The sequence below is a fragment of the Acartia tonsa genome, chromosome 1, assembly GCF_053477335.1.
Source record: "Acartia tonsa isolate MP-2025a chromosome 1, ASM5347733v1, whole genome shotgun sequence".
Lineage (NCBI taxonomy): Eukaryota > Metazoa > Arthropoda > Copepoda > Calanoida > Acartiidae > Acartia > Acartia tonsa.
The window spans coordinates 39,083,804-39,145,362 of NC_137260.1; the positions used below are offsets into that span (position 1 = coordinate 39,083,804).

At 31.0% G+C, this 61,559-nt stretch overlaps 4 protein-coding genes across 5 annotated transcripts in view; 2 read left to right on the plus strand and 2 right to left on the minus strand.

The window, feature by feature from the left end:
- LOC145319160 (uncharacterized) overlaps positions 1 to 8,440 on the plus strand; it is a 10,631-nt gene extending 2,191 nt beyond the window's left edge. The window contains exons 2-8 of the mRNA XM_080161069.1: positions 1,039 to 1,167; positions 3,228 to 3,280; positions 3,655 to 3,750; positions 4,177 to 4,263; positions 4,630 to 4,709; positions 6,121 to 6,369; positions 6,543 to 8,440. Of these exons, the coding sequence (XP_080017195.1) occupies positions 1,047 to 1,167; positions 3,228 to 3,280; positions 3,655 to 3,750; positions 4,177 to 4,263; positions 4,630 to 4,709; positions 6,121 to 6,369; positions 6,543 to 7,572 (1,716 nt within the window). The 5' untranslated portion in view covers positions 1,039 to 1,046 and the 3' untranslated portion in view covers positions 7,573 to 8,440. The remainder of the gene's footprint in view (positions 1 to 1,038; positions 1,168 to 3,227; positions 3,281 to 3,654; positions 3,751 to 4,176; positions 4,264 to 4,629; positions 4,710 to 6,120; positions 6,370 to 6,542) is intronic.
- Positions 8,441 to 9,641: 1,201 nt separating this feature from the next.
- On the minus strand, positions 9,642 to 21,521 carry LOC145319168 (uncharacterized). The gene is made up of 16 exons (XM_080161080.1): positions 21,366 to 21,521; positions 19,239 to 19,331; positions 18,740 to 18,805; positions 18,312 to 18,398; positions 17,657 to 17,740; positions 17,158 to 17,245; positions 16,163 to 16,225; positions 15,182 to 15,267; positions 14,638 to 14,709; positions 13,738 to 13,809; positions 13,479 to 13,556; positions 13,262 to 13,394; positions 11,636 to 11,844; positions 11,291 to 11,380; positions 10,825 to 10,854; positions 9,642 to 10,666 (listed from the first exon to the last, which is right to left on the minus strand). Exons 1-16 carry the CDS (start codon positions 21,403 to 21,405, stop codon positions 9,972 to 9,974), a joined length of 1,986 nt encoding a protein of 661 aa, XP_080017206.1. The 5' UTR covers positions 21,406 to 21,521; the 3' UTR covers positions 9,642 to 9,971.
- Positions 21,522 to 32,096: 10,575 nt separating this feature from the next.
- LOC145319189 (uncharacterized) lies at positions 32,097 to 49,647 on the plus strand. Of its 2 annotated transcripts, none has more exons than XM_080161137.1 (16): positions 32,097 to 32,132; positions 43,071 to 43,130; positions 43,984 to 44,038; positions 44,507 to 44,607; positions 44,864 to 44,940; positions 45,164 to 45,209; positions 45,445 to 45,478; positions 45,598 to 45,663; positions 45,852 to 45,900; positions 46,088 to 46,144; positions 46,387 to 46,469; positions 46,857 to 46,895; positions 46,993 to 47,209; positions 47,867 to 48,026; positions 48,283 to 48,428; positions 48,926 to 49,647. In XM_080161137.1, the coding sequence occupies exons 1-16, from the start codon at positions 32,099 to 32,101 to the stop codon at positions 49,133 to 49,135; spliced, it is 1,434 nt and encodes a 477-aa protein (XP_080017263.1). In that variant the 5' UTR covers positions 32,097 to 32,098; the 3' UTR covers positions 49,136 to 49,647. The 2 variants fall into 2 exon arrangements, with proteins under 2 accessions (XP_080017263.1, XP_080017270.1); XM_080161144.1 differs by having other exon boundaries at positions 44,864 to 44,928.
- A 453-nt stretch (positions 49,648 to 50,100) lies between these two features.
- On the minus strand, positions 50,101 to 58,446 carry Nprl2 (Nitrogen permease regulator-like 2). Its single transcript, XM_080161158.1, has 13 exons — positions 58,174 to 58,446; positions 57,597 to 57,708; positions 57,079 to 57,251; positions 56,531 to 56,704; positions 55,979 to 56,097; positions 55,672 to 55,741; positions 55,214 to 55,302; positions 54,842 to 54,883; positions 54,475 to 54,543; positions 52,521 to 52,584; positions 51,521 to 51,556; positions 50,875 to 50,947; positions 50,101 to 50,523 (listed from the first exon to the last, which is right to left on the minus strand). The coding sequence occupies exons 1-13, from the start codon at positions 58,246 to 58,248 to the stop codon at positions 50,456 to 50,458; spliced, it is 1,164 nt and encodes a 387-aa protein (XP_080017284.1). The 5' UTR covers positions 58,249 to 58,446; the 3' UTR covers positions 50,101 to 50,455.
- Positions 58,447 to 61,559: the final 3,113 nt, after the last annotated feature.

Below are 61,559 nucleotides of genomic sequence, written 5' to 3' on the forward strand. Positions count from 1 at the left end.
AAACAAGAATAATACAAACATTTTGGGCAGACTTTTCCATTTTCAACTAATTATGAATTATAATTAACTTTACAAGAAGAAAAACATTCCAAAATTGAACAGCCAATTACTTCAGTTAACGCTTTAAATAAAACATAAAAATGTCCAAGAGAAAATATATAATAGTGGTCAAATATGTTTGTGAAATATTTCTTGATAAAATATTTGAAATATGAGAATAAATTCCCTAGAGACAATATTTTTTGTATCTTATACTCTCAGAGTTTATAAAGAGGTTGCGTGAATTTTAAAATTTATTGAAGTTTTAGGAATTTTCAATTTACAAGAGAAAAAATATACTATTATATCATTTGTTTGCATGTTTCAAAGGAACAAAGGTCAAAAGAGAGAATAAACTAAATTTTGTACATGTAAATAAATAATAAAAACAATAAAGACTTAATTACAAAACCCCATATCATGCTTATTAATAATTTATGATACAAATTTCTTTTTATAGAGAAAGTAGAAAATTAGAAATTGTACCTATTATTCTTTCTATCCCAGGAATTTTAATGGATAAGACAAATGAGGATAAATTCATGTATCTTCCCAATGATGATACCCAAAATTACCCCTTCTGTAGTAACGTTTTGGCACTCAACTTAATGAACCAACCTATTAAAATTGACTAAAGTCCCCAAAGTTTGGGGACTAGTGTAATAAACAGCCCATTGTCCCCTCTCTTTATTACTATTCCTTTACTTTGTTGTAAAACTAATTTAATCTTAAGAGATGAAAAAGAACAGATTTGTTGTTACGTAATATAAAGTTGGGAAAATACAAAAGATTAACAAGTTTTTTTTACTAGCGGCTTCGCGTTTAGCTTTGGTAAAATAATTAAAAGCAATCCTAAATTATAAATCATAATAGCCAGGAACCATCTTAGGATCTTTATGAAGCTCCCTAAAGTCGAGAACTTAATCGGTTCAGAAGTAAGTAAGATCTAATAGGCAAACTTAAAGGCTAATTATTTAATTTTATTATCATTTCTTTCAGGCCTTGATATGACGAGTTCTGTTGATGGAAGCGAGGAGATCTTGAGGTTGAAAACTTTATGTTTGGCCCACTCTCAAGTTAAACTACCCAAGGCAGATGAACACGCTGCTTTGCTTTTCAATGGCTTAGGTAAGATTTTTACATATCTAAATTTAAAATTAATCCTTCTCCAAGTGCCCACTTAACCTTAATTATTTCTATCTTTATCTATCCCCGTATCTCTGAAAAAGATATACATTTGACTTTAAAACTTTTATTTATTGCTGAATATGCACTTAATGATTTGATAATATATTTTTATTTTGTCATTTAATTTTATTATATTTACTATCTTTTTAATAATCAATTCATAAAAGTATTGTTAGAATGTTTCTTTTTAACTCTACTACGCCCCCGCCCCCTCCCCCCCCCCCCCAAAAAAAGGGAAATGATAGGTAACCCCTTCCCGGCCATATATTTATGTTTAAAATAGCCTAAATCCTGTTGTTGACCCAATATCAAAATTTTCTGAAAATTAAACAATGATCTGTCCAGCGGTTTACGAGATCTTAGTTGCTTATAAGACTTTCTATTACTTTTACAGAAAGGTGATTTAATATTTTTCCCTTCCTATTGTTTAAATTTTTGTCACTTAACAACATGAAACATTATCATTTTGCTCTACATTAAAAAAGTTATCTATAGCTTATCAATAAATAAAAATAATATAATAACAACATTGTTATGTATACTTGTACAGTAAAGATACAGGGATCTAAAGGGATAAGACAATGACCGATAAATTGATGTACATCCCCAATTATAATAAACAAAGTTACCTCTTTTGTAGATAACATTTAGTGGTTGAATTGTTTAGACACTCAACTCATTGAACCAACCAATCGAAATTCAATAAAAGTCCCCAAAGTTGTTAAGCCAACGTTATTATAAGACGTTGAGGACTAGTGTAATAAACATTTAACAGACCAATGTCCCCTCCCTCCCTGGTAAAGATTAGCTTATATAACTCTGTAATTTTCTTTACATCATTGTTTTACAATTGTGTACCTTGTGACACGCAACAAGTTAGAAATAACAAGGCACTGCTGCTATTATGCATTACTAGACAGGCGGGAGGAAGGTAGTTGGTGGGTTGGGAGGTCAGGGCTTAGGTTTAAACACTTATATAACTCTACAGGGGCGTATGCTTAACTTTTAAATGTCCTAAGAGGTGAAATATCCCCCTTTTCTACTTAATTTATATCCCATAATATAAAGTAGAAAGTTTCTTTTGTCTGACCATAAAGATAAAGGTGGTCTGAATTAATTTTACTTTTTAGGGAAGCTTTGTAAATTTCTTTGGGTGGTTTTAGGCTATTTTTCTGACCATATTTGCACTCCCCTAGATGCTAGGAGAGAAGCAACTAGTGTAAAATAAAGCAAAACGTTTCTATAACTAAAAATTGCATTCATATTTTTTTGGAAAGGAATTATCATTTCATTTTCCTTATGCATTATAATATTTAAATAATACCCTATATTCACTTATATTTTTAAATCCCCGAAAAACCTACACGCGGCTTAGCGTTGAAAGAGGATAAAAAAATAATGCTATAAAGTAAAAATGTGTTAAGAACCTTGTAACCTTAAAAAACTGCATGCTTCTATGGAAGAAGTTATATAATTCTGACATTTTCTATTTTGAGTTATATAAGTTCTACACGAGTTGTGTAACCCTGGATGAAAATAGTAAAAGCTCTTCTGCTTTCCTTCCCCTCAATTTTCCTCGGCGCTCGAGCACCACCGTCCACCATCCGTAGTATATTTCTAGAAGGAGGGTGTGAATTCATTCCCGCATTTATCACCTCCGCAAATTGTTTCATTTTTTCCACAAAACAGCCCATTACAATAGAACATACAGGAGTGTTAAATGATAGTAAAGCAAAGGGGAAGTGTCAGTTTTTTGTAGTAATAAGATGCTGTTATTCTTATGATTTGATAATGCGATACTTGTGTGCGGAAGTGAAGGCACACCTTCTAGAGCAAATGTTCCTATTGACACTCGCCAATAGATATAGTACATTACAAAATTACGGAGGAACATAAACATTAACAAATTATAAATTGATTAACAAGACATTAATAGATGATTCTGTTTAAAGAACATGTATTAGAATCTTTAAAATATTAATTTTCTTTGTTTTTTTTAGGGGCTAGACGGTGGCAAATAAGCCTGCAATGTGACAGTCTTTCTTTTAGAAAGGTAAGCTTTTTAAATTTTGAAATGATTACCCTCTGTAATTTGAAAGTATGTTAGGTAATTTTTATCTAGGTTAAGTGGGTCAAACAAACAAATGCACCCTGTATTATGGCACGTTTTATTATTCATCAAAAGTCAAAAGTCCTAATTATGACTAACACTTTTCTGTACAGTTTTTTTTTATATCTCCAAACCTCAAAAATACTTTTTATTTTTCACAATATTTCATGCTTTACTTATGTTGTTTTAAATATGAAAGGAAAGTTTTTACTGCGCAATTCTTATGTACTACTAGTGCAATGTCCCTGAACTTTTATTAAGCCATTTTTAATTATTGTTTTATTACATATCTTAGAATAACAAATGTGAATTTTTAGGCGATTTTGAGCATATATCCACGACTAAAAAGTGTTAATGGATACAACCTTTGGTTTGTTAATAAGGAAAAAAGATTTCAAGTTATTCCCGAAAAGGTTAGTTCATATTTATATAAAAATTAATTAAAAGTTTTGTAGGGCATTAAATAATTTAAATATTTAAATTTATGTACGCTTTTACATTTACAAAAATGAATGAGTTAAAAAATATATAAATCAAACATTAATTATTAATATTAATACCCAAAATGAAAAAGTTATATTTAGTAACTTTTCTGAAAAGTTTCAATTATTAAAGAAAATGTTATAAAAAATCTAAAAATAGAAAAAAACACTATATGTAATAAGCATATGTTTAAAAATACAGAAAAGTTCACAAAATAGAATTTCAATTATTAATAAATTTTCCATTGAATTACGTGTTTTATGAAAAGACTATTTTACAATATTTGCAAAGTTTTTCTTAACATCTCTTAACAATGCATAATAAAAATAATTTTAATGTATTTTTTCTTTTTATAGGTGAATAATCCGCGAAGAATAAAACATTTTTTATCCAGCTTTAATGCAGAATGTTTGCTCATTATTCCTGTCTCAAATATTCAACTGGTAAGTCCAACAAAAACATTTAGTAGCGAAGCGAAGTCTAGTAAAAATTTGATTTTTTTTTATAAAATTGCAACAAAAATTAATTTTCTAAAAGGGAATAGAAAAATTTTATGCGACCAATAAAAGGTTGATGTAAATTTCAGCAGTGACAAAAATTGTTATTAACATCTTAGCTTTTTATTACAAAATTATTAAATTGATTACTCCATAATTTGACCCGAATAAGAAACTGCTAATTCTCGCTATTCTCTGAACCAATATGCTTCTCCTTTACAGTGAAGCTTCCTATAGGTCTTGATAGGTCTCTAGATGCTAGGGGCACAGCCGCTAGTTTTTATTGTGAAATTATAATTTGATAAATTTTAGATGGAGGAGAATTTAGAAAAATTGGAGAAAAGAAATCAAGAAATATCCTCAAATCCAAAATATTCTTTGTTAAAAGACAGGTATTGACATTATTTCATATATTTATCAAGGATAGAAGGATAAAATATCATCAAAATCATCGATTTCTTATCTTTAAACCTTGTTTGTACAATTATTTATCTTCAACTGACATAACACTATTTTTATATAACATTTTCACAACTTTTTATTTAATTATCTAAAAATGCAATTATGAATTTTTTGTTTGAACATTTATGCAATCTTTAATTCATTCATTTCTGTTCATACATTACTGCTTTTATTTTAATTTAGCAAAACTTTAACTAAGTCACAGAATTAATAATAGATGATAAAGAAGCTTTCCCAAATACTTCTATACAGTACATAAATTTTCTCAGCAAATCTTATATGCTCAAAACTTAAATTAACTTAAAATTAAAAATAACATTCGACCTTTAAGTTATCTAAGTTTTGGGTGGTAGACTATCAAGAATTTAAATTGACAAAATCTCAGGAATCGGTCATTAGACACCCCATTATGTCCCCCCTCCCCTCCCCCAAAGAGGGTATTTCATACCCTGCTAGACCCTAAGCTTGCGGGGACCGCTACATAATCTAACCTAAAATAACCATCATGAATTTTATTTATTAGAAAAAAATGAAATTTAATAGGGGGGGGGGGGATTAGGGTGCTTAATTAGATATTAATCGACTTTGCCTTTATTTCAAGTTTAAAACTCGTAACTGAAGAGAAGAGCGCACTGTTACACAACCATCTTTTATAAAGCATATACACAACCTTCTCACAGTTGAGAGGGTGACATTAGATTTATTCTCTTAAAGATTTCTGTTCTCTACTTCCTTAAGTACGTATGTAAAGAGTGCTCCCTTTTGAGATATATAATAATAAAAAAACAATTTTCATCAAAATACATTTTCAAACAGTACGCGTGATCAGCGATTTACTAGGGGGTATAAAATCAATATAAGTTGAGAAAGGTTAAGGAGGCCTTCCCAATTTCAATTTTCAGGGGGTGTTGAAACTCCTCTGCCAATATTATTAAATGTTCCATATCTCTTATACTTGAACAAATCCATTTCATCAAAGTATTTATTCCATTTAATTATAATTATTGTTTCACCCTCCTCAAGAGGTTGAATTCATACTTACATCATTAAATGGAATTTAAATTTTGGTCTAATAATAGTCATCATAGATTTTTAAAGAATAAAAATATCCGCCCAACTATATTACAGAGAACAGTTACACAAAATATTCTCATTTTGATTACAACTTTCATCCCAATGTATTTTTTGATCTGCTTAATATAATTAATTGTAATTAAGGAACACAATAATGTAATTAATTTATGGTGGTTTACAAAAATCTATCTATCGTCTCTTTTAGTTGTCAAAGATTTTATGTCAGCTGAAAGTTTTTTTTTTGTGCTGACATCTATAATTTTTCAGGACTGAGCATGTTGTATGTTTGATTTGTGGAAGTACTGGTGGAGGCTGCGACGGCGCTCTCGAGACTGTCGACAGTGTGATGCACGAGTCAAGCAAGATTGCCGACAAGATTTTCAGCTTCTTGGGAATTAGTGACCCGCACGCGCGCGACGGATACCTGTACCGCGACAAGAAAATCTGTAGACGATGCTTGATTGCGGCCACTGAACTGTCGGATATGGATACGGATTCTACAGATACGGAATCAAGGTATGTTTTCAGTACAATTAAATAATTTGTTTTTTCTTTTCTGTAAAAGGATTTTTAATGAACTGAAAAATATTTTCTCTTTGTTAAGATTATTTGTGTAAGATACTTGATTATAATATTCAAAATTATGAAATTATAATAATCAAATTTTTAATAGTTTGTTTTTTATGTAGATGTACTAGCAGGGAAGACAACAGCAGTATTGCGCGGGAAGACTGCCAAACCCAACCACTCGACTTCTCCAAGTCATCCGTGTCCAGCGGGTCCTCATCATCCCCGCCCAGCCCTACATCCAGCATTGACAGATACATCCCAGCGCCCCCACACTCCTCCTACTCCCCCAGACTGGACTCAGACAAGGTTTTGGCGGGAAGCCTGCCCCTGTGCAATCCTGTGTACACGAGGAATATCGCCACTGCACCAGTGTATCCTCTGTCACAGTCAGCCTCCCCGTACTCTAGATCTCAAAACAGCAGTGCCAAAGGATTGAACAGCAGTGTGAGCAGCAGTTGTGGCTCCAGCACTAGTTCTAGTCAGAGCAGAGGATTCTTGAAGCATCACTCCAGAACTATCAAGTATAGACAACATGCCACAGCTCCTTATTCACACCTTTCGCGGGACCAGATGGATGCTGGATATGAACAACATCCGGACCCAGTTTCTAGCACCTCAAGTCACACATCTGCCGCCAGTATTGGCGGGTATGGTTTTGGCAGCCGTCTGATGTTGCCGGCAGCTACCATCTCACCGATGACCAGCAGCGAAAGCGGTAATTGGTCAACGTCAGCAAGATACATGGACCCTGAACAGAGGGCTGCCGTCAGTGCTCAACTATTCCTTGCCCACAAGTCAGCCCACCTGAGCGTACCTGGAATCTACAGCGGCCTCTTCGGCCGGCCGTCACTCTCTGAAACATCAGTATCAGCCTCTGCAGCGGATATCATGAATAATAGTAGACTGTTGGCGGGAAGAATGGATCGTGATGACGATATCTCCCCGCCACCCATGGATCATGACGTAGACAGATCCCTGGATGACCGCCAGTCACCAATAAGAGACGGTCTTAATTCTACAGGATCTGGATCTCCAGGAAGCAGCTCTGGAGCCGGTAGCGACTTCATGGAGGACGAGGCTGCCAATGAAAAGAGGAAACCAATGAAAAAGCGAAAAATCAGCACTGGCATGACAAGTGATAACAACTAAAAAACTTCTTTATATCACCATTCTGTGCAACAGAATCAAAACAATAAGTTGTAATAACAGATGAAAAAATTATTTATGTATTTGATATTTGTATTTTCATATACTAATATTTGTGTAGCCTCATAATTACAAACATACAAATAGTCTAATTCTGAATCAAACTGCACAAAGTGAATTATAAAAAGCAATGCATTTTTTCTGGCTTTATTTTTAGGAAATTAAGATAAATAAGGTATAAAAAATAAAGTAAAAAAAGTTTAAACTCAAATATACAACATTTCTTCAACCTTTCTAATCCTATTTCACCCTGTATTCTTATTTTTATACCTAAGTATTTTTCTCTATGATTATAAAAAAAAATACTGTAGCTTTTTCCTCAAAATTTAATAAAATTCCTGTTAATAAGAAAAATATAAAATGTAAGCTAAAACTTCAAGGTTTCAAAACATTTTGATGCAGAAGAAAAGATAAAACAAAGAGCAATTTATTTTTCTACAACTTTGAAACATTAAACAGCTACCTATAATAATATTTAAATATGCTTTAAAAAAGAATAACGATCAATTTGAGTAAAAATCTATGAAATAGAAAGACTGAGAAATTGGAACATTTGGAGAGAGGAATTTAGAGAGGTAAACTGTATTATATATAAAGCTTAGAGTCTCTCATTCAAGTGTACACACTGGGTGACCTTATACAGAGCAACATAGACTTACTCGCATTGGTCGTGTCTTTATATATTGTGTTTAACATGTTATGAAAAAAGACTTTGGACTATGCATTATCCAAACTGTTTTACATAAATATTAAATTATTGAATGTCTATTTAACCTAATGATGCTAAAATAAAAATAAATTGTCAACATTATTTATGTTTTTATATTAAACTTTATCATATTATTATATTGGGATAAAAACAAAAACGATATCGTCCAAAAGTAGCGATTAAATGAGCCTTATGTAAAATGAAAAGTGTAGTTTAAGCTTTTTTTTCAAATCTTTTTTTTTCACTCTAAATAACTTTTGCGTAAACTTGAAAAATTGCTTTTATTTTCGATAATACGTGGAATACTAATCGCATCATAAAGTAGAAATTTTGATTATTTTAATTTTCGAAGAAACTTCATTAAAGGCCAATTGAGCACATTAATCTTGAATAAAGATATATAAAGGTGCATAAAAAAATTTATGAAAATCGTTTTAGTGCTAAGAATATTGTAATAAATGACGTGCAGAAGGGAATGTCAACCTCCCCCCCCCCGCTAAAAATTCCTTAAATTTTGTAGGGCTGTCTTCCCATTTTTTACCCATCTGGTAAATTGCTGTGCACGCCACTGATTGTAACAGAAATATTTACATAAAACATTTGAAGTCTAAAAGTCGTCCTCTTTTATTTCAATTCAAAACAAATGTCATGTATCACTCTGCTCACATTTTGCTATTTCATTGGTTGTGTGTAAAAACAGAGCACTACATCACATGACATAATCAGACATGAAAAATGCAAAATTTTGCCTTTATCCTACACGGTTGCTGCAAATTTTATGAACAAAACAAGCTTATACTAACAACGAAATTAATTCGAAAAAAAATTCACACAACGTAATTTTATGGCTGTCGTTGATGACCTATACATCTCCCCCCCCCCCCAAAAAAAAAATATATATTATTAAAATATTATAAATTATTCCTGTTAGCAAACAAGTAAGGAAGCAGTGTTAAAGGACTAATAACATCAATATCTTACGATCATAAAAAATGAGCGACTGCCTTCCAAATTACAAAAACATTAGCTAAAATTCTAATTTTGCATATAATAATGAAAATCTTATTTTTTTAAATCTTACTTTATTAGATAATCTTAATAAATTATTGATGTCTTGCTTTTAAATTTTTTAACAGTGCAATTAAACTGCACAAATATAAATCTGTGAGGTTTTTCAAAGTACAAACGTTTGTGTAAAAAACGTGAGTTTTAACAAATAATTAACTGCAAAAAGCGGTTAATTTATCTGAAGAATTTAGCTGAATTTTTGTGTACAAGCAATACATTTCGAGAGTTTTAATTGTCTTTTAAATAGCAAATTTATTATGTTAAAAAAAAAACTAAAGTTAGATATAAAAGAACACCATTAAACTATTTGTATTTTAATACAAATTACAGAAATTGATAAAGTGCAATAAAAATTGTCTACAAATGAAAAGCTGTTTAAAACAAAAAAAAACATAACATTAGAGTTTTTCTTATTCTGATCATAGGTATTGATTAAGTTCAAGATAAAAAGATTTATTTTAACATTAAAAAAAAATAACATGAATTAGGAAATCAATGAAACATATAACTAATATTTTTTAACAAGTGTAATTTTGCTTAAGGCCAATATTAAAGTAAATTGATTTTAACTACTACCAGAGGTTGCATCGTCATTATCATCGTCACCATTACTATCAGAAACATCATCACTAGAGCCTCCTCCAGTATTACTACCGCCACTGGAAGCTTCAGCAGATTTCTGACTGCTGTCATAATTTTCCTCTGTATTCATTGCACTGTAACCAGTATACTCCTGTTCACTGCTAACATTACCACTCTCCTGCTGAATGTAATTATCACTCTCCTGTTGATTGTATCCTTCCTGTTGTTGACTATAACCTTCTTGAGGCTGATAATAAGGATCCTGGTATTCTTGCTGTACAGGATACTGATACATGCCAGGATTTTCATAATCTTCAGTGTTATATTGATACCATCCATTCTGGCCTGGTTGTTGTGGCTCTCTGTATGGTGGCTGTGGCTCCCTGTATGGTGGCTGTGCTGGTTGCATTGCTTCCCTTCTTATTTGCCTTCCTCTAGGTTGATTTACTCTACCTGGAGCACGTCTAGCTGGAGGTAGAACAATCCTGTTACCACTCCTCTTCTTTGTTTCCTTCTTTGGAGATTGTTGTCTTGTTTCTTTGCTATGAGAACGGCTTGGCGAAGGACTCCTCTGTGGTGGTGGTGATGACTTTTTCTTGTCTTCGATTTTGATAGATGTAGGACTTTCATCTCTGGCTGTGCTTTTTACAGAAACTGTCTCTGATTTGTCTGTGACCCCTTAGATACATGGAAAGTTTGATCAATTAACAATTAAGAAAAGTGTCATTATTTAGCCTCAATCAATATGAAATTCAGAATTAATAGACTAATAAATTAATTTTGCCATTAATTTTTTTTCTAGACTGGTATATGTGATTTTTTTAACGTTAAAGTACCTGTAACAGTTTTAGAATCATCCTGTTTACCTAAAAAATATGTATAATTTATAAAAATTTATAAAATACGAAGAAATATCTAAATCCTACACATATTTTCTTTGGTGATCATTTTATCTATGATACAAAGTAGAATGATGTCTGTCCGTCTGTCTGTCTGTCCGTCTGTCTGTCTGTCCGTCCGTCCCTCCCTTAAGATCTCGGTAACCACTGAACTGATCGGATTCTACTCTTCAGGGAATATACCTACTGGTCCTGTGCTGGTTTTGGCTATTTTCTTGGGGGGTTGGACACCTTCAACCCCCCCCCAAAAAAAAACAAAAAATCCCCCCAAATTTTTTTAAAAAAGAATTTGCTGAAGATTTCCTTGGTCCTTTTACGAATTTCGCCTTAATTTTTTTGGATCACCTCCTGGGGCAAAGCCCCTAGATGCTAGATATTGATAATGTTCTAAACACTAAGGTACCTTTTCTTTTAATTACCAAAAAGTAAAATAGACAGGATACAAATCCAAGAACAGCCAGAAATATTAATATGATTGCTCCAATTTTAACTCCTGAAATATAAAAGAAATATTATTGCTCAGAGGGATCAGGATGTTAATTACACTGGTACCCAAAGTTTTATAAAAACTTTAGCTTATTCGTTTTCTTAGAAACTTTGGGTACTTTAACTAGAGTTCAAAACTGATACTGTTAACGTTTTAACAACAAAAAATCAATCCACAGAAAGGGTAAGCTTGTTTATCATAATTGGGGATCATATTTTACATATTAAATAGAAATAGGATTAAATACTAAAACGCTTAAACCTGTATTAATTACAGCTTTATGAATTGGTGGAGATATAGTTGAAGGGGCGGGAGTCGTAGTTTCTGGCCAGGGACTTGGATTTGGACACTTGTCAAGGTTCAGGTATAATCTCTGGTTGAACAGGCCAAAGTTATAAAATGTAGATGACCAATCCCAGTTACTGTACATTACAGATATTATAACTACATGATCACACCGCAAGCTCACTCTAAATATAGAAACAAACATGTTATTGTACATAATAGTAACACTAATTAATAAGCAATTTGAAAGTATATTTTTTATTGTTATTTTTTTGCAACTTGAGTAGGTTGAAAATGAAAGCTGCTAGAGAGATAATAAGCTGTCACTAGAATAAGGTTGTCAGTTGTAATCTAGACGTCGTGGAGAGAGGTCCTCAGAGACGCATGCTCTGTGCGGGTGCAGCACAGCTGAATTTTTTTCAGCTAGCTGCGGCACTTTTAGCTCAATTGATATTTATACGGGCTAATCAAAGTGCTCCCATTTTCCAAAATGTGTGCAGATATTATCATCAAATTATTATATACCAAGAAGTAACCTCTCAATCATCAAAGAGACAGTGAAAAAATTCGGTTTTTATATGTATTCCCACATCTGAACCCATTAACCCTCACCACCCTCCTAGTGAAATTCAACACTTTGACCGTTGATACTAGCTGTCTTGAAATAGAAGCCAGAGTGGGAAAGAAGAGCAAAGGGGAAGAAATTGGAGAAATTCACCACCCCTTTTTCGGTTGCAACTCCTGCTATGCAGTTTCTCTAAGCCCACCCCCATGGCTAATCTTAATTAAGAAGAAGAATGGGGGAAGGGGTAATTAATTTTACCTTTTGAACCTTGGTCAGGGTTACCCATGGATCTTATTACAATAAACTGGGTGTTGTAACAAAGAAACAGATATTAATGACACTGTAAAAATGTAAATTTTCCCAGCCATAGCAAGTTTTTGGACATCTGAGGATTTGTCTGCAAAGTTATTCTGAGAAAGTACTTCATACTGCAGAAGAGGAGTTCTGTTTTGTGTGCTGAAGCTGCATTTTTATAATTTATGCATATTTTCCCATAGAGTAGTACTATGGATGCCTATAGAGTAGTACTATAGATGCCCATGGAGTAGTACCATGGATGATGTCTGGTCAATGGAGCAGTACCATAGCTGGATGAATCAATTTTACAACAACCTGATGCTTCCTGTGGAGTAGTACCAAGAAGGAAGACAATATTATGTTGTTTATGGAGTAGTACCATAAATTCTTCTTATTAGACAAATCATAAATAAGTTAAACATGATAATAATAACATTAATTTTATCAAAATGTAGCTATTAGAACAAAAACATTATTTTATTTTGTATTGTGCATGTACAATTTTAGTTATTTATGTATGGTATTTTCCTCAAGATGAAATATATCATTTAAAACAGAATAAGGTTGTAAGGAACTTTACTATTTAATTAAAATCACCAAACTTTTTGTATAAGAATTTGGGGGAACTCTATTATTAATTAAAATCACTTTATCACTTGTATAAGGGGTACAAGGATGACAACATCCATTAGTGGCTGGTAAATTTAAATAAATACTGTTATATATATGTACAAATGTACCTTAAAGGTTTATCGCCATCATAAAGAGGATATAGACTTGCAGTTTCAGCAGTAATATTTGGACAATTACAGTTGATCTTATCCTCCTCTGTATTGGCATCTTTTCTGAACACATACATACGGGGACAACAATCTGAAATATGCATAAAAATGTAGTTTTATTAGTGAATACAATTCGATACAATGATTTTTTAGTATAGCTGAGAACTGGTTTTACCTTTCATTTTTTCCATTTCTTGATAAGTAATGCCATGTTTAACCATAACTTTAGTCATACATCTTGCATATTTCTTTCCTACAATAATATAATAAATTCAATTCAAATATATTTCTAAGAAGTTTCGTGATTTTTATTTTCAATTTTTTAAAATGTATATCTAATGCAAGCATTAGTTGAAATATACTTTATTCTTACATTTTTTATTAGACAATACGGAAAGAACGGTAGAAATAAATTTTAATAGTATAGATATTACCATTAGAAAAAGAAAAGGCATTCGCCCAATCAATGTCAACAAAGTAGTTGTCCTTGTCATTATTAACATAACCTGAAACAAATTTACATAGATCCTTGTTAGTTTATATAGATAAACTAGCGGCTTCGCCCCTAGCCTCTAGGGGCTTTGCCTCAAGAGGTTTGATCGACCTATTTTTGTGTTATTTAAATTTAAAAAGAAAAAAAAATGGGGGGGAGTTAATTTTAGTTTTAAAAAGAAAATTTTTTTTTGAGGTAGGTGGGTATTTTTCATTTTTCGGAAAGTTGGGGGTCTCCCACCCCCCAAGAAAATAGCTTAAAACGATCACAGGACCAGTAGCCGTAAAATTTTCGGTAAAAAAAGTATAGCGAATATGCAACCTTTGTATTGACATTATAATGAAGCTTTTTATAGTGCCTATATAAAAATGTCATACTATAATGTGACCAATGGCCAATACACCGACTAAATTACTAATGACAGGACAGTACACATTTTAATTAACCAATGGTTTGCCAGTATGACGTCATTTTTAAAATGCACTATAAAAAGCTTCGATTATGATGTACATAAGTTACTAATTACGCCGAAATTAAATGTAAGATCATGAAAAACCAAGTACAATACTTGAATAGTTAATTTTTAGGAAGAATAAATAAGTGTTAAGCTTAATTCATCTAGATTCCTGAAATTTATTACTTATATTCCAGATAAAGCAACTTATAGTGCCAATAAAAAAGTGACGTCATTCAATACAAATGACCAACGATAGGCCAGTATACATTTTAGGATTGATCAATTACAATATATACTGTCCTATCATTGGTCATTTGTATTGTATGGCGTTATTTGTATAGGCACTTTAAGCTGTTTCATTCCAGATACACTTTATAATTTTACCTGACCGATTCTTTAGATTAGTCATATAGTCATACTGCAAATCATTATAAGCTTTACCACACTCATCCAACTCTGAAAACATTTCATACTGTTTCTTTGAATTATTTTGTTACCAGCGACTACGCCCCCTAAAGGCCTCTAGGAGCACTTGAGGAGGAGGGAGTTAACCCAATTTTTTTTACTATGGATTGAAAAAGATTATTTTAGCTTTATAGCTTCAATTTTAGTTTTTAGATTTTTTTTGGGGGTGGGGGAGTGAGAATTTTTTTTCGGTGCGATTTATCTTGGGAAGGTGGAGATGCCCTCCCCCAAAATAGTTATAAACCATATCGGTTCAGCGGATAGCGAGATCCTTCGGTACAAACAGGCAGACAGACAAATAGACAGACATCATGTTACTTTATTATAAAGATTCATTAATTCTTAACAACATTTATTGAAATTACATTATTTTTAAATTTTGGTCTTTGTACAGATTAGTTTTTACCCATTGGACAAAAAAAAGATATATTCAATTCATGACATAAAAAATGAAATAAATTACCTGGAATCTGAATTGTCGTGTTTAATGGAACTTGAGCACATGGAAGGATATCCTTTACTTCTATCAATTCATTCAAATATGCTTTCCTAGACAAAGTATATGATACTAGCGGTTTTGCCCCTAGAGGCCTCTAGGGACACTTAAGGAGGGGGAAGTTGAATTTAATAACCCATTTTTTAGATTTAAAAGGAACATAAAAAAATTTTAGGTGGAATATTTTTTTGGGGGGGGGGTCAATTTTTTCTTTAGAGGGTGGTGGTACCCTCCCCCCCAAATAGTTATAAACATTTCAGAACCTATGAGAAGCTACCCTGCAAAGGAGAACTATATCGATTCAGCAGTTGGCCAGAAACTTCGGTACAAACAGACAGACATCTTGTTACTTTATTATGAGGATATAAATAATATTTGTTGGTAAAGGCTTAAGTTAAAAAAACAGTCTTTACATAATTGGTCACTTTATTACAAAAATACGTGTATGTGTATTGTATATATGTTATATATTTACAATAGCGGCTTCGCTCCTAGCCTCTTGGACCTTTGCCCCAAGAGGAAATTTGAAAAAAAAAATAAAAAATAGGTATTTCTGGTGCTGCCATTTTTTGTGAAGTAACTTCCTAAAAATCAGTTTTTTAAGGGAGGGGGGAAATTTTCAGTTTTGGGGGGTTGGGGGTGTCCCACCCCCCAAGAAAATAGCTTAAAACTACCACAGGACCAGTAGGTATATTCCCTGAAGAGTATAGCCCATTCGGTTCAGCGGTTACCGAGATTCTAAGCTTCAGACAGACGGACAGACATCATGCTACTTTGGATTATAGATATGCATGAAAAAAAAAGAATTTGTCGTGTAATAATTTTTTTGCTGTTCAATCATATTTTTTTTCTTCATGCTATAAAACCACCTTTATAGACTTTATTTACTGAAAAATTAAAAGGTTAGCAATTTAGACAGCATTTAAAATTGTTAGAAAGATAACTTACTCATTGTTCACCCAAAAGAAGAAAGAAATAATGATGTATTTTTTCTCTTGACAAACTGGTACCCTTGAAATATATTATCTATTATAAAAAATTTAAGAAATAAAAGGATACGTTATAACACAGTAAAAATTTATTAGTTTTATTGATGTAAAAAATCACAAAACCTTTGATTTTTTTATAGAAGCTAATAGTTTTGTCCTAGGTGCTTCTCCCTATAGGGTTTTACTACCCTTCCTCATATTTTACCTGAGGCCCCTATTTATTAATACATATACTGCTCTAGAATAGACGTATAAAGGGAGGGGGATAATGGGGTTTTTACCTCCTCAAACTTTGAAACCCCTCATTTTACCCAGGGAGTAAGGGAGGGGACAATGGATCAAATATTCAATTTTTAAGGAGTCTCAGACTTTTGGGACTGGCTTAAAGGGAATGTGCACGAATACAGCAGATTCTTACTGATTTTGGGGACTTGCGCATCAATGCCCCGCTAACTAGCTGAGTTAGTTTTGAATATGCAGACAGAAAAGTTTGTTATTTATCGCTGGTTTTAACAATTATTTTTTCCCAAGAAAATATCTTTTCATGTATAGAAACTCTACTGTGATATTTATGTATTAAATAATCTAAGAACCGCTTGAATTTTTGGGTCAGTTATAAATATATCAGAAGGGTTGCGGTAGTTCTAAACAAGATTTTTCTAGTGATTAATTACAGAATGTTTACTGCATTGTGATGTGTTGATAATTTAATTTTTAAGTAAATGATTTTTTTCTTGGAACTAATTTTGTTCTAAATTAGGTTACCATGATCCCTTTACAATTTTGGTAAAAATTTCTTGATAAATCTAGATTTCATTGCTTTTCAGCGAACCTTCTTAAATTGAATTAATTGCCCATTGTCCCCTCCCTTACTCCCTGCATTTTACCCCACTTAAAAAAAGGTTGGACGTCCTTTTGCTTATTAAATGTAATTTTATTGAAATAATTTCCTACTGGATTGGTTTGAGACCCCATTCCTGGACCTCAATCTTGACTGAGGAAATATTTTGCAATGGGCAACAGAAACTCTCTTCTACATAGTCTATACAAATATATATGGGTCATTATTCTCTAATCAGGCGGCTATTTTACTAAATGTCTAAAATTTATACTCTTGGGTTCCAGGACAAACGTAGTAGTGACAAACGTTGGAGTGAACAAACAAAATGAGTGTCTTAAATATTAACTATTTCAATATGTACGGGTTAGGCATTTAAAAACCATATAAGATGGTTTAAAATATTTTAAATAGGTGAAGTGTCAACTACGACGTTTGTCACTCTTGCGTTTGTACAAGTACCTTTTTTATAATTTATTTGAAAAGTTTTGAAAGTATTTTAAGATGATTCTTTCATCACATTTTTCTGTTTTATATTACGTGATAGATACCTTAACATGTAAGGTAAAAATACAAAAATACTTTCAAAAACTAATAGTTTTTTGTTAAACTTACCAAATTTAGCAGTTGGATATGTTAAATCTCTGTTCAACGCACAACACCCTCCATACATGTCAGGATTTGCTCTTTCTCCTGGTTCTACAAATATTAAAATTAAATTATGAAGATAGTGCATGTGAAAGAACTTTTTTTTGAGTGAGAGTTTTTTTTCCTACTAAAGTCCTAACCCTAACACTTTATCTTTTTTAAATTTCAATTAAAATTAACAATATAGAACTTTGCCTTTAGAGATGCTACGGTCCTTGCCTATTTAGTTACACACCTAATAAAATACCCATTTTTAAAATTAAATTAAATTTTTAAAATCATAAATAAATTTGTAAACATTTGCGTGTTAAAAATAGTGTATAGAGGGGTTTCAACAACTTTTTTGGCGTTAAAATTGGATAGGGGTGGCTTATCCATTCCTTACCCCTTTAAGGTTCAAAGCCCCCCCCCCCCCAAAAAAAAATCTAATAGTTATTATCGTATTATAGACAGCTTCCCGTGGAATTGTAAAACAAAAATGAAAAAAATCAGTTTAGTTGGCTAGGTGTGTTACGCAGTCTGAACGTTTCTCGTTTCTACATTCATTTAATGAAAAGACGATGAATAATATGTTTGTATTTGTGTGACATCAAATGATTCTGTATAAAAAAAAAGAAGCTACCTGGATCTGCAAACCTGAGAAATTCGTCGTCAATTTTATAATAAATAATTACTGTGTTGACACATCCAGCCTGACTATATCCAGTATCTAAATTACAAATTAAAGAAACATGTATAGGTCATTACAAAGAAGTCATATTTATCATACGTTTTCGTTAGAAATGTGCAGCTTATCATGGGCATTTTGTATTGATTATCAAATGCAGATTTTAATTGTTGGCAAAGTCGATTCTAATTGTAAAGAAGAAGGCCATTTTATGCAGATTGTTTTTATAATGATCTGTAGATCCCCCCTAAAGCTTATGTGTAGATACATTTTAGGGGGAAGAACGGTTGTAAATTTATCAAACTTGTATAATCCTATATTAATGCCCGATAAAATGCTAAAATTAAAGAGTGCTTAAAAAATTGCCTGTAATGTTTAAATACCTGGATCGATGTTGAAAGCCCTGGCCCAATCTATTTCAAAATAACCACTGGATATGTCATTATACCCTACAAAAATCAATCAATATAATTGTTTAAACTTTAATTTGACAACAAATAAATGCATAATACATTCTTATAGCGAAGCTTTTCTACAATTAGGTTCTGAATGTCCGACCGTCCGTAACGGTTAGATCTTTTCGTTATTTTAGACATGTTAAATTCTCTTATCGGTTTCAAACTTTGTAAGATGATTCCTATGATCAAGTCCTAAATATGTAAGTATCCTGCATTTAAAAAAAATGCTTATTACTTTGTTTAGACTCATTCATTTATATTCTGCTTATTTAGTTCTGACACTCTACAAATGTTAGTGTTCGATTGTTATATCGTTCCAAAGCTTTGCTTTTATAGATGTTGTCATCCTTGTTTCTACAATGCTTAATGCATATTTAATGTTTTTGAGAATAATCTAAATAAAACATTTCAAAAAAATACTAACTCGACTCCTGCATCATTCTATCATAATTTGGTTTGGGGACCCAGCAGTATGGAAATGGACCCAGCCCATGGTTCCAACGACGACAGGCAATACCTGGTAAATATTAAAAGTAATTTATCCATCCTATCACAAACATCGCAGATATAAAAATGTATAATTTTAAGATTAAACCAATTTTTTAGCAACGAGATGCCGAAGGCACGGACTACAAAACTGGTTTTAATCTTATAGTGGTGCATTTTAATATTCGTAGAAAACTGGTTACAATACGATTCTATACATAATTTTTCAGTATGGCTGAGAACAGGTCCTTACCCAGCGGATATTAATCGGCTTCGAAGCCATACTGGAAAAACAATTCTTGTTATGTTTTGCCTCAATTTTTCAAAAAGAAGGTGTATCAACTTTTTTTTTATGGCTAGCCGGTTCTTTTAGTAAGTAGTAGATGTAAAATTTTTCATAGAATTCAGATATGCAATCGGTTTTTTTGTAGACCTCTTATTTTTTAAGTAATTTAAGTTTTTTTTTAAAATAATTAAGTCGGTTTTAAGTTACTAAAACGCAACAAAATAAAAGAAGAAAATGGCCAGTAAGAACAAAAATAGTAAGATCTTTAATTTGACACCTTACTTTTAAAATTCTGTTGAGTAATTATTGAAAAAATCTATTTTTTTAACCTCGGTTTAATAAAAACTTTAGACCTAAATATTTTCTCAAACAGACAAAAAAACATGGGTTCATATATACCTTTAGAATCAGAAAAATATTACGAATCCATTGTAAGCAAAATTGAAAAAAGTAAAAAAATAAAAAAATATAAAAATGGCCAAGTGTATTTTTTGTTCTGGCAACACTATCGTCTTCCCTTTTTTACCCCCTCTTTACCCCCTCTATACCCCCTTCCCATTTTTATACCCAATTCAAAAGTTAAGACGTTGCCTGTACAATATAATATGATATTTTCCTATAATTCCTTTTATTGTAGTTTATATACTATATTGTAAACTTTTTTTTTCAATTTTGCTTACAATGGATTCGTAATATTTTTCTGATTCTAAAGGTATATATGAACCCATATTTTTTTACTTGTGAAATGATAAAATTGAGTTCAAAGTTTTTATTCTCGTGGGTTTAAAAAAATCGATTTTTTCAATAATTACCTGACAGAATTGAAAAAGTAAGGTGTCAAATTAAAGATCTTACTATTTTTGTTTATAATGGCCATTTTCTTTCTTTTTTTTGTTGCATTTTAGTACCTTAAAATCGACTTAATTTTTTTTTTAAAACTTAAATTACTTAAAAAATAAGAGGTCTACAAAAAAACCGATTGCATATCTGAATTCTATGAAAAATTTTACATCTACTACTTACTAAAAGGACCGGCTAGCTATAAAAAAAAAGTTGATACAACTTCTTTAGAGTATGTCTTAAATTGTAAGTATAATACTTGAAATATAAAAGAAACCGGATTATAATCGGTTTCGAAGCGATGATTAAACTTTTAGAGCAGATTATGACAAATACTATAAACGACGGTGCATTGCTTATGGGGTTAGGACTTTAAAATTTTCCAATGAGGCGCTGGAAAGTGTCATAATAATGTCGTAAAAATACAACTAAAAAGGAGGGATGAGAGGAGAAGTGGGACGTCACACATGACCCTTTCAGCGCCTTTTTCAAAATCTTTGAGGAACTAAGGTCTAAAAGTTTAGTAATACTTGTTGTTTAGTTATGTTTAATGTATTAAGAAATAGTATAGATTGATTGTCTAATTATAGTCTTGTTAAGCTTTTGACATAATTATCATCTGCTAAAGGTGTTTATAAAAAAATAATATAATAAAAATTTTCAGAAATTTTCGGTATTTTCTAGTGCCAATTCCTATATGGCCCATTTATGATAAACCATTCAAAAATTATAAACTCCCTTACAGTCAATCCTAATCATAGAAGGGCCTGGCTAAATGATACGCAAACTTTAATTAATTATGTAACTTAAAAGCTCAGAATTTGTAGTTAGAAAGGGTGACGACGTTTCTCTTACATTCGTTGAAGTCTATAACGTTAAATTTCATTAGTAATGTAAATGTGGTATAGGGTAGCTTCGCAAAAACAAAATCAAAAATACCTGGCAGGATCAGTAATCCCCAAAAATGCAGATAATTCATTGTTTAATCAATTACATTCGTTGGATGAAAGAATAAATACATTGTAGAAATTGGTAGATTTTTCAAAAAATCGGTTGCGGATTTTTTGTGTTTCATTTAAAATAAATTATTTAATTCTTTATACTTATAGTAGTTCAAGAAATAACTTTTCAGAATTGAAGCATTCAATATTTCGGGAGTGTTCGTTCCTAAGTTCGTCATTTAAAGCTATGATTATAAATATATTGTAATTTTGACATTTTGTAATAGTCTTATATTCTTCAAAGCGTGATAACAACTCTATGTTAATGCCTATACGTTTGTTTCTTTACTATTACTTTTGATGTAACTCTATATTTGTAATTATTTGTAATGTAAAACTAACATTTGAATTACTATTAGTATTTTTAAAAGTTATACCTAATTAATCAATCAATATAAGAAAACGAGCCAAATTATGGTCATTAAAAACAAATGTAAAATCTATATACTCAATGACTCATTGATCTTACTAATAAATAAAATAGAAAATGTACATAAAACAGTTACAATTATTATATATTAGTGGGTAATTAGATCATAAATGAAAATATAAAACAATGAACTGGATTTTGAAGTATATTAATGTATTTTTAGATGTTTTGGTCGGGTGCTTTGTAATTAAAATTGATAAAAAGCAAGAAAATTAAGAATAATTGTTTTATATTTTAAATTTCTTACCACAAAAAGTTCTTTGTTGATCGAAGGGGGGTTTCCTAGTTTTCTTCTTTGGAAATAAATGTCAATCAACAAATTTAAGAAAATAATAGTATCTTTATAGCTTACATTTTTTCCTAGACAATATAGAAACTTATAATAAAACTTTTGAATCCTCCATTCTGCAAGTTTGAAAAAAATATATATATTCATGGGAGAGGGTGAGGGGGTGATTTGGTTCGTATTTGGAGCTTTCGATGAAATCTTAAGATATTTTTAAATACTTGTTGTTTCATTACCTTTTTACGTGTTGCCCTTGTCAAAAATATGAAAAATTGCATGATGCATAATATAAATAGAAATTATAAAATACCCAAAAATGCAAAAAAATTCTGTAACATAATCTATCTTAATCACAAGCAAACCACTTTTTAACGCGAAAACATTAAACTAAACTATTTGCTTTCCTTGCTATATAGAATTAAATTGCAACGCTGCGCTGGCACGTACGTACATACAACTAGACCTTAAAAGATGCCTGTCTTGAGCAAAATCCAAGCTGCAATTTTGCATCAGTATTGGAAGCAGTACTCGACCGATAGGTACAACCTGACAACTAGACTTTTCAATAAAACATCCAGAGGATAGAGAAAAATATGTTACACCCCCCTACATCTTCTATCGTCTATTTTACATGTTTGGATGCGCCGCTCGCGGACCCCCGTGGTAAAAGTATCTGCACGCCAATATTCGCGCTTGTAAAATATTTTGACTTGGATTTTAAAGTATGCATGTTTTGTATTCATAATTATTTCTTATCGGCAAATCTTAGATTTTGCGTTATGAACGTAATAATCCTTGTTTGTCACTGAAAAGTTTGCTGATGTAACCCCTAATCAACTTTTATTGTTTTAATATAAATCAAATTTTTCGTGGTTTCTATAAAGCAACTCTTTTGTGTAACCCATATAAAAGGGAAACAATGATAGTTAAATGGAAATTTTTTTTTAAAAAATCATTTTTATTTGTGTCTATGCTTATAAGTGAATGTCGATCTAAGCGATGTGTTAATCATATTTGTCGTAAAGGAAAAACTTTATCCTTTAATAATAGAGGTGGCGTAAATGCGACCCCATCCCCTCCGATTAAGGATGGGAAAGGGTTAATAACTTAATATTTCTTTCATTTACATATCCCTTTATCCCCTACAATGTACTTATTGCTATTCATCATTTATATATTTCTTTGTATTTCAACAATTATTATTTAACTCTTCTTTATGGTTGTGTAAATATTCTTTCATCTCTAACAAGTCTGCTTGTGACCAAAACAGTAAATATGAAATGAAAATTTTCCAAAATAAGAAATGTATCCAAATTTGGTAATATCGAGACTACTCAAAAAATCTTCTATGTCGGTATGTATATAAATTTCCTTGTTTTCATACGGATATGTGAAGACATATAAAGTAAACAAGGATGACAACATCCATAAAAGCGAGCATTGAAATGGTAGGACAAACGGATATTAAACCTTGTTTAGTGTCAGAAATGTATAATCAGAATATAAATGTATAAGAGTCGAAGCAAAATTGTAAGTAAATTTGTTGAAAATCTGCTTGATACAGGATAATGTTTATGGACATACTTACATTTTTTAGGACTTGATTATAGAGTTGCTTCGCTTATAATATTATACTTTGTTGTCCCAGGAATCAATATACCAAAAATCAGACCAATCGGATGATTAGATCACACAAAAATTTGTTGTTAAAAAGTAAAAAAAATCAACATGTTTAAAATGAACGTACGGACATTCTGGTAATTATTATAGAGTTGCTACGCTTTCTAAATCGTACCTAACTTCTAAAGGAATCACAATGCAACGTTTGAAATCGATAGGACTATTCTAGCATGCCTAAATTAACGAAAAAAGCTATCCGTCACTGACGTACGGACGGACCGACACTAATTATAGAAAAGCTTTGCTTTTAAGAATATCTACTCATATCACACATAAACACACATAAATAAAAAGTGAGGGATACAAAGATTTTCAACAAAACAAGGATGACAACATCCATAAAAGCGAAGCTCTGAAACGATATGACAGACGAACATTAACTTTTGTTGAGTGTTAGAACTGAATATACAAAATATGAAAATATAAGGTTTGTCAAAATTATACGTAAATTTGTTGCAAAACTTCTAAAATACATAATTCTGTTTAAGGACGTACTGGCATTTTTAATACTTGATTATAGAGATTCTTTGCTCATAATATTGTACCTTATTGTAATAGCAATCAGTAATCCAAAAATCAGATCAATCGGATGATTTTATCACATAAAAATTTTTTATTAAAAAAGTAAAAAATCAACATGTTTAAAATGGACGTACGGACATTCTGGTAACAATTATAGAGTTGCTACGCTTTCTAAACTTTCTAACTACTTCAGGAACCATCATGCAAAGTATAAAAACGATAGGACAATTCTAACATGCCTAAATTAACGAAAAAAGCTATCCGTTACGGACGGACCGACGGACTGACGGACTGACCGACCCTAATTATAGAAAAGCTTCGCTTTTAAAAATTGAGAGTTGAAAATGATAAGATTAATTACTTTTTAAAAGTAGCATCACTTCAAGCAAGGGATCGTCCGTTTCAATTGTTTATTCAATTGTTCTTTCTACAATATAGTTAACTGCTTGACCCTTAGAATCTTTAAAACTGCTTATATATATAGGTTTTTTAATTTGTCATGGGCCACAAAAGGCTTATCGGTAAGATACGTTTTGACTATTAAACATTGCATTGTACTTTTGAATCCGACAACATATTAAGCTACTCAACTAGCCTCAAAGTTGATCAATAATTGTATCAACCCAAAATCTCCATCGAATACAACAATATTTTAATCGATTGAAAAGTCCTGAGTCTCTATACAAATGATGCATTTGACAGCCATTACTAAAACATAAACATGTTTCAGTTCTTTACGAAGAATCAAGTGTGTCGCAAGCTATTAGATTTTTTGGGTATAGTCCTTTCCACGACATCCCTCCATAAGGAGCGATTCTTCGTATTTTTAAAATGGCTTTTTATAGGTTATTTTAGGTTAGGTTAGGTTATATTGTGTTAGGTGATTGCCCCACAGGGTTAGGTAATTGGCCCCGCAGGGTTAGAGCCCCCCGCAGGGGCTAGAAATAGGAGAAAAGCTACTGTGAAAAATACGAAGAATCGCTCCTTATGGAGGGATGTCTAAAATAATTGAACTAACAAACCATCTCTTCCTTTTGTAAAATGTAAAAAGTAAAATAATAGGTAAGATAAAAAATACTCTTAATATTTTTAATTTATCTTTTAATTTACAAACTTTTATTCCTTTACTATAAAATTAGCCTTAAGAGTAGTTATTGGTGGTAATACTCGCTAAATTTCAGAATTTTTAAAGAGGGGGTTGGTTTCCACCACATAGCTTAAAACCTACCCTAAACAAATGATATATTTACGCACAAATAAAGGAAAGATCGGTCTAGCCGTTAACGAAGCAATATCATAGGATAGGATTAAAAATTCCTTATAACTGTTTGTACTGTAGGATCTTGCTAACCGCTAAACCAATATGGTTCTCCTTTACAATGTAGCTTCTCACTGGTCCTGGGAAGGTTTATAACTAGTTTGGGATGGTGTAATCACCAAAAAAAAATAGGGGGAGGGAGACTTTACATTTTCTTTTTGAAACTAAAATAATAATTGGAGGTTCGAATTCAACCCCCCACGACCTCAATGTAAGAACATAAAGAAATAGGGGAATGAAAAAACCTTTTAAAATACGTACACATCTATTATCAAAATATTTAATCTTAAAGACATGAATTACACAATCAATATTGGTCATACTAAACTACAGTCATTATAAACCAAAACGTGATAGATTATAGTTTATTTTATTGTTAAAAATTAGGCTGCAATCTAATTGCACTGTAAAAATAACATTTATAAAATTAAGAAGGTTTGAATAATGCGAAATATATATTCTATTGAAGAAGTTTGTATAGCTCTATAACGCCGCGTCTTTTGAGAACATTTGAAATATTCATTTATCATTACCAAAAAAAATTTATATCAAATTAAGCATATGTAGATTTGATAAATTCATTAATAATAATGAACAAAATAAGAAAAATTTATTTTTGAGAATTTTTTCGATCATACTTCTAGGAATGGTTGATTACAACAAAAATCCATACCTTTGTAGTAGGTCCCAAGGCACTTTGATTCCTTTGATTGCACGACATTTGTCTGGAAGTCCTACAATTGCATTTGTCTGCCTTTGGCCATGGCGTTACTAGTCTTAAATGGATATAGGTTATACTTGGATATATTGATAGGGCAAAAGGTGTCGTCAATTTAGAATTGGTAACATGGGCCGCATTTATTGGCCAGTTCGTTCATCCAGTAGGAGGGGAGGTTTACTTTATCGTAGTACATAAAAATCTGGTGTAAGATCAAAGTAATAATATATCGATTAACTCTTAATAGTTTTTCATATATGACATAGTTGGAGTTTGTACAATTTTAAATATCTTACAATTGATCAACTACCCAATGGCGAACGCATACAGTCGCGACCTTTAGAATCCTATAACTTAAAGTAATTAGGTTTTTTTTGTCTGATGCTTAGTTAATGTCTCGAAAATTGTTGGTCTGAAATTTATGTACTTCTACAAATGTCCTAGTGTTGTTTTAGGCTATGTTTTACCTTCTCCGTCCCTATCTAGAGGCTAGACAATGTCATAATGAACAACATTTCTTGGAGCGGAGGAAAACTGAAAAATATATTTTTTTAGAGTGAGTATACAACATGAAATCACACAATAAACCATGTTACTGTGATGGTAAATATAAACGGCAGATGGTCAATCAAATCAAATCTGCTGGCGCTGCTATCACGGATGCTGAGAGATATCTTAACAACAACTTCTAGGTTAAGGATTAAGTAAGCTAGGCTGGACGATTTTTTTCCATTGTTTGATTTTTAATCATTACAACTGAGGGTAATGTCAAGTACTATGTCTTTTTGTTTGGGTCAGTGGCATGCACAGCATTTCACCAGGGGAGTGCGTCAAGTGGATTCGAAAATTTAACCCCTTTTAAACCCAAATCGAATGTGTCCTCTGTGTGATTTGCTGGTGTTGTTAAGGGGGTTGTGAATTTTAAAACTTGACAGCCTCTTGGCTGATATAGGAATGTGTATCAAAAATTTATTTATACTTTTTTTAATATGTGCCTTTTTGTTGTCCGCTTTGCATTAGAGGGAAACATAAGAGGGACAATATGCCGAAATCAAACAACATATCATATATTTATTTACCTAGCTCAGAAAAAAAGTCAAAAGAGTTGTAATTTTTTCACATTTCATGTTTGGTCTTGAAAACCAAAACATTTCTCTTAAACTTTTGAAAGTTTTGACCACCCTAATCCAACCAATGCAATGTGAGACAACTTTGACGAGAGAAGCAACAGCTTTTCAGAAGGGGAGATATCACATATGTTATCATCACATGCTATAATAAAACTCATGCACCCACCCACACATACTCACACACTCACGTACTGCACCACCTCCCAAACCGCGCACGCACATTCTCCGCACAAAAAGGTTTACTCTTACGGAGATGATGTCTGTTCTGTGCGCTGAAATTAATAATCAGTTACTCATTCTCCTCCGACATGGTTACACGTAAAAATATTCTGGGATCTAAGTTCATAAAATTTTAAAATATAGTTATTTTTAGTGCAGTTTATAGTAAAACGTCATACAATAGAATTATGTTAAAATCTCAATTAAAATAGGTATTGTTCATAGCAACTATAAAACTCATTTTATCTCTATAATTTATTGAATTGTTACGACTATTCTTGTATTAAAGCCCATAATTTGATCTTCTTTTATAATATAAATAATTCATTTAAAAGTGAACATTGTTTTTTGCCTTTCTATTAACTAATGAATAAACTAACAAACAATTGTTTAATATCATTCACTGATAGTTATCTATCACATAGTAATACTTACAGCTTTCCGCAGATAAAAAAATGAATAATTTTAAGATTAATGCAGTTATGTTGGCCCGCAGGGACCAACAACACAAATTGCAATCCTTACAATAAAGTAACAGGATTTCCTTCTGTTTTCTGTTTGTCTGTGTGTACCGAAGGATCTTGCTAACCACTGAACTGGTGATGTTTGTATGTATGTCTGTCCCGTCCGTCTAGTTGAAGAATTAAACCCAAAACCACTGGACTAGCTGTACTCTGTTTTAAAGAAATTTTTCTGCTAGTTCTATCAATCTTTTCTGTAGTGGTTATAAGTTACTATATTTAGAAAAAGAACATCTATCCAAACCCCTGCCTCAATAAAAGAATACCAACTACAAGTTTCAGGTTTAAAGTAACAAAATGAAAGTTTACTCCAATTTTTTAATTTTTTAATAAGATTACCTAATAATATCTACTATGTAATTAAAATGAATACATTTCATTAAACATGTCTTCAAAAATTTCGTGACCATAACTTTTAATAGGCTTATGTGTAATTAATATTCTATAAAAATTAATCATTCAAACTTTCTAGCTTTATATCATTAAAAAAGTAGTACAATTGAAAGTTTTATTTTTTTCTTAGGAACAATTTTTAACTTCCCACCACCCCCCCCCCCCCACAAAAAAAAAATTAAATAAGAAATCAGTTCATTCTCAATCCTGGGGTAAAGTCTCCAGGGTTTTGGCTGCCGAGCCTAGATTAGGTTTGTTTCTGTCTCGAGTTTAAACTCTGTGTAACATCATCAGCTATAGTAAGTTTTCTTATTTGTTTTTCTTTCCAATAAAATCAGTGACATGGTATCCTTTGAAAAATATGAATATGAAAATTCAAGTTATTAGGACATTACTTTGAAATGAACATAATTTTTGTGTGATATCGACAAAGCATTTGATGAAGAGAATCAGAGTGCAGGGGCGTCCAAGTTTTTTTATTTGGGGGGGGGGGGGGGGGGGTAACAAATTTTTAAGGGGTGGGTAATTTTGCAATTTTTTTTTTGACCTACCCCAAAATTTTTACCCCGGGGGTAAAATTTGCTTGGGGGGGGGGGGGTAATTTAATAATGTAGAAAGGTACCTACCTAATTATGAAATGCGCGCGAAGCGCGTCAAAATTTTTTTGTTAGGGATTATTTATTTATTTATTTTGGGGGGTAAATAACCCTTCCTAAATGGTTAAGGGTGCCTACGTAATTTATCACATAATTTATTTCCGAAGAAAAATCAATAATTCTTTGGACAAAAAATAGAATTAAGAAAACAAGAATGAAAAAGTCCATGCTTATTATATAAATCTCAAAACACAGAGCTTATATAAGTAGGCATTGAAAAGCATTATTTTGATATGTAGGTTTTTAGTAGCGAAGAAAGCTGATATTTTAGTGAAGATTTCTATAACATTTGCGCATCTAATCTATAACTTGTTTGCCTGTCTGTCTGTCGGTCATGCTTAGAAAATTTAAAAGTTATATTTTAAGGTCTCGCATATTCTCTTTTTATCTTTGTTATGAGAACTGAACATCTGCAGCTCTATGACTCACTTTATCTGTTGTCCATTCCATATTTTTTTGGGCTTCGCTACTCCTTGTTTTCGGGGTTAATTTAATGTATAAAATTTTTAATCTTGTAGACGTCACAAAAACAGATTAAATAAGAATTATATAAAAGCTTCGTTTTTACAGAATGTACAGAATGAATTTAGGGAAAGCTAGTGTTTTATTCATCATTAAAATTTTCCACTACTATTTTACGTTGAGATGAAAATGTCAATGTTTATTTTTTTGGCATTGCATGAAATAATTTGTAGTGAAGCGTAAACCAAAACAAAAGAATGCTGGAGAAGAAAGCCAAAAATAATTAATGATATCTGTAATGGGTTTATCTCTGGCTAATAATCGACTAATGAATTGAAAATTATAATACCATGAATAAAATCAATTAAGAATTGTAGAAACTCTTTCATTTTATTTGTTTTGTTTTCTAGGAAAACGGGAATAAATGTCACCACTTTTGACCTTCCTATTCTATTGACGTTATAGTAGAGGGACAGAGAAAGGTAAGGGGGAAAGAAACCCCCTAAAAAAGAGATGGGGTAATGGTATAGAGTATTTTCTGACTTCAATATAATAGGTAGGCCAAAAGCAGTGACATTTATCCCCATTTTGCTAGGGCACTAAACACAGCTACAATTTTTCATTTTAACATCCGCATAGATAAATTAACATAGATAAATAACTATTCCAATATAAAACCTCTGTGAATAGATTAGTTCAATTACTTTTTAAATAACTAGCGGCTACGCCCCTAGAAGCCTCTAGGGGCACTTAATGTAGGAGGGGGAAAAGTCAACCTCATCCCATTTTAAATTTGAAATTTAAAAGAGTCAAAAAAATATTTTTTGGGGGGGAAGGGGGATGAAGACACCCTCCCCAAAATAGTTTAAAACCTTCCCAGGACATATAAGAAGCTTCACTGTAAAGGAGAACAATATCGGTTCAGTGGTTAGCGAGATCCTTCGGGACAGACAAAAAACGCTTACTACTTTATATAATAGGATAAAGCTGTAGCTGACATTATTGATAAAATAGGACACATGTTGAAATGATAACTGTTAAAAATAATAATGGTTTTCTGATATAATGTTATTATTAAGGAAGATATTAAGTTAATTATGGTCTAATCTTTCTTTCTTCCTCATATCTTATTTGACCAGTAACAGACAAAAACAAACAATTTAAAGATAAAATTGATCTTTGATATGGATAATTGCATCTTATAATAGTGTGGTTTATGAAAGTCTCACTAATATAATATAGATGATATTCTATAATTGATACTTACACATTTTGAATATATTGTTACTTTTAAACCATAAATATATAGAAATAACCATCTTGGGTGCAACTATTTTAAAAGGATACAATAATAGCAGATATGGAACGGCAGGAAATTAGCCTAAAACCATACCCAGCTTATTTATAATAATAGTAAAGCATAAAACATCCACGGACATATAAGAAACTTCACTGTAAAGGTAAACCATATTGGTTCAGCGGTTAGCAAGATCCTTCGCTATAGGCAAAAAATCTACTACTTTATATAAAAGGATAGGCTGTCTGCCGTATTATATGAATAAGACTTTTATGTGCTACACTATATTAGTTTAATCTAAACAGACTTTCATATAAGCAATTAGATTAGATATATTAAGACGCAAGTAGCGCACGCACGTGCACAACTGTGTATGATTACTTCCTCTTTCAAAAGTTCCCACAAATAATTGTTGTCCGGCTATTTTCAGATGTTTTTCTTTTGACCTTTGTCATTTATTCTAGACTTAATGCACTAGATATGGATATAGAATACATGGATATATTGACAGGGGAAAATTTTTCGTCAATTTTGGTTTCCAAATTGGTCCTGATTTATTGATCAGTTAGTTTATCCGATAGGATAGGGTAAAGGGATTTGATTGGGAATATCGTTATTTTATCCATCTGGAAGAAGTATCACTTTATTGGAATACATGATAATCTGGTGCAACATCCAAGTAGTTGCATATCGAATGCACTTGAGATGAGTGTTATATGTAAACAAAAATATTACAGAAACTTCTTTATATTTAAATCAATTGCATAGTGATATTTTAAAAATAAAAAAGAAATTGTGAGTTAAAAAACCAAGGAATTAAAATCGTAAATCTTTACTTCTTAAGCTTTCGTACTTTTGAACACAATCGTTCTTTTTATGCTTCACTCAAGGTTGACTAAATTATACCATTTTGCAAAGTAAAATTATCTAAGAAAATATATTGTATTTTCTGCATAAATATCTCAATTAATTATCTATTACCTAATTGAGGGAATTAAAATGATTAGTTTTTAAAAAATAATAAAATTTTCAGATCAAAATGTTGAAGTTGTCAGTAATAATCGGAATCACAGGTAAGAAAACTTATTTTTTTTATGGAAAAAAATGTTGAAGTCTTACAAATCGATATATAAGTACTTTGACATATTGACAGGGGGATATTTTTTGGCCATTGAGGTTACTAGTAAGGACCTCATTTATTGGCCAAGTTCGTTCTTCCATTAGGCAAAGGAGGGGATGGGGTAAAGGGGGTGGATAGGGGGGATCGTTTTTTTAGCCAGCTAGAAGTATCACTTTATTGGAGTACATGAAAATCTGGTACATCCACGTAATTAATTAATTATATATCGATTGTCTCACAATTTTACATTAATTCATTCGGTCAGTAAGAGAAAGAAAAATTGCATCTGATTAAATCTCATTTCCCGATAGCGTTACGGACTAACAGGTGGACATACTTACATAATGTATTATAGAGTAGCTTCGCTACAAAATAGGGTATAAAAAAGAACTAATATTAAGTAAGTTCAAATTAAGTACAAAATTATAGCTTATTATAGTAAAATAATTTAGCAGAAAATCACCAATATGAAGCCACAAACCAAAAATTTGGTTTCATTTGCAATAAAACCAATATAAAGCAATAATTTTTGCAAACCCAACCACGAAGTTTAAAAATATAGAAAGGGTAAAATTTTAAGAGTATTATCGTAACCACAAATATGAAATATAGAATATTCATTAAAACAGTAAAATCATTCAAGAATAACCAGAATAAGATTTATAAAAATTATACAATGTCAGTTATTTTTGCATAATAAGACATTGCGGTTTAGTATTGTAGCCACTTTGCAAATAATCCCAAACTTTTATCATATCATTGTTGTTCAATGCTAATTTTGCTTTTATCAGATTGACATATAAGAAAATATGTAGCTCTTAAATAAATATTGATCTTTTCACGTTCGTTTACTTAACTTAAATTTAAATCGAAAATACTATAGAAACTAGATGTATTAAAACTGCTTGATAAAAAAAATGATAAAATAAAGAAATACCTCCAAAAAAACTATGTTGGCAGTATTCTTCAAAGATCCTTGCAAGCACAGAAACCAATGTATCCAATATAACCTAACCTAGCCTAAGGTAAAATACAAACACACAAAAACACCCCCTACGCTTAGTATTTCCATTTTATTTCAAAATAAGGGGGGCACTTTTAGGGGAACCGATAGGTATTTTTTAGTTTTCTTAGTCTTTTTATATATTTTTTTAGATTTTATGTTTTTATTATCTATACATTACAAAAAAAACAGTTATTTATTTATTTTCTTTACTAAAACAGCTATAAATTGAATGCTATCACATTAAAGCAAACCAATTGTCATCATTGTCTTTATTTGTTGGATAACTAGGCGTGTAAATAATTATATTTGGGAAGAAGGAACTGAAATAGAAATAATTAAACGTTGCACCATCTGGTCTAGATTGTAGAAATACACTGTATATTGAAGTGTACAGGACAGGAGCCCCATGATTTAGTTTGGAAACAAGGATAGCAATATTCATTAGAGTGAGGTTAACAATAACTTACATAAAGGGATACATGAAGATAAATAAATAGCCCTCAAAACGTGTGTGCCAAATTCTCTCTTTATTGGGAGGAAGAAATTATTTTTACTTAGATAAATGAATGTGCAAAAACTTACTAAGTAGATTGGTTGTTATATTTAGAAGAGCTTTTGCTGGTGTAGCCAGTTTTAGGTTGAAAAGCTATAGCTCTTAAGTTTTGTCTAATTTGACATAATATCTACACAGTTAAAAAAAAAGAAAAAAATAGTATTCATTATGCAAAATTTTAAATAGATAATAAATCAGATTTTAGAATATTTTCCGCAGAAGGACTAATATTACATGAAGGACATGCCAAACATTTTAAAAGTCTCGCTTTTGAAATGTGCTTTTTACGGGAAGACAGTGTATGAATCGCCCAGGGTCACTTGTTAACATGATAAACACATGATGGGTGCCAAATAAAATATCCGGAAAAGATTTGGATACATTGCCAATAACATAATATAATAGTATTATTAACTTGTTAGGTAAGCATTGCTTACTTAATACTTAACTAGGATGAAATTCACCATAAAATCATAGCTCATATGATAATAAATTTGCTGAATTGTTAAGCTTAAACAAACCTTGAAGTGTGTAAACGTATATTTATACCTACTAGATATAATGTTGTTTAGGATTTTAAAAAGGCATAAAGACTATCGTATTCTAAGCAACTGTAATATTATAGTTTGATCAATCAAATTCTAACAAAAATATTTTTATGTAATATTCTAAAATTGAATGTATGGACTTTTGCATTGAGTATTTTTTTATTGAGTTACTTTGTGATCCAAATCTCTAGAAATCATTAAAAAGTTTAAAACATTTATATCCATTTCTGAAACATGTTAGTTATACCTTATAAGGAGTGACTTAAAGTAAAGTCTCGCTCTTTATTAAGCATTTCAAATTTGATAACAAATTAAGTCAAACCAACTCCTGTAGTGATTTTTGTACAAAGATAATACACTGTGTAATTATTTAATAATTGATATCAATTAAATTTAATAATACATCTATTCTTTTCCTTTAACTTATTACCAAGATTATTTAATAATTCTGGATATAATTAATTGCATTACAACAATGCATCCTTTAAGATAAATAAATACGATGGTTTCTTTAAAATACAAGAAATGCAATAATATTTGTTAAAATCTTTTTAGTTATCAATTAATTTTTAAATTAATGATTTCAGTATTTGTTATTTTTTTTCGAAACAATAACAGAAGATAAGATGTTTCATATTAAAATATGATAAAATTAATTTATACCTTTCATGTATATTTTATATTGTATTTTGATTAAAGAATTTTAATTTGATAATGCTTTTATGAAAACAAAGATTAAGCAATTATACACAAATATACCATACAAAGTTATATCATTACTTAGCTATCATTTTTATTAGATTGACTTAAAATATTATTCTTAATGTAAATAAATTTAACTTTCAATCAAGCATCCAAAAAAGCATACATGATCACTGTTATAAGTTTTTAAAAATATTATTTTATAGATACTTAAGGATCTTATTATAACCTTTGTTTGCATTTTAAGTTTATTACATAACTTAATAAAAAGAAATATTTTTAGCCATGCTATTTGTATATTACATAAACAAGTACTCACTACTCATGCAGTTATCTATTCAGGAAGAAATGGTATATGACACTTGGAAATTATTGTTTTGCATGGTCATTAGTTAGTTTTACAATTTTTTCCCTAAATTTTTAGCAACTATAGCACGTCTGGTAAATTTAGGTAAAGAAAAAAATAATATACAAAAACATTTTTGAAGTAACACATCCCTTTTAATTCTTGTTTTTATGATATTGCTGGATAAGTGGGAAACCAATCATCCAATAAATTGATTGAGTTCCTTCATTAGAGAGAGATAGATAGATAGATAGATATAGAGAGAGAAAGAGAGAGAGAGAGAGATAGAGAGAGAGAGAGAGAGAGAGAGAGAGAGAGAGAGAGAGAGAGAGAGAGAGAGAGAGAGAGAGAGAGAGAGAGAGAGAGAGAGAGAGAGACAGAGAGAGAGAGAGAGTACATTAATACTTTGTTGTGATCACTTTAAATATAAATGTTCATTCCCATATAAACAACCCCTTAAATAGTGGATGTAAATATTCATTTATTTCCCTGGTATCTCATTTATATCCCTGGTATGATTTTAGAAGATTTTTAATTTTTTTTGGAAGATTTTATAATTTTTATTAATTACTAAAAGAAAGAAAAATTATACCAGGGAAATAAATGAAATTTAAAAACCAAAATTAAACCACATTTTACTAGCATAAAAATGAGTTTTTTGTTTAAATGAGAATGATATTCCTGTCCAGTTTTTTGTTTAGGAATGAATATTTCTTACCCTCGTGAATAAATGATGACCTATCGGTCCATCATTTATTCCCTCGGGTAAGAAATATTCATTCCTAAACAAAAAACTGGACAGGAATACCCCATTTGTTTTTTGTTGTTGTTTTCAAGGAGTTTGTACTAAAAGCCAAATACTAATTACATCTGATCTCATTTTCTCATCGCTACCATGATAGTTTTAATCAATCTCCTTCAAAAATTGTTACCTTCTCTATAGGTCTTTCTATGTGTTAAAATCATCGTTATTCTTAACATTTGAAACCTAAGCAAATAAAAAGATAGAAATAGTGATAAGTGTAATAATATAAAAACACTACAGAAAATTGCATTGCTTGACTTGGAATGGAAAAAAATTCCAAAATTTTGAGTCTTAGTTAAAACTTTAGCGCTTGCGACTGCCGAGCCCTGCTTACTTATTTGCCTGCTTGAATACAGAACCCTGGTGGATATAAACAGACTAGATTTGGCTCGATATAACTATCTCCCTATTGGCTAGTTTTCTATATGTATATCTATCTATTTCTCAATAAATCTATTTTACTCACCCGGCATTACTATCTAAAAGAAAGTAAATATTTAATAATTTAAATGATTTTAAAAAGATTTTTTAAATTATATTTTTTTCTTTACATTACCATCACCAAAGGGTTAATAATGATGATTACAATTTTAGTTTAATATTTGAACACACAAAATGTCGCCACAATCGAATTCTTTTAAAACAGAGTTTTCTTAAATTTATTATATTATGAATTAAAATTTTCTTTTTTATTATTAGAAATTAAATACATCAATATAAGGTAAATAGCAACATGAAATTAAAAAAAGAAATTTATTTTTAATAAAGTAAAATAATGGGTCTTATCGTTCTGGGCAATGAGAGTTTATTATGGATTATTGGAGCACTATGAGTTTTAAACAAATATTCCTTGGAAAACTTGAGCTTGTTTATAGACATTTATTTCCTATATAGATCTGACATGGATCTTGAAGCAATTAAGCAGGCCGTTTTGTACATGTTAAAAATTGGAAGATTTCATTAAATAAAAGTTATCGCAAATATACTTAGTAAATAATGATGATTATTATTAACACAGATCTATTTGTCTTGTCATTGTGTGCGCTCCCTCCGCATGTTAATCTTTATGAATCTTCTATTTTATTGATATTAGGCTTTTCATTAACTTACTTTGTCAGTCATTTTAATTTTGGTTTTTCTGGCGAATGAAACCCTTCAATTTTTTGTTCCAGAAAAAAAGAAAGAAAAAAAAGTTGGGGGCGGAAGGAGAAGTCCAATCCTCATTTTTTATTTTGTTTTAAAAAATTGGGGAACGGCGATTTCTCTTGTGGGGGGTGGTGGTACTCTCCCCTAAAATAGTTGTCAACCTTACCAGGACCTATAAGAAGCTACATTGAAAAGGAGAACCATATCAGTTCAGCGGTTACAGAGATCCTTCTTTACAGACATACACAATACACATATTGTGTTATTTTAAATAAGGATTTGAGATGATGGGGGGGGGGGGGGGTGGGGAATGATATTCTTGATATATAATTTTGTATTCCCTTTTCATCGAAAAAAAGATGAATTTAATATTTCCATTTTTAAAAAAAACTAAAGAAATACCTAGAGGATATTTTTCTTGAAATAATAGAATAATCAAATTTGGCTTCAATGCCAACAAATAGTGTCCTCCTTGTTCATTGATAGGCGTGATAGATTGATGGATCTAAGTAAACAAAAGTGAATTAAGACCATGTAAATTCTTTTTTTTAATGACTGTCAGTTGTTCAATTATGGAGACTATAATTTGTTGTTGGAACAGTTATGTCAAGTATCCATGACAGTAGACCATGCCAATTAGCTAATCAAATTTGAATTTTCTAATTTACTTAAAAATAATAATTATCTTCATCAAGAGTGTGCAAAAACTTCTTTTTATTTTGATGCTTGCAACAAACTTTTAGTGCAGTTAGGGAAAACAACAAAAGATTCTTTATGGCCTAGAAATAAATTCTTATCATACTAGTTGTCAGGGAGGACTAAGCCTGATACTTGTAAATCAACCTCGTGACATCAATAGTTTTATTAGAGAGATGCCTTTCCCCATAAACTGGCACGACTCACAACACATGCATATTTAGAACTTTTCCGTAACGCATCCGCCCGATGTAGGGATCTAATATTAGACTATCAAAGCTAAAAGCGATTCCTGCTATGTCAGGTGTTTGATTTAAATAATTAGAATAGGGTAATTACCTTAGCCCAAAGAGGCATAACTTATTACATTGCACAGTAATGACTTGCAGACAAAGGGTGGGTTGACTAAGGGTCGTTTGACAATATCATCATACACATCGTTGAGAAATATTTGGTTCAAAGGTACACCAAATTAAGATCTTGTGATGTATCCCGTCCTCTACACCTCAAGCTATACAGACAAAAGTCGTGAATTCCAAGAGTAGGGTGTCTGATGGGTGTCACTTCCATTGCTAACCAAAACGTTGTCACAGAAATCTAGAATCAGAAAGCTGGTAATTGTTAGAGTTACTTTGAGGGTGCATATTAACTACCATTGGGATTTTTTACATGTGAATTAAGCACTGTAGACATAAAAATGAATAACATTTTTAACGAAAATAATGAAAAATCACTTGAGGTAAAATAAGTTACGTACTGAAAATTAATAAATAACGAATCATAATAATTAACAAATCAAACAAACAAATAACTAAACCAAGTCCTTTTAAATATTTACCAATATCATAGAGAAAGGCAAAGTAAATTAAACACTAATCATATTTTACAATAAAAAGTCTATTTGCAATTTGTTTGTATGTTGTTGAAAAATCATCTACAAATGGACAAATGTCCTTGTTTTGATATTGTTGATGTGACCGCATGAGACAACATGAAATGTTGCTACTCTAATGATTGAACCACTAGGAAGTCCTCGCCAAAATTAGCAGAGAGAGAGAGGGAGAGAGAAAGAGAGGGAGAAAGAGAGAGAGAAAAAGAGAGAGAGATTGTATTAAAATAAATTTTTTCCTAGAACAGCTGCATTATATTGCATCTTTCCCTGTCTTTTGATCATCAGCAAAACTTTTTTAGAATTTGATCTAATCTTTCATTTATGAGCAGTGCCTAGACTAAGAATGAATCTTTCTTTTGTCGTCATACTATTGACGTCACAAATGGAAAATGTACCTGTTGCAATAACTGAACGAACTGTGAAAATACGTTGTCCTAATGACAGGCGCACTTGGGAACTATACTGATCTAAAATCTCCTGTAATTAAACGTTATTTGTGTCTTTTGATTTTGCTTGAGATAGACATCATTGGAAGAGATGGGTTCAATGTCCAATATAAGTCAATCTTATAATTATGATCATATTTTTATAACAATACTTCTTTCTTGCTTTTTTATTTTACTTGCTGTTGCATCCTATTCCATCCTAAGTCTTAATATAAAAATTAAGTACTCTAAAACCATTCTAAGATATACATATGTTATGCCTCCATAAAATTATTTCAATATCTTAATCGACAGACAAAAAATTAATACTTTATATAATAAGATTTTTATATTAATTTATCTCACATTGGTTTCTGCACTACTTTTGGGTTGTTTTTTCCTTGTAGAGTTGTTAATTCCGTATGATTGTAAGATTTTTTGTGCTTTTAATTTGACCATCTGGGATAGAAATAAAGTGGCCAGTTAGTTTTAGGGCACGATTTAGTTTATAATAAAGATATTAAATCAAATTAGCCAATAAAGTTATTAACAATTAGATTGGGTACAATAGCTATAAACATAAAAAAAAATGTATCTTGTTGAGGTTTGTTTACCGTAATTTTGCTTCTACAATAATGGGCAGTTCAAAATATTAAATTCTACTTTACATTTATATAACTTTTAAAATAGATCAATCTATTACTAGGTTATTATATTATGAACATGGAATTACTTTCAATTCGTGCGTTTCAGTAATACCAAATCTCAAAATTAGAATCACTTTACATTTCTTTCTTTAACCAAGAATTAGTTGATTATCGCATTGTATTATAGACAGCTTTCGACGGACAGTAATTCAAAGATTAATAAAAAAAAATTTGGCCCCAAGGGGCTGAATATCCGTGCCAAGTATAGCTCTGTAGTTTACCTGAAAGGAACTGCTATATACTCTGAATAATGGAAATTTTTAACGAATAGTTTGGGTTTCAGAAGGAAGGTATACCCACAAAACTACCCATAGTTTACATCCCAAAAAACATGTTTATGCGTTTTTTCCGTCAACAATTATAAAAAATGACAACAATTTCTAGTAAAAATAAATTGTTGAATCAAGGCCCATTATTGTTGCTATCTTTTTTCTTAGAGGAAAAGTAACTTTAACGACAAGAAAAAAGAAGTCGTATATTTTGACCAATAAAACTGATAAAGATTCGTTCTTTTTAGAGCAAATCTTTTCCATAATTGGGGTTAGTCCATCTTTAACAGATAGCTCTTATCGTTAATTTAAGCATGATAGAATTGGCTTTTAACAGTATTGTGTATTTAAGCAATTTTTCAACAATTCTATATACAATGTTGTTTCGACTTATAAATTATTATTCTGCTAATTAAGAACTGACACTCTGCAAGTATTCACGTTTTATAAAAGAAAATTCTACAGCAAAAAAAATGCATTTCCTGTTTTTTTTGTATCAATGACAATTAACAATAACTGAAATGACCTCTACTTCAGAAGCCAGAGGCACAAAGAAATGAGATTTTAAATTGTGTGTTCGAGCTTGTGTGTGTGTGTGTGTGTGTGTTTGTGTTAAGTCTAAATCTTTAACAATACACTTTCCCATGAGGACCTTTTCAAATCAGGATTGCAAGATTTATTATATTAAGATTATTTCATTCTTAAATAATTTTTGTTGGCTTCCTATTTCCTTTCTTAAAAGCTGCATTTATTAAGCTTTTTGTATCAAGTTTTTGTATTGATAGCATATGGTAAATTAATGCTTTTTATAATGAGTTTATGACACGTATAGATCTCATGATAATACTCTTTTATATATCATTTTATTTTATCCTTAAGAAAGGTTTCTCAACTGAAAATAATTGACTAAAAATATTTGTGCTATTTATTCATAAAACATAGATCATTTTTTCATCATTTGTATTTATCTGTTGAATGTATATCTGTCAAAGATGTAGTTAAACTGCCTATGAATTTTTCCGTACCTTTGCCATTTTCAATCGATTTTGCTTGAAGCACTAAAAAAAACATTTTCCAGACGTTATATTGGGTTTGTATGTCCTTCGAAGGAAGTACATAAATTTGTTTTCCCTAATGAAGGCATAAGTTGTTTAAATAAATGAATTATTTTTTTCTCAATTTTGTCGAAATACATTAATAGATGAAAAACACAGAGTATATCTTTAACAAAATTAGATTTATAATATAAGCTAAATATATATTTATTACTTTTTTTGTGTGTAAAATAAAAAGTATGACTTTGTCAAATTTCCAGTAGTGAGTAATTATCCAGATAATTGCTTAATTTTGTACAAAAATTAGCTTCTTTATCATCGTATCATTCTAATTTTAGTAAGAATTTTTATTTATGGATGTTTTAACATTAAAATTTATATACAAAGGTTTTTTATTAATGTTTTAAACATTTCAACTAAGATTTGATTCCTCAGTTTGAAACTTTCTACAAGCAAAAACGATTGTTAATTAAGGCATTCAATAATTGTTTGTTCGATTTCAACTTTGTAGAAGAGTCTTCTTCTTCTTGTAGCTACTCCATATTATAGCCATTTTGACACAATAGGGGAGGTAGGCTGTGCTAAAATTCCGCAAACTTAAAAACAGTAGTAGAATGATAATATTCACTAAACATCTATGTGTATTCCTTATTTAATAGAACTATAGACAACAAATTCAGTGAATATTATCGTTCTAATACTGTTTTTAAGCCTTAAAACTCACACCTTTACGGATTTTTAGCACAACATACCTCCCCCTTTATCATGATTTTTTAATGGGATATAAGTATCATATTGATAGAACTTTTGAAATGGGTCAAACCCATGAAAATAAGGCACATTTTTACGACCATTGAATTCCTATTGTGTCTTATATTAATTATGAATTATAACTTATTTAGCTTTGCTTTAATGAATGATGTAATAATTGTTTTAATAAGTCTATATTTTTTTTAAGGGCATAAATATAAATTATATTTGATAAAACATAACTGTTTTTTTATATGATGTTCAGTTCAATTAACAGTTTTACAATCAAATTATTATTACATATTTATTTATTATTAGCATGATTAGATTGGAGAAAAAGGGGGAGTTGGAGATGCTAAGGGGGGGGGGGGGGGGTTGTATTAATTGTGGTTTAGATAACAGATATGCTATAAATATTCACAGCATGAAAGAAAATATTTTAGCATATTTTGGTTTTTAACTCTCATAACTTTGAAGGTTGGTTGGTCAATTTGACAAAGATTTTGGGATTTTGCGTGAGAATTTTATAAATGCAGTTATTACTAATAAATTTTTATTAATTTGATTCCAACACCTATCAAATAAATGCAAAAATTCTACTGCAAAAAAGCAGAAATTAAACCTACAAAGAAAATTTGATTTGTATAGAAAATTAAAAATTGTATTGTGTTACAAATACAATGCGTGGCCTTTTAGTTTCCACCAATTTGTTTTGTGTCGCATTCGACTTCATTTTGGTATAGCTTTTATATTGTATGCAGCGAAGCGTCTCCACAATACAATTATATTATAAGCACTTGACATATCAAAGCCACAAAAAAATTCGAGTCACTTGGGTAATCTAAAAAATATTTTCAAATTAATGAAGAATAGTAAAAATAAGCCATCAAGAAAGTACTATAAGCACTAATGTATTTATTTCTACAATGCAAGTGGTCATTGTTGTCCTTGTTTTTTAATTATGAAAAATTGACGAAATTTTTTTGTTCAGGTTTGTTGTCATCCTTGATGCTGACATCACTTGGTTCTCCATCACCAAAATCAAGAACAAGTACGATTTTATACATTTTAGTCTGCCTTTCTTTCTAATAGTGCAGCTACTCTAAAAGTCTTAATTGTTGGTCTTTTTCTGTTTTCTAAATGTAAAGATGAGTTTCCTATTATGAAATAATTAGAAATTGATTGCATTTTTTTCTAAGATCAAACAATCGTGTTAAAAAAATATTTTATTGTTTAAAAAGCTTTGCTACTTTTTCTTACAGCTAATCAATTTTAAATAGTACAACTTATATTTTTTATTATTGATGAATAATCTAATTTTTATGTCAATTATTATTATAATCTTATTTGTTTAAGTTATCTTCTTTGCCTGTCAGTAGGTCTTCAGTAGTTATATCTATACTAGTGCATGATCTTTTCAAAAAAATTAAGTAATTATATATCTATTTAATTGTTTAGAGTTACATTTGATAATATACTTGACAAGAAGAAAAATAATAATTTTTATGTAGAAATTACAATTTTGTTTTTTTTTAGATAGCTGCAAAGTTTGCATGGTTCAACTTTGTTAAGTTATTTTAATTTATAATTTTATTGCATGTGTTTAAGCTTAACTTTTTCTGATAGGGAAGATGTTCCATATTAATAAACTGAGGTATATAAATAATTAATATTAAAAAGTTATTAATTAAGTTTAAAAATAGTTTCATTAAACACAAATCTGAGACTTTTAGACATTGTAAATATTAAAAACAACACAAAAACAAAAATGCTCCCTCCAAGTGTGATTTTGACAAAAAGACAACAACTATAGCCAAGACATGCCCCCCATACACCCCCCCCCCCCCCGTATATAAAATTTGGAAAGTAATTGCCCCCCTGGAATGTAAAATTACTGCTGGAAGGTGGTGGATCCGCGTTCTCAAATATCTATTCAGCAATCTCATCAGCTATTTCAAAGTAAGTTTTGATTCATTTCTTAAAACAATTTTAGCAATAAAATTAAATAAAGACCACATGACAACATCCCTTAAAGCGAAGCACTAAATTGAGACGGTGGGAAAAACAAACATTAAACAATGTTGAGTATGTTTTAAATAAACGTACGGACTTTCTGGTGATGATTATAGGGTTGCTACGCTTTATAAATCGTACCTTATTGTTACAGACATTATCATGCAAAGTTTGAAATCGATAACTACAAAACAATTTAGTCCGATTTAATATTTATTGGCTGTTTTCAATAAAAAAAAATCAATATGTAATTCATTATCATGGTTAAATATTATATTACACGATAAAAATTTAATTTTTTAAGAGAGAAAAAAGTTTATTATAATCTTATGTTATTTTAACTCTGGGTATAATTATTTAAATATGAAAAAAATTTAATTTCTATTTAACAAATTTGATTTCTCTTTTGTTTAGTAAATTGTCAACATTTTCTGACAGCCTGCTCCCATCAGATGAACCATTGATAGAGAGAAGAGATGTGGGGGAGAACCTTGAGTTCAGGTCACCCTCGCCAGGTACATATTTCATTTTTTTTGAGGTTCACCTTATGGGAGCATCCCCAACCTGGCAACTATCCTAAATGAGATATTTATTATTTTATGGCAGGTTGATGATGTTAAACTATTAAATACTTTCCCTTGAAGTGTCTATCGAGCACTAACCCCCTCTCCCTTATTTTAAATTTTCTTTTAAAAAAGGGTTGGTTGTGGTTTTATGTGCTCAACTAAGTACTTTGAGGGAAACCGCTAATTATCGCAATATTTGCTCTAGGTTTTTACGACAAGCTATCTGTAGCCATGGACAGGTCTGGATTTCAGGCTCCTTCTAATTTAGAGGTAATTACACAGGTATCCACAGTTACTCGTTTTAACAGTTTCTTCGTCCTTAGACAAAAAATAAGTCAGTTTTATCCAAATGTAGGTTTTTAAATAAGTTTTTACTGAAGATATCCAGTTCCATTTTATTTTTTATTATTTTTATATATTTTTGCTAGAAATGAAAAGTTCTTCTCATTCTTCCTATTAATGTTAATAATAAAAGTCTACAAAAAAACCTATTTTCAATTTTTAGGCCAGTCTTGGTCCGATAAAACGTAGTCCTCAGTTATCCTTTCCAGGTTTGGCATTTTTTCATTCTTATAATCGCATTAATTTCCGCTGGATACAAACCAGTTATAAACAGTATGTATTTTAAGAGTTTGACCATGAAACCACTCTCTGGTAACTGTCCATAAAGCCATTCTAAAATTTATAAAACTTCAGAGAATTTTAGATGATTTTTAAAATCAGTTTTATATATTAATTATTAAATAAAAAAAAGTATATATGAAATTAATACTTTAATCATTTTAGATTCAGATTACAATATAAATAAGGGAAATACAAGGTAATGCAATTTCTTCAAAAAAATTTAACTTCTAAACTTAATTCTAAACCAAACTAATTTTAATCATAATTTTCAAAAATTTTATTAGGTACTTATTTTATAAAAGCTTAACGTTGTAGGGAATCAATGGATATTATTTTTCCTTCTGAATTGTCAGATCATAATATTATTGAGAACCCTAAAAGGTATCTTTTATCCTTTTTACTCATAAATAAGTATGTTAACTAATATTTATTGTTAAACAATTATAATATTTGGAATTCCTTGGAAGGATCTGCAACATAGAATAATTTATGTGTTGAATATGGCTTCTTCTCATGGCATGAAATAAACAGAATTCAAAATACATGAAAAATATTCAAACTTTTTTCAGGGACACAACCAGATTAAAGGGAAGATTGGTTGCTACTAAGAAATTAAATGTAAGTTAATTTAATATCATTACAGTTTGTAAGCTTATTCTACAAGTCGGTCTCTCTGTAATTTTGACATGTTTTACATTTTTCTTTTAGACATACTCCTTTTTCCTTCCAATTTTTAAAAATTTACGTTTAATTAAATTGGAGTATCTTAACTTTATATTATCAAAATAATCTCAAAATTATTTAGGAAATGACCAGAGAAGAAGCAATTCAGGCTTTAAATTCATTATTAGACTCTCCCATGGTAAGTAAAAAACTTAAAAATAATCAAATGATAGAAAAAGTCTTTTTGTTCCAATTACTACTTAATTAAAAATTTTCCATTTTTAAGCTTTTTCCACTATTATCTTTACACTTCTTATGACTTTGTTGATTTTATGCGCAACATCACATTGCCGACTTTTAAACAAGAAAGATTTAATTCTTAGAGGCATACCAGATAATTTAAGATTAACCTTAACAGCGAAACTAACACTTAATTATCAGGGAAGCAAATTATTAGAAAAGGCTGCAAGACAAGCAGCTCTACAAGAAAAGAAACAAGAGGAGGAAGAACAATTTCAATTAAGGTAAAAACTTTGCTTACCAATCCCTAAATTCAATCATTTCATGATGACCCGATATTGGGAGGGAACATTCAACTATAAATGATACTAGTTACTAGAGTTTTATGAATACGTTCACTAGAAAGCTTAAAGGTTTTATAAACCAGCAGTCTTTTTCGCCAATGACTTATCTACATATTAATTCACTTTAGGGTGTACAATAAATTATCACCTTTTGTCAGAATCCTTAAAAGCGTTGAGGGACAGTAAAATAAAATTATAATGTCCACTCCCTAAATATTTCTAAACAAAATAGGAATGATAAATAAACTTACATAAAGCAGCGAAAAATCTATTCTACATCAAAAAAGCTAGATGTCTCATCTACTACCCTTACTTTTTTTTATTAAGTGAATCTGGAATCTCATCACGGGCAGCTGGTTCTACCAGGTTTTCATTACATAGGAGTATTTAAATCTAAAATTTTTATTTTTTAAAAATTTGATATTGATAGCGTTTGTTTTCTTTTACTGTTTTTATAATTTAGGACAGTTACAGCGGCTCCCATCATCCTGTCATCAACAGCCGAAGCCATCCGGCTGATCCAACCCATCCAATTCATTGCCTCCAGTCCTTCCTCCATCCCCTTGTCCTCACCTAGACCTAGGAACTTTCCAACTCCTACTCCTAAAAGACTTTCTTCTCCTAATAGACAAAAGACCTCTTCCTTTAATTCTCTAATTTCCTCTGGCGGCCCACAACCAAGGAAACATGCAATATAAGGATCAATTAGAACAATTATGATAAGATGGACAATTCATGAAGAGTATTTAAAAAGTTTTGATACTTATCCCAAAACATAATTACTTGATACTTGAGTTTCAAAAATCATGATGATTTTTTGTTGATATTCTGGCTAATACTGCCATAAAACGCTCTATCTAATTTTAAAAAAAAATGGTTTGAAAAGCAGTAATAAGAATGAAAATTCTTTAAATCTTCTTTGTGAATGTTCCACTTGAATATTATGAAACTAAAAAGACTCAAAAAAAAATTTACAACGAATTATGTAGTGTGAATCATTTAGAGTTTACAAGAAATTAATTTAGAAAACTTTACGGTCATCTTAAAGACATTGTAAAATAAAACTACCAGTATATTATAATGTACATTAGATTATAATTTCTTTGCTTTATGGTTTTAGGATGGTTGTGGTCTTTATCTTGTTTATTATTATTTCTTTTCCAATTTTTTTTCCTTTAGATGATATTTGTTCAAACTTCTGAAAGGGTGGTATTTTACAGTACTTGTCATAGATTATATAACTTTTAATTTAGTTTTAAATGTTCCAGGTAACTCGCCCAAAATCTTATTGAATTGTGTTGCATGTTTCCTAATCCACGATGCACTCGTATTGATCTAGGTTAGGGAAGCAGCAGCCACCAGCTCTCACTTTTGTTGACAACGGCCTTGTCGCTGTTTTAGGTCGTCAGGTTGCTGGCAAACCCGTGGAAGGATTTCCCAATGGCCTGCCAGCACTTACACCTCTGGGAGTTAGACTCACCATTGAAAACATGTTGGGTAAGAATTCATTATTCTAATTAGATTGTGTATGATTTGATTAATTTGAGTAAGGGCCTTTGAGAAGCTACCCTGTACAGAAAAACCATATCGTTTCAGTGGTTTTGCGAGATCCTTAGGTAAACACTGACACAGATCCTGTTACTTTATTATAAGGATAGCTTAAGTGTAAACTGGTCAAGATATTAATTACCCTCCTACTCTTATTTATTTTTACCCGATTAAATTTGTAATAGCACTGACCTCTAAAATTAAGGCCCTGACGGTGAAATTATCATGAACCCCATCCCTGGTGTGGCCGGAGTGGACTACCCTGTTTACAACTCTGTACCTGACACTGGATTCCAATGTAGCTCACAGGATTATCCAGGCATTTTCGCTGACACTGGGTCTGACTGCCAGGTACACAGAATAACATTGAAGCTCCTATAACACTGGAGTAATCACGTCAGTCATGCATATTTAGTCAAATTTATTTTAAACTATTATTGGATATAACGTGTCCTATCTTCCACCTCATTTACCCTTTCCCTTCCCTCCTATTGGATGAACGAACAAACCGAGTTCCATGTTAGCAAGCTAAATTGATGACAATTTTCCCCCTGTCGTAATATCAACGTATATTCTACATCCATTAATAAGCTTGTCTAACCACAATCAAAACATGACATAATTCTGTCTTGTCTTAGGTATGATAAGGTCCCTTGTTATTGTATCAAAAGTATTGAATTAATTATCCAAAAAGGCAATTTCGTTAACCATTCTAAGAATAATATTCGAATTTTTCTCAAAATATCTTATCATCATTGAAATTATCAGTCCCAAATATCAATAGCTGAATTGTTAAAACCTTATCTTATCTAAAAGCTTGTTTTTTACTTTAACTTTGTTTATTATAGGCTTTCTACATGTGTCAGCCTAACGGTGAATCCACCGCCTTCCTGTGCCCCAACGGCACCATGTTCAACCAGCAATACTTTGTCTGTGACTGGTGGTACAACCTTGACTGTGCCCAGCAGCCCAACTTCTACAACCTGAACATTCTGGTTTATGACACCCCCGAGAACGAGGGCAAGAAGTGCACAACATTGTTTTGTCAAGACGATTAGATTACCTGTAATTTAATAATGCAATATTATATCAGTACATGTACCATTATCATTTTTAACCCATAAAACATTCAATGTCCATATCCTGAAGAGCAATTAGTATGTTCTTGTTTAATATTATAGAGCTTTACAATGGGGTTAGAACTTAGTAGCCTCATGACTCCCCCCACTTAGTATATTTAGGATTTTTGAAACAAAGTATTTCTTAGCAAATTATTTAAATAAAATATTTTGTTTTAAAAACCTGCGAATCTTGCACATTACCTGAAATAGCTAGTCCTACAGATCAAAAATAATTATTTTTGGTAATAGTGAATTAAAAATGTTTATTTTTGATCAAATTTTCTAGTCTTTGTAATATAATTGTATCCATTAATAGTCCTCTCTCATGTTTCTCATTTTTGTAATTAAAATTTTCGGCATTAAAGCAACTAGGGCATTTAATTAAAATTGTGATTACATTATTTTGTTGTCGTTTCTCAAAATTATTTTTAATAAAGTGGACTTACATATCTTCTTGCTCAATAAATAAAATATTAAGTAACTAGTAAAGAAAAACCAGGAAAGCTTTTAAAAAGAAAAATCCTAACCGGTATATGTTGTGTGTACTCTTGACTCTTGAAAAAAAGAAAAATACCGAGCCTTTAAAAAGTATTTTTGATCAAATAAACCTACTACCTACGTTACGGCTCTCATGTAAAATATGAAAGTTGCAATTATTTGAAAGATATTTCACAATATCATGGACTATTAATTATCGCATCGCTTTTAACAACTTTTCGCGGATAGTAATTTGTAGAATTTTAGAATTAATTCCAGTTTTGTAAACAAACATTAACCGGTTTCGAAGTCAGACTGAAAATGCTATAAAACGATTCTGGTTTTCCTAGTTACTGAAACAAATATCTAACCTTTTTCTAGCAGATAAACAAAAAAGCCATGGCTTTAAAGGAATTAAATAGATATTAATATCACAGATATATTGTTTTTTTATAGAATATGTACAAACAAACAAATAAAAGAATCATTTATAATTCGTTGGATAAAGAAGGACCATTTTATCCATAAGTAATTATGCTTTAGAGAAGATAATTTTTTTTTATTTTATAATAACATAAAAACAGATCAATTTGGCTACATTTACACAACTGGTATTTGCAAATAAACATTTTTTATTGACAATGTGCTAAAAAGATTTGCGCACAATTTTTTGGCTGAAAAACCTTTACGCAAAACATTGTATTCTTATCAAAGCCTAACTGCAATAGGAAATATTAAAAAAATATTTTTGTTTAGTTCTACTCTTTATTTAGTAATCTTCTATCTGTTGAGAATATAAATATCAGGATCTTCTTCCATTCGAAGTTCCAGCTCATGAGAGGACATACCTGAACATGAATAATATGGTGAATAAAAAAAGCAGAATATCTAAAGCAATAACTTTTTACATGTAAAGATTGTGCCAATAAATAATACTTGGATATTATTAAAGCAGAAAAATTGTCGTCAATTTAGGTTGCTAACATGAACATCACTTATTCGTCAGTTCGTTCATCTAGTAGGAGGGGTCAGGATGGGGAAGATAGGATGTTGTTTGTTTGTTTTTATGCAAAAGTACAGGAAGTTTTTTTATCTATCATATGGATTCAAAATTTCGCTAGGTATTGTAAATCAATAATGATTCTTATCTGTGAATAGTCTGTAAGATATTAAAACTATTAGTAATATTCACTACCTACCTGATTTAATAAGAATAAGATCTGTAGGATATCCTCGTGTGAACCAAGTGTAAGATTCGTCATTATCATCACCCTGAACAGTGTTTGCGATAACAATGGATGTAGAATATACCTGGATATTATGACAGGGGAAAAATTATCGTCAATTTAGCCTGCTAACATGGAACTCAATTATTGGTCAGTTTGTTCATCAAGTAGAAGGGTAGGAGATGAGGTTATGGGGGTGGAAAGGGGTAATCATTGTTTTAGCCCGCTCCAAGTTTCACTTTTTTAGGGAACATGAAAACCTATTGCAATATCCAAGTAATAATATATCCATAGTGATAACAATGATTTAAAGAGCGTCCTTTTTTATATTTGCTTTGTCTGGAACACCTGCCATAATTCACATAGTTATAGTTATAACAATATGCTAACTTGAGACAACAATTTAAGTCTTAAGTTGCTGGTATTAGAACAGTGGTAATAAAAAGTTATTTCCAGAACTACTTGAGTCCTTTGGTTTAAACCTTAAGAATGGAAAACTAATCAATCAAAAAATTTTGTTTCGTATATGAATACCTAACAGTTTATGTTATGTTAAAAAGTCTCATAATTATATTGAAAAACTTTAATTTCATCAAGCATTTAAATAATGTTAATTCACCTGATAAACTGGATATCTTTCTATTCTACGCAGAGCTCCTATCAAATTGGACATTCTTATTGATAAATAGAATATAAAAGTGGAGATGGTGCTTGCTTACATGTGAAGACCGGAGCTCCGAAACCCCCCCCCCCCCCCCACTTAGTTTTGACAAAAATCAAAAATAAGGGGGGGGGTAGTTTTTTAACCCCCAGCTTAGTTTTGACAAAAATCAAAAATAAGGGGGGGGGGTAGTTTTTAACCCCCCCCCCCTTAATTTTGAAGAAAATCAAAAATAAGGGGGGGGGGGGTAGTTTTTTCACTGTACAACACGCCAGAAAGTTGAGTGAGGTAAATCAAGTAAATCCAGTATACCAGAGGGGAAACCTTATTACAGGGATATTCATGTTTTGGGGCATAATTTCCTTATTTATTGACTGATTTTAGTAATTGATGTATCTGTTCAGGGATACATCAATTACTAAAATCAGTCAATAAATAAGGAAATTATGCCCCAAAACATGAATATCCCTGTAATAAGGTTTCCCCTCTGGTATACTGGATTTACTTGATTTACCTCACTCAACTTTCTGGCGTGTTGTACAGTGAAAAAACTACCCCCCCCTTATTTTTGATTTTCTTCAAAATTAAGGGGGGGTTAAGTCTTTGCCTTGCTGAGCACTTTGCCTCCTTGCCGTTTTCCAGACATTAAAAAACTACCCCCCCCCTTATTTTTGATTTTTGTCAAAACTAAGCGGGGAGGGGGGGGGGGGGTTTCGGTGCTCCAGTCTACCACATGTAAGCAAGTACCGTGGAGATAATTCCTCTAAAGAAACAATTGTAATTTTGGTTAAAATTTAAAATAGATTTAAATAGGACGACTTTAAGAAGACACCTGCCATAAACCTTATATTTTAACTCATTAGATCAATTTAGTTAAACTAACCAAATACAACAAAATTATTAGAAGACAATTAAGAAACCTACAAAATATTTGTTCATTTCTCATAAAAAATGCCATTCCTTTTAGTACAAGATATTGAATAAGCTTTCTTTCATCTATTCCCAGTTTCTGTGGGCTTTGTCTAAAATTGAAAAACAAACTGTCAAAATTTCCCTTATACCTCCTATAAAAGATAATTTAGGATTAAGACAAAATTGTGTATTAGAAGATGTTAAGTGTGTTCTTATTTTCATGTCTTTCCTTACTCTGTATTTTTGTTTATCTGTTTGAATGAGTTACCTACTTATCTATAATATTTTTTTTGACGGATTTCCAAAAAGTATACACAGTGCTAAAACTTTTCTGTTAGCAACAAGATCAATAATTTCAAACTTTTTAACACTGATTTGTTTTTCGCGTTGTCTCTTTTTTAAATTGTCCATTGTTTATTTTTACTTTTTAATGAATTCGTTGCATGTTATAACCGTGTGAGGTCTTACGTTTTCTTCTCATAAGAATTTTTCGTATATCTTACGTTGCCTTATCCTGTATCCATGGGCGTAAGTACCTTGATTTTAAACTGAATTAAATATAAATTATGGCTAAACAATACCTACGTTTTATTAATTTCAAATATACAGGGCGTTTCAAATAAAACTGCGTTTTCCGGTTCTGGGAAACAGCCAGTAGGAGTATGAAAAAAATAATTATATGTCCATATTCTCTATAAAAATATGCATTGAACTTATAAAAGGTGTTTTTTAATATCTCTTAAAACAACGCCACTGTTTAGAGCCCAAAGAAGTGTGTGTGTTACTGTATTCGCGTAGAATTTTATGATATAACGTTGAATTAAAATCTTGTTTTTACTTGAAAACAACATTATAGCATGCACAACAAAATATTCTAATAATTACATTTAAAATATATTTTAAAATACATTTTATGAAAACAAAAATCAATTTTTTTATTGCTTGAATTTTGATTCTTAGTATTAAAAATGTTCATGTTCGTTCATCATCCCTCCCCCTATAATCTCTTAATCTCTTAATTTTGATTGACAGGTCATAACAGATTAACTCATAAAACTCAGTTAATCTAAGAAAACGCATTTTTAGCAACAATTTAAACCAATATAACTTGCTTATTAATTAAGATATTGAAATGAAATAAAAAGTGACTTGTTTTATTTATTAATATGCACAGTATTAAAAGAGATCTTTTATGAAAAATGACTTTGCCATAGAGAAATAGAAAAAAACAAAATTCTGAATAACCTAAAAAGCTCTTTGCATGAGGCCAAAAAAAGAAAATAGGTATGTAAAAATCTCAAATGGGGACATTGATTTACCCTTTTACTACTTTAATATCGTACTTTTAAAACAAAATGTTACAAAATAAATAAGTTAATTGAATCTAATAGTTATCACAGTTTTAGCATGAGGCATTTTTACCCTACATGTACTTATACCTATACCTATACCTCATACGGGCGGGATTGCAGTCCAGGACCTTATCGACTTGATATACTGTCCAGGTCCTGGTCCAGCAATCCAGGAGAACTAAGGATGACTGTAACGCACCCTTCTCTGTCCAAACACCCAAGGATATTAGGTTAAGTAACATCCTACAGACAACCAACTCTCTGTGATGCACGACCTTTGTCTGAGAAGTCCCAACTGTGCATGGTAACGAGTTGCGCCTGTTTTGGGCCAAGGCATTCCCCCTACTCTAACTATTTATGTCGCGCATCTGACATAGCAGCAGTAGGAACCATTTTTAACGTCTTTAGTTATGACGCGGTGTCGGCCCGAGATTCGAACCTATCACCTTCCCGACGACGAGCGGATGCGTTACATGTACTTATCAGTACAGCCACATTTTTAGAGATACCAAAAAAACACATTAAGTAAATGTAATGTACATTTGTACAGAGAATATGGTAATATAATTATTTTTTTCATACTCCTGGTTGTTTCCCAAAACCGGAAAAACGCAGTTTTTTTTTAAACACCGTGTACATAGATGTTACCTGTGACAAACTTCACGAAGAGATCTACCATGACAAAATAAGCATATGAACGAGTACAAATCTCTCAAGCTGAAATCAAAATATAAATCAAATTGCTTCTTTAAAGTTACCTAGGTATTTTAAAATTGGAGCTTTCCTATAATTCATCCGTCCGTCTGTCCGTTTCATGTATTTAAGCAGTTTTGCAAAAAAATTACTTAAAATTTTGTTTAGACTTATACATTTATATTCTGCTTATTTATTTCTGATACTCTACAAGTGTTAACGTTCGTTTGTCCTACCGTTCCAGAGCTTCGCTTTTGTGGATGTTTTATTATTGATTTTACTAGTATCTTTTAATGGTTATATTTAACAACTAAAAAATCACCTCGGTGTTGTTCCTCCTAAGTTGTAAGACTGAATATCATCCCTAGAAAAATTCAAATGTTATGTTTCTTAAACTAAATTTTAAAATAGTCAATACAAAAACATTTCAGTTTATTTTAACATAACTTTGTCCTTAAAGAGAACAATACATACTTAGATTCTTATAAGGGGTCACCTAACAAACAAAATATGAATATATTTATTTAGACACTAAAAATTGTTTCAAGCATGATTGCTCTCTTCAGATGACAATGTAAAATTCTTATCTATACGTTCATAATTTGGGTATGGTACGTTGACCACATAAAACCAAAATTGTTCCCGTAATGATGAATCACAGCTTTTTAAAATTAGTTTAGGGTATGGAGGTTACCTAAATTCTGGTTGCTTGAATAAATGTGCAAGTTTAGGTGTGGTTGTGTAAACATTGCTGTACAAAAACATTGGAGTCAATTCTACAACCTGTCAATAAAAGAATTAATATTTCCAAATCTTCAGAATTAATTAAGTTGTATTTTTGTTTTGAGAGTCCTAATTAACTTAGTAATCTTTTTAGAAAAGTTATTTCTTGTGATAAATAATACAATGATGTAATCCCAATGATGAAAAACAATATAACACCATCTGTAGATTCAAAATACCTATTAATTGAAATTTTGGAACTTTGAGTTTGAAACCAACCAACCAATCAAAATTCAATAAAAGAACCCAAAGTTTTTGACCGAACGTGATTATAAAACTTTAGGTTCCACTGTAATTTACAGTCAGCATAAACAGTTTTAGAAAAAAAGCAAAATAAGTTAAAAATAAGATATCTAAAAAATTACTTGCCTTGTGGTATAGAAGATTTTGAACGCAGGCTCTGACAGCATTTACTTCCACATCAGACAACATTGCTATCCTTAAAAATTATTTTTTTTATCAGGAAAATTACTATCATTAACTAAACAATTAACTAGGTAACAGTAAGAAAAAAGATAATTAAAATAAATAAGCAAATAAAAGAAGTTGGGAATGAACAAATGCACTCTTTATTTTATTCTTTTTCCACCGCTCCCATGTATTTTATCCCCCCACCTTAGCAGGGGATCCCATATCAAATGAAGCTGGTAAATGATAACATAAATAAAATAAAAACCTGGCAACCGAATTAAAGCCATCAATGTGTGGAAGAATTTTTGTGGAGGTAAGATCAAACTCTTCCGTGTGATATTCATCCAGATTTTCTACAAGTACAGGTACTTTGTGATCACCAACCTAAAAAAATACCTAATAAACATGATTAGTTCTAAAATAATTATAGACTTTCAGTTCAATAAAAAAAGGCGCACTAGTTTACTTCAATATCAATACTTTATTACAGCTTGAAACTTTGTTAAACTGTTAGGGACAAATGTTTTATTTAAATCTGTTGGAAAGTGATATATTGCAGCATATTCGTTTAAAACTAAGGCCTATTTAAAAAAAAAAATATAAATATGTTAATTACTAGGAAAAAAAAGAATATTATTTAGGCTAAAGGAAACGCACAGTCAATGATTTCAGCTATCTACCTATGTATAACGACATGAATAAATAGTTCATTTTGAATTTTACAACACATGCATAGAAAGTGGTTAGGATAGGTAAAAGAGAAAAAAAATAAAAAGGTATTACTGCCATTTTAGTTAAAAGGAAATAAAACACATACATGAGTTGGTTCAGAGCCCAGGTTGATAACACTTAGGTGAAGAGTATTCTGTTCATGTGTGACAACAGTCTTTCCTTCATGGTTCATGTCATTAAAAACTTTCTCAAGGATGCTTTTAATCTTGATAGAGTTTTCACTGTTTTCTTCCATATCCTCTGATAATATTGCAGCCTCCTAAAATGTATATATTTATACATACCTATACATTTTTTTTAAATCTCGGAATCATTAATTAATCTATAAGTTCTAAGTAGCGAAGCTCCGACACAGAACCGATAGAGAACAGAAAAAGGTCAAGAAAACTGTATGACTTAGAGCGTATTACTTTTGTTTTAGGATAGTTTTCAAAAGAAATTTTAGAAGCTAGAAATAGCCCAGCTTCAGAGAAACAATTTTTTTACCACCTATACTCAAATAACATGCATGTAGATGTAGTTATCGACGACCACATAAAAAAGGCTAGGTAACCGTAGAGTAAATGCTTATTTTTGAATGAAATAATCACTAGAAATTTCAAATGGTTATCTTTATGCAAATAAAGGCCAAACCTTTTCAAGATTTGTGAAAAATTGTGATAACTTCTTTACAAAAGGTTCAAACTGAACAGTTCTTGACCAGGGATGACAAACCACGCACAGGTTGAACAGCAAGTAGTTCCGGGGATATTTCTTATCTGGTAGAAAAGTTGGATAGCCAGAGATTTTATATCCATTGGAGTTTACTGAAACAAAATATGACATAATCTTTTATTCATATAGACAAAAAGGTTAGAAGATGTCTATCCTAGAATTGCATAAACAAGTCAGAGACAGTGTCTATATCAACTTTTAAAATGCTTTCATCTTTCAAACGATTTTATAATTTTTAAAACAATTTATCTAGGAGAGGAAGCATTTTTAAAAATTGAGATCCAAAATTAATCTTGAAAATATTTTGGATAATTATCTTTTTAAATGGCCGGATTAAGTATAACAGGGTTCAAAACTTGAGTATTTGAAATGAAGCGAGTTGCAATGAAGACAATATACACAACATTTTATTTAGTTGGCAGAAACAAATTGTACACCTGTAATTGTCTGCTCTTGGACCTCATTCTTAGGAATCAGAAATCTGGATAGGAGGTCAAAATTTTCTTTATCTATCAAATCATCAGGATATTGACATCTTATCATTGGTCCCTTAATAAAATAATGGAAAATTCAATTAAAGAGAAAAATGTTTAATCAAAACCTAGAATTTAGTAAAAGTATTATTGGGAGAAAAGCATTTGAATAAATGAAGCTTGGAATTGGGATATCAGAATATAATAATTCTTAGGATGTAGGGTAGTTTAATTCTAATCGTTCTTTAATCAGTTGAGAAGCATAATCTTCCCCATTCCCAATAAATAAGTAGGAAGGGAGAGGTCATGGAATAGTAAAATATAATGGTACAAAATGTTTACTTTTTCGTTGCCCTTAAAACTTTGAGACCATTTATAAATTCGTGATTGCTGGTTTAAAAATATAAAATAGTAGTGTCCAAAATTACAACCTATAATTTTGATATAAAGTTTGAATTGATAGATATTTAAATTTATGGGTCTTTCTTTTAGCTCTTAAATAAAATTTCCTGTTCAATGGTAATACGGATTATTAATATACCTGTAAATGATGAAATTGCGCGAGAAAAATTGCTCTCAACGAACCAATTTCGCCACATCCCTCATATTTAAACATTTTTACCTACTTAATTTTAAACATTCATCATAAACGATCTTTTCTTTAAAAATTAGTTCATAAAAACAACAATTAATTACCTTTTGTCAATTTAACATTAAGATAATAATTATTCAGGTATTTACCATTGATTTTACATAATTGTGTTGTAAAATAACAGATCTCTAGCATAATTAATTTCGAATTAAAAAGTAAAAACGGTATAAAAAGTCACATTTTTTTTATTTTCTTGTTTTGTTATTATTATAGCGAGAATGCCGCAAATTAAAAGTTTAAGAAAATGTCGTCGTTGAGATTTGAGATTAGAATTATGGCGGCCAATAATGAATTTTACTTAAACTTCAAGTCTACATTAAACCTTTTTAAAGTGAATATTACATTTAGAAATACTTTAATAAATAAGTTTATATATGGTAAGTGTTCTTTTTATTCCAGAAAGTTTTGATCATAATTTCATTTCAGACATGTTTAGATTGTTCTATTGACTTTAAATTTTAACTGTTAATGTGAATACTGATAATTAGGATAGTAATTTGATTTGGAACTATGTACATTTATTTTATGATAAAATATTGTGTTAAGTTAAAAGCAGATTTTTTAATATGAGAAAGGGTGTATGTTGTGCTTGTTCTTCAGATATGCATAAGCCACACTAAAGATTTTACTTTTAAGCGATAATTTCGCAACACCAAAGGATTTTATTAAGGAATATAACTTTCATTTTTTGGAATCAAATTTATTGAATTGAAATGTATAAATATATAACTAATTCTGTTTATTCTTTTTTTAGATGTGATCCTAATGTTATTATGCTTCAAATAAATCATATGAAGACATCTGCATGAAATTGATTCTTACAGCTGTTTATTCTATAATCATGTATGTCTGAAGTAAGGGTATAATAAGGACGCCCAGAGGTTCAGATAACTCTATGTATGTACAGGGCAGGAGGTACTTCTTGAAGTACTGGGGGATATTGACGTCCCTCCCCTTACCAGTCACCCTTCCTTCCAGGGATATGAAAGGTTTGCGTAGGACTAACTATCCTACCTGTAAAAATTCCAACAGTTACAGAAACCACCCACAAAACCTCAAACACTTATGGCTTTAACACAGCCAGAGGTGTGCATGAAACAAGAACTGTTGGAACTGATGCTCAGTTTACTGAGAATATGAAAGATGATGGTGAAATCCGAAAGGAAGCTATCAACTTGATGACAGGACCAATAAGTTCTAAGCAAAGCTGTAAGATAGGAACCTGGAATGTTAGAACAATGTATGAGTCAACTAAAACAGCCCAAGTAGTTAAAGAAATGACAAGTTACAATATCGGAATACTTGGAATTGCAGAATGTAGATGGACAGGACAAGGACAAACCACAACCAAAGATGGCCACCTAATACTTTATTCTGGTCATGAAAGTCAACATATGTATGGGGTTGCTATAATTATTCAAAAACGACATGTCAATTCACTAATAGACTGGAAACCTATATCAGACAGAATAATTAAGGCTAGATTCCAATCAAGGCACTGCAAGTTGACCCTTATCCAGTGCTATGCCCCAACAAATGACAAAAGTGAAGAAGTAAAACAAGAGTTTTATGATCAACTGCAATCAATCAGAAACTCAGTACCCAAACATGACATGTGTCTAGTTCTTGGAGATATGAATGCTAAAGTAGGAACTGACAGGACTGGAGTGAAAATGCAATGGGACACTTTGGCATAGGTACAAGAAATGAAAATGGAGAACTTTTACTTGATTTCTGTTTAAATAATGATATGGTCGTAGGAGGTACATTATTCCAACACAAAAACATTCACAAATATACCTGGACAACACCTGATGGACAAACAAGAAACATGATTGACCATATTATGATCAATAGAAAATGGGTCAAGTCAATGCAAGACTGTAGGAGCTATAGAGGAGCCGACATATTCAGTGACCATGAACTAGTTGTCAGTAAGATTAAATTAAAGCTGAAGCGTACTGGCCATGATAAAAAGAGTGAGATTGGTAGACAATATGATTCTTCAAGATTAAAGGACCCAGTGATAAAGAATGAATTTGTCTTAAAACTCAGAAATAGATTTCAAGTCTTAGAGGACCTAAATGACGAGACTGAGATCACATGGACTTCAATTAAAGAAAACTTTCAATCTACTGCTAAGGAAATCCTAGGACACAAGAAACCAGAGAAAAAGGACTGGATCTCTGAAGAAACATGGAACAAAATAGAAGAGAGAAAGAAGCTTAAAAACAAAATTCATAATGCTCAACATTTGGCTGACATGGGCAATTTAAGAGCTGAATATACTGCTAAAGACAAAGAAGTCAAAAAGCGCACAAGGAAAGACAAGAGAGATTACATTGACAATATGGCTGAAAAGGCCCAGAGAGCAGCTGACTTCGGTAACATGAAAACAGTATACAACATAACCAAGCAATTAAGTGGCAAATATAACAAAAAGAGTGGTGAAACTATCAAGGCTAAAGATGGTAAATTACTCACTACAGAAAAAGAAGTTGCTGAAAGGTGGAAATCGCATTTTGAAGAAGTGTTGAACAGACCTGAACCTGAAATTACTGCTGAACCAGAACCAGGACATGAAATAGACATAGACACAAGACCACCAACTATTCAAGAAGTTAAAGCTGCTATACATAGTCTAAAGAATGACAAAGCACCTGGACCTGACTTGATAACTGCCGAAATGCTTAAGGCAGACATAGATCTTTCTGCTAGGACTCTGACTGATCTCTTTGATAAAATTTGGAGACAAGAAAAGATACCAACTGACTGGTCTAAAGGTATTATCATAAAACTACCTAAGAAGGGAGATTTGAACAATTGTGATAATTGGAGAGGAATTATGCTGCTTTCTATCCCAAGCAAGGTCCTATGTAAAGTTATTTTAAACAGAATTGATGAGAAAATTGACAATAAACTAAGAGAAGAACAAGCTGGATTCCGTGCTGGAAGAGGCTGTGTTGACCAAATTTTCACCCTTAGGACAGTTATTGAACAATGTGTTGAATTTAACAAGCCACTCCATGTAAATTTTGTTGATTTCTCTAAGGCCTTTGACTCCATACACAGACTAACACTCTGGAAAATACTAAGAAGTTATGGTATACCTGAAAAGATGATAATTATGATAACTAAATTTTATGACAACTTCCAAGCCTGTGTTTCAGTTGGAAACAATAAGACATCTGATTTCTTTAAAATAAGCACTGGAGTTAGACAGGGATGCATTTTATCGCCTATTCTATTTATATTGGTCATTGACTGGGTGATGA

What these genes read in the sequence shown, in the direction of transcription:
- LOC145319168 (XM_080161080.1), bottom strand. Translation starts at nt 21,405, where the DNA reads ATGAATTATCTGCATTTTTGGGGATTACTGATCCTGCCAG. An exon ending in TGGGGTCTCAAACCAATCCA is followed by an intron (nt 16,226 to 17,157) that starts GTAGGAAATTAT and finishes ATATATTTCAAG; the next exon opens with GGTACCAGTTTGTCAAGAGA. An exon ending in TGATTCTAAAACTGTTACAG is followed by an intron (nt 10,667 to 10,824) that starts GTACTTTAACGT and finishes CATGTATCTAAG; the next exon opens with GGGTCACAGACAAATCAGAG.
- LOC145319189 (XM_080161137.1), top strand. Translation starts at nt 32,099, where the DNA reads ATGTTGAAGTTGTCAGTAATAATCGGAATCACAG. An exon ending in CGGGCAGCTGGTTCTACCAG is followed by an intron (nt 46,896 to 46,992) that starts GTTTTCATTACA and finishes TTTATAATTTAG; the next exon opens with GACAGTTACAGCGGCTCCCA. An exon ending in CACCATTGAAAACATGTTGG is followed by an intron (nt 48,027 to 48,282) that starts GTAAGAATTCAT and finishes TCTAAAATTAAG; the next exon opens with GCCCTGACGGTGAAATTATC.
- Nprl2 (XM_080161158.1), bottom strand. Translation starts at nt 58,248, where the DNA reads ATGTTTAAATATGAGGGATGTGGCGAAATTGGTTCGTTGAGAGCAATT. An exon ending in TTCAAGCAACCAGAATTTAG is followed by an intron (nt 54,884 to 55,213) that starts GTAACCTCCATA and finishes GAATTTTTCTAG; the next exon opens with GGATGATATTCAGTCTTACA. An exon ending in AATATCTTGTACTAAAAGGA is followed by an intron (nt 51,557 to 52,520) that starts ATGGCATTTTTT and finishes AATTTGATAGGA; the next exon opens with GCTCTGCGTAGAATAGAAAG.